This window comes from Melanerpes formicivorus, unplaced genomic scaffold, assembly GCF_026170545.1.
Source record: "Melanerpes formicivorus ecotype bairdi unplaced genomic scaffold, bMelFor1.0.p_v2 SCAF_209, whole genome shotgun sequence".
NCBI lineage: Eukaryota > Metazoa > Chordata > Aves > Piciformes > Picidae > Melanerpes > Melanerpes formicivorus.
This window is the reverse complement of record NW_027142561.1, coordinates 178,768-250,856: the sequence shown is the minus strand read 5'-3', so window position 1 is coordinate 250,856 and position 72,089 is coordinate 178,768.

The window sequence follows — 72,089 nt, the reverse complement described above, 5'->3', positions numbered from 1 at the left end:
AAAAGCATCAAACACTTCCCAAACAAAGCCTCAGCACAACTTGCTCAAGTCCTGGCCCAAGCCTGACCACAGCCTGCTCCAAACCTCCCAAATCCTCATCCCCCCCCGACCACGTCCTGATCCATCCGAGACCAAAACCTCCCAAAAGCTTCTCAAACCCTTCCCAAAACCTCCCAAAGTCCTAGGGAGGAACTTGGCCAAGGCCTGGCCCAAGCCAGAACAAATCTTGCCCCAAACCTCCCAAATCCTCAGCTGAACCTCACCAAATCCTGACCAAAACCCCCAAAACCTACTGAACCTTTCCCCAGTCCCCCAGAACCTGACCTGAACCTCCCAACCTCTAACCAAGACCTCCCAAAGCTGAGCAAAACCTGACCCAATTCTGACAAATTCCTCCAAACTCCCTGAATCCTGCACCAACCCCCCACAACCTGACCCAAACCTCCCAAGCTCTAACCAAAACCTCCCAAGCCTGGCCACAACCTGAACAACTCCTGATCAATTCCCCCAAAACCTGCCAAATCCTGCCCAAATCCTCCAAAAGTCCCAAAGAGGAACTTGGCCAAACACTGAACAAATCCACCCAAAACCTCCACAAACCTGTCCCAACCCCCCAAAACCTCCAAAGCTGTAACCAAGACCTCCCAAACCTACCCACAACCCGACCAACTCCTGACAAATTCCACCCAAAACCTCCCAAATCCTGCACAAACCCCCCACAACCTGACCCAAACCTCCCAAATGCTTCCTGACACCTCCCAAAGTCTAGGGAAGAACATGGCCAAGTCCTGGCCCAAGCCAGAACGACTCCTTCCCAAATCACCTCAACACCTCCCAAATCCTGCTCAAAACCCCCCAATGTCTTAGGGAAGAACTTGGCCAAATCCTGACAAATTCCCCCCAAAACCTCCCAAATCCTGCACCAACCCCCCACAACCTGACCCAAACCTCCCAAACCCTGAACAAAACCCCCCAATGTCCTAGGGAGGAACTTGCCCACATCCGGACAATTCCTCCCAAAACTTCCCCAATCCTTCCCAAAACCTCCCAGACTCCTAGGGAAGAACCTGGGCACAACCTCCCAAATCCTGACAAATTCCACCCAAAACCTCCCATAACCTAACCCAAACCTCCCAAATCCTGCCCCTAACCTCCCAAAGTCCTAGAGAAGAACTTGGCCAAGTCCTGCCCCAAGCCAGAACAACTCCTGACCAGATCCTGACCCAAACCTCCCAGAGTCCCAGAGAGGAAGTTGGCCAAATCCAGACCAAATCTCCCAAAACTTGCTGAATCCTTCCCCAACCCTCCACAACCTGACCCAAACCTCCCAAATCCTGAGCTGAATGTTCCAAAGTCAAATGGAAAATCTTGGCTAAAGCCTGAAAAATTCCCCCCAACACTTCCTCAATCCTGTCCCAAACTCCCAACACCTGACCCAAACCTCCCAAGCTCTAACCAAGACCTCCCAAACCTGCCACAACCTGCCCCAATCCTGACAAATTCCCCCCCAAAACTGCCAAATACTTCCAAACCCTCCCAAAGTCTTAGGGAGGAACTTGGCCATGTCCTGGCCCAAGCCAGAACAACTCCTGTCCAAATCCTGACCACAACCTCTAAAAGTCACAGGGAAGAACTTGGCCAATGCCTGACAAATTCCCCCCCAAACCTACCAAATGCTGTACAGAACTTGGCCAAATCCTGGCCCAAAAGAGACCAAAACCTCCCAAATCCTTCCCCAAACCTCCCAAAGTCCCAAAGAGGAACTTGGCCAAATCCTGACAAATTCCCCCAAAACATCCTCAATCCTGTCCCAACCCCCCAACAACCTGACCTAAACCTCCCAAGATAATGATAAACAATATGGCTAAGAGTCTGAGAAATAATAAGAAGAACAAATAATTAGAGCTAATATTCCTGATAATAAGAAGTAATGGAGTTAATATTCCTGCTAACACAGATAAATACTATGGCTAATAATCTGATTTATGGTAATAGTTAATGATAGACCTAATAACACCACTAATGCCAATGTTTAAAAGAGCTAAGAATCCTGCTAATACTGATGAATAATATGGCTGAGCATCTTAATAATGGAAATAATTAATAATAGAGCTAAGAAAACTCCCAAATCCTGAACAAAACCTCCCATATTTATAAATAATATAGCTAATAATGGAAATAATAATTAATAGAACTAGGAATCCTGCTAATAATAAGCAATGGCACTAACAATCCTGACTATATTTAATAATAGAGCTAATAGTCCTGCTACTTATACTTAGATGAGCTAATAATCCTCTTAATAATTAATAAAAGACCTAATAGTCTTTCAACTAATAATCTTAATAGTAATAGTAATAATAATAATAAAAACAAACCAGCTAATTGTGCTGCTAATAACAATAGGGCTAATAATCCCGGTGATAATTAATATCAGGGGATCCCCACAGAGGACCTCACAGCCTCCCAGAGCTGTCTCCAGACCAAGCCCTGACCAAAACCATCCAAATACTGAGCAGAACCTGACCCAAGCCAGACCAAAACCTCCCAAATCCTTCCCAAACCCTTCCCAAAGTCCTAGGGAAGAACTTGGCCAAATCCTCACCAATTCCCCCCAACACTTCCTCAATCCTGCCCCAACCCCCCACAACTTCACCAAAACCTCCCAAATCCTCAGCTCAACCTCACCAAACCCTCACCCAATCCACACCAAAACCTCCCAAAACCTCCTCAAGCCTTTCCCAACCTCCCAGCCCCTCACCAAAAGCATCAAACTCTTCCCAAACAAAGCCTCAGCACAACTTGCCCAAGTCCTGGCCCAATCCTGACCACAGCCTGCTCCAAACCTCCCAAATCCTCAGCTCAGCCTGACCAAAACCTGACCCAACCCAGACTAATAGCTCCCCAAACCTTCACAAACCCTTCCCAAAACCTCCTGAAGTTCTAGGGAAGAACTTGGTCAAATCCTGAACAAATCTCCTCCAGATCTCCCAAATCCTGCAACCCCCCAACAACCTGACCTAAACCTCCCAAGCTCTAACCAAGACCTCCCAAACCTGGGCACAACCTGACCAACTCCTGACAAATTCCCCCCAAAACCTCCCAAATCCTGCCCTAATCCTCCCAAACTCCTACGGAAGAACTTCCCATGTCCTGGCCCAAGCCAGAACAACTCCTGACCAGATCCTGCCCAAAACCTCCCAAAGTCCTAGGGAGGAAGCTGGCCAAATCCTGAACAAATCCCCAACAAATCCCCAAACCTTCTCATACCTGTCCCAACCCCCCAAAACCTCCCAAGCTCTAACTACGACCTCCAAACCTGCCCACAACCTGACCAACTCCTGACAAATCCCCCCCAAATCTCCCAAATCCTGCACCAACCCCCCACAACCTGACCCAAACCTCCCAAATCCTTCCCTAAACCTCCCAAATTCTGGGCAGGATGTGACCAAACCCAGCTCCAATCCAGAGATTAAATCCTTACCAAATTCCCCCAAAACTGCCAAAGTCCCAATATGGAACTTGACCAAATACAGACAAATTACCCTGAAAATTTCCTCAATCCTGCACCATCCCCCCAAAACCTGACTAAAACCTCCCAAATCCTTACCCAGTCCTCCCAAAGACCCAGGCAGAAACTTGTTTATATCCAGGCCAAATTCCTCCCCAAACCTCCCAAATCCTGATCAAAAAATCCCAACCCTTGGGCACAACTTGAACAAAGCCTGGCCCAACCCACAGCAAATCCTGACCAAGCCCTGACCAAAACCTCCCAATGTCCCAGGGACAAAATGGCCAAATCCTGAATAAATCCACCCAAAACCTCCTCAATCCTATCCCAACCCCTCACAACCTGACCTAAACCTCCCAAGCTCTAACCAAGATCTTCCAAACCTGCCCAGAACCCGATCAACTCCTGACAAATTCCTTCCAAACCCTACACCAACCCCCCACAACCTGACACAAACCTCCCAACCCTTCCCTAAACCTCCTAAATTTGTGCAGGATATGACCAAATCCTGCTCCAATCCAGAGACCAAATCCTTACCAAATCCCCACAAAACCTCCCAAATCCTGCCCAAAACCTCCCCATGTCCTTCAGAGGAACTTAGCCAAAGCCTGACAAATTCCCCCCCAAACTGACCAAATGCTGTACAGAATTTGGCCAAATCCTGGCCCAAAGAAGACCAAAACCTCCCAAATCCTTACCAAAACCTCCCAAATCCTTACCAAAACCTCCCAATGTCCCAAAGAGAACTTGGCCAAATCCTGACAAATTCCCCCCAAAACCTCCCAAGTCCTGCACCAACCCCCCACAACCTGACCCAAACCTCCCAAATCCTCAACAAAACCTCCCAAACTCCTAGGGAAGAACTTGGCCAAGTCCTGGCCCAAGCCAGAACAACTCCTAAATAAATCCTTCCCCAAACCTCCCAAAGTCCTTCTCCTCAATCCTTCCCCACCTCTCCAGAACCTGACCCAAACTCCCAGATCCTGAGCACAGCCTCCCCAGTCCTCAGCTCAACTTGGCCAAACCCTGCCCCAACCCACACCAAAACCTCCCAAAGCCTCCTGAGTCCTGCCCCACACCTCCCAAAGTCCCAGGGAAGAACTTGGCCAAATCCTGACCAATTCCCCCCAACACTTCCTCAATCCTGCCCCAACCCCCACAACCCTAACCTTAACCATGCCAATAATTAATAATAGAGCTAATTATCCTGGTCATAATAACTAATGGAGATAATTATCCTGCTAATACCTACAAGTAAGGTTGTTAATAATCATAACTATGGCAATAACTAATAATAGAGATAATAACACTGTAAATAATAATTAATAGAGCTAATAATCCTGCTAATACCTAGAAATAATGTGGCTAATAATCTTAACTATGGCAATAATTAATAATAGGGCTAACAAACCTGCTAATTATTATTAATGGAGCAAATAATCCTGCTAATACCTAGAACTAAGGTGGCTAACAATCTTAACTATGGCAATAATTAAAAATAGAGCTAATAATCCTGATAATAATAACACATAGAGCTAATAATACTGCTAACATTGATAAATAATATGTCTAATAATCTTAATTATGGTAATAATTTATAATAGAGCTTATAGTCCTATTACTTCTAATAACTAATAGTGCTTATAACAGAAATTATCATTAATGGAGTAATAGTTTTGCTAACAGTAATTAATGGAGCTAGTAAGCCTGCTAATTGTGATAAATAATATGGCTAAAGGTCTTAATACTACTTCTACAAATAATAATACTAATAACTAACAGAGCAAAAAGTCCGCCTAGCAATAACTAATAGAGCTAACATTCCTGCTGGGGATTAATGCTAGAGCTAGAATCAGGCTAAGAATGAGAAACAATATGGCTAAGAACCTGAGAAATAATAACAAGAACAATGAATTAGAGCTAATATTCCTGCTAATAGTAAGTAATGGAGTTAATGTTCCTGCTAACACTGAAAAACACTATGGCTAATAATCTGACTTATGGTAATAGTTAATAACAGACCTAATAACACCACTAATGCTAATGTTTAAAAAGCTAAGAATCCTGCTAATATTGATGAATAATATGGCTAAGCATCTTAATAAGAATCCCACATACATTGAGTAATGGTGCTAATAATCCTGTTAGTAATTAATAACAGAGCTAATCCTCCTCTTAATAACTAATAATACAGCTAATAGTAATACTAATGGTAATACTTTAAAGAGCTAATAATAATTAAAGCAACTCAAATTCCTGCTAATACTGATAAATAATGTGCCTAATAGTCTTTAGAAGAATAATCAATAATAGAGCTAAAGGACATCCTAATAACAATCAATAGACCCCATAACTAATAAAGCTAACAGTCCTGCTGAAAACAATTGATAGTTAATGCAGGTAATAATGTGGCTAATAATCCTGCTAATAATGATAAACAATGTGACTAACAGTCTTAGTTGTAGTAATAATGATAACAACAACAACAAAGCAGCTAATCGTGCTGTTAATAACAATAGGGCTAATAATCCTAGTGATAATTACTATCGGGGATCCCCACAGAGGACCTCACAGCCTCCCAGAGCTGTCTCCAGACCAAGCCCTGACCAAAATCTTCCAAATACTGAGCAGAACCTGACCCAAGCCACACCAAAACCTCCCAAATCCTTCCCAAACCCTTCCCAAAGTCCCAGGGAAGAACTTGGACAAATCCTCACCAATTCCCCCCAACACTTCCTCCATCCTGCCCCAACCCCCCACAACCTCACCAAAACCTCCCACATCCTCAGCTCAACCTCACCAAACCCTCACCCAATCCACACCAAAACCTCCCAAAACCTCCTCAAGCCTTTCCCAACCTCCCAGCCCCTCACCAAAAGCATCAAACACTTCCCAAACAAAGCCTCAGCACAACTTGCCCAAGTCCTGGCCCAAGCCTGGCCACAGCCTGTTCCAAACCTCCCAAATCCTCAGCTCAGCCTGACCTAATCTTGACCCAACCCAGACCAAAGCCTCCCAAAGCTGTCTCCTGACAAATTCCCCCCAAAACCACCCAAATCCTGCACCAACCCCCACAACCTGACCCAAACCTACCAAATCTTGAACAAAACCTCCCAAAGTCCCAAGGAGGAACTTGAACAAATCCTGACAAATTCTTCCCAAAACTGCCTCAATCCTATCCCAAACCCCCAACAACCTGACCCAAACCTCCCAACCTCTAAGCAAGACCTCCCAAACCTGCCCACAACCTGATCAACACCTGACAAATCTTCCCCCCAAACCTCCCAAAATCCTGACCAAAACCTCCCAAAGCCCAAGAGAAGAACTTGGCCAAGTCCTGGCCCAAGCCAGAACAACTCCTGACCAAATCCTGAACAAAACCTCCCAAAGTCCCAAGGAGGAACTTGGCCAAATCCTTTCCAAATCCCCCCAAAACCTTCCAAATCCTGCACCAACCCCCCCACAACCTGATCCAAACCTCCCAAATCCTAATTAAAACCTCCCAAATTCTGGGCAGGATTTGGCAAACCCTGCTTCAATCCAGAGACCAAATCCTTCCCAAATCCCCACCTAACCTCCTAAATCCTACCCCAAACCTCCCAAAGTCTTAGGGAGGAACTTGGCCAAAGCCTGACAAATTCCCCCCAAAACCTACCAAATGCTGTACAGAACTTGGCCAAATCCTGGCCCAAAACGAGACCAAAACCTCCCAAATCCTTACCCAATCCCCCCAAAGACCCAGGGAGGAACTTGGTCAAATCCAGGCCAAATTCCCCCCAAAATCTCCCAAATCCTGCACCAACCCCCCACAGCCTGACCCAAACCTCCCAAATCCTTCCCTAAACCTCCCAAATCCTTCCCCAAAACCTCCCATAGTCCAAAGGAAGAACTGGGCCAAATCCTTACAACTTGCCCCCAAAACCTCCTCACTCCTGTCCCAACCATCCTCTTAATAATTAATAAAAGACCTAAGAGTCCTGATACAGGAAATTAATGAAGCTAATAATCCTACTAATAATGATTAATAATATGGCTAATAATCTAAATAAAGTTAATGATTAACAATAGAGCTTATAGTCCTGCTAATAATGATAAATAATATGGCTACTAGTCTAAATAATTATAACAGTAATAACTAAGAGAGCTAAAAGTTCCCCTAATAATAAATAATAGAGGTAATAGTACTGGTAATGATTAATACTGGAGCTACAATCAGGCTAATGATGATAAATAACATGGCTAAGAGTCTTACTACTAATAATAATAAAACTTAGTGCTAATAATCATGCTAATCATAAAGAACAGAGCTAATATTCCTGTGAATAGCAATCAAGGGAGATAATAATCCTGCTTATATTGATAAATACGATGGATAATAGCCTTAATAATGGTAAAAATAATGGAGCTACTAGTCCTGATAATAATAACAACAACTAATAGAGCTAATAATCCTGATAACACTGATAAATAACACAACTAATTATCCAAATACGGCTAACAATTAATAGTAGAGCTAAGAGCCCTGCTAATCATAACTAATAGAGCTAAAAGTCCTGATAATGGTTAATAGAGGTAAGAGTCCTGGGAATAAAAATTAATAGAGCTAATAATCCTGTTCAAAATTAATAATAGAGCTAATACACCTGCTAAGAATAATTAATAGCGGTAATAATACTGCTAATAATAATTAATAGAGCTTATAAACCTGCTAACACCAAAACAATATTATGGCTAATAATATTAACTATGGCAAAAATTAATCATAGAGCTAATAATACTGCGAATAATAATTCATAGAACTAATAATCTTGCTAATACCTATAAATAATACAGCTAAACGTCTTAACTATGGCACTAATTCTAATAGAGCTAATGATACAGCTAATAATTCTTACTACAGCTAATACCTACAAATAATATGGCTAATAATCCTAACTATGGCAATAATTAATAAGAGAGCTAATTATCCTGGTAATAACAATTAATGGAGTTAATAATCCTGCTAATACCTATTAATAATATGGCTGTTAATTTTATCTATGGCTATAAATAATGATAGATATAATTATGCTGGGAATAATAATTAATGGATGTAATAATCCTGCTAATAGCTATAAATAATATGCCTAATAATCCTAACTACGGTAATAATTAAAAATAGAGCTAATAATCCTGCTAATAATAATTTATAGGGCTAACAATCCTGCTGACATTGATAAATAATATGTGCAATATTCTTAATTATGGTAATAATTAATAATAGAGCTTATCGTCCTATTACTACTAATAAATAATAGTGCTAATGATAGTAATTATCATTAATGGAGCTAATAGTTCTTCTAACAGTAATTAATGGAGCTAATAATCCTGCTAATTGTGATAAATAATATGGCTAAGAGTCTTAATACTACTACTACTTATAATAATACCAATAACTAACAGAGCTAAAAGTCCTCCTAATAATAACTAATAGAGCTAACATTGCTGCTGGGGATTAATGCTAGAGCTAGAATCAGGCTAAGAATGAGAAACAATATGGCTAAGAGCCTGAGAGATAATAAGAAGAACAAAGAATTAGAGCTAAAATTCCTGCTAATAATAAGTAATGGAGTTAATATTCCTGCTAATACTGATAAATACTATGGCTAATAATCTGACTTATGGTAATAGTTAATAACAGACCTAATAACACCACCAATGCTAATGTTTAAAAGAGCTAAGAATCCTGCTAACATTGATGAATAATATGGCTAAGCATCTTAATAACGGAAATAATAATAGAGCTAAGAATCCCACAAATATTGAGTAATGGCGCTAATAATCCTGTTAATAATAAATACACCTCTTAATAGCTAATAATAGAGTTAGTAGTCATACTTAAAAGACCTAATAATAATTAATGCACCTAATAGTTCTGCTAATACTGATAAATAATGTGGCTAATAGTCTTAATAAGATAATAAATAATAGAGCTAAAAGACTTCCTAATAATAACTAATAGAGATTACTAATACAGCTAACAGCCCTGGTAGGGATTAATTATGGAGCTATAGTCCGAATAATAGTAATAATTAATAAGAGAGCTGGTAGTCCTGCTGAAAATAATTGATAGAGATAATAAACCTGCTAATAATTATAAATAATCCGGCTAATAAAACTACTAACAATAATCAAGATAATCATCATCATCATTAAAAAAAAACCATCTAATTGTGCTGCTAATAACAATAGTGTTGCAAGAAGGGGCCGCTACAACGACCAATGTGATCAGCGGAATCCAACTTTATTGAGCATCAGACACATCTTATATACAGTTTACTATAACTATGCCTACTTGGTAACATACTATTGGTTACAGATTACATGTCAACCCCACCTCTTGCAGTTTTAACATCCTACTTCAGCAGGCCACACACATCTTGTTTGGGTAAGCCCCCTACTTGTTTTACGACCCTCACGATTACACGACTACAGTGCCCTTGTGACACTTCGTGATAATTCAGCTACATCCATCATGTTCTGTGGCATTCCTTATCTTGGCAGGGCACCAGGCAGTCCTGCAGGTATCCCTTATCTTATCAAAAGGCCAGATGATCCTGCAGGCCTCTTTCCTTTGCCTATTGTACCACAATTCCCCTGTTTTCTTTAACGACTAGAAAAGATTCAGTAAAACGATCAAACTGTTTCATTACACATCTAAATATTATTCGTGCAGCTATAATAATAATAATAAACAAAAAGCGCAATGCTTCCTTGGCCAACCCTTTCGTATTTTGATGAAAGGTCATATGTGCTTCTCGGGCCTTTACTGAGGCTGAGACTGGTACAGATAAGGATACCAATTTATCTGCTCGAACGTTTCCTTCTCCCAGGCCAACATCAAACTTATGACTTCTAATATGCAAAATACAATATGATGCTGACCCACATCTTATGGCTTGTTGTAACCTCAACATCAACTCATATAATCTTATTTGTTACATCTTTAATCAGGGCATCCTCTATCCGTTGTACAACCCCTGTAACATACATGGAATCTGACACTATTATTAAGAGGTTGGCTCATCCAATGCTGTAATTCCCACAACACTGCCAACAATTCCAAAGTTTGAAGTGAGTCCTGTGGTTCTGCCTCTAACATCACATGTCTCCTCTGGCTAATACTCTTGTCTTGCCAAGTCACTGCAGCTTTTTGGGAACGCTTCCCTGCGTCTGTAAATACTGTCAGAGCACCCACAATTGGTTACTCCTTATATTTTGGTATACCAATCCACGATTGCTGCGACATCCAGCCTAAAATCTTATCTTGCAAAGGTGCAGTCTTAATGAGAGCACCTTCAAAAATTGTTCGAAAAATGGTATGTTGTGGTTGTAAGGATGGAAAGACCCATTCCAATACTCAGGTCTGTACACTCTCCTGACCTCTTTTCCCCCGTTTTCTTTAAAGCTTGAGTCAAGGACCCCGTAAGGTGTTTTGTTTCTGCTAAGGAAAGGTACTGGGTCCTATTAATGCTCACCGTTGGCCTAATGCTGTTTCTTTTTATTTCAAGTTTCTCCTAGCTAAAACGTCCATAATTCTTACATCCTCTCTAAATTTTGTTAAATCACATATAAAATGAAAATTTGAGAACATAGTATGCTTTAACTATTCTTTCTTATAACATAATATCTGAATTCCCCTCTTTTGTTTTTATAACCTAACATTAAAATGTATTTTGTGCTATAATTGATTTTGACTTTTCCTATAACTATTTAAAATTACAACAAACTGATGAGTTAACATTTAAATCCATATAAACATTTTCTCTAATCATACAATCATTGAACAATTATGATATACAGTCCTAAGTGTTAAACAATTCTTTAAACTAATCATTATTATCAATCTGCAAATGTGTTACTCTCTATTCCAGTTCTTGAACATGCTTATGCATTGAGACTAAGTGATCTAACAGATTCATACAACACAATTAAAACAATAATATAGGACATAAACCCTTCTGCTAGTTATGGCCTTGATTTCAACATGCGTCACAGCATGCTCCAACCGGTTGTCCATTAATCTTAATGGGACCTTTTACATCAGTTAAAATCTTTTGTGGTCTATTGTCCAACAAGGTACAAGGCTTAAGTTGAACTAATAACAATGTTTTAAAAAAGCTGGCATAATACCTGGTCAAAGATAACAGACATTGTAAAAAAGAAATTTAGATCTTAATAGTTTCGATCTTTGCATTTCACTCCTCTTATTAACAAAAAATACTTGATTATGCCTGAACACATTGCAAAGATTAAAACGTAAATGCAATCCTTAACACTGTTTTACAATCTGCTTTAGGGGTATGTTGCATTTTTATTTTCTCTAGGATAGTCAAAAATCATAAATTGTTTAATAGTAGCAAGATTTCTTTAATCTGTAAAGGTAGATCTGGCCAGGCTCTAGCTTCACAGACAGAAAACTTGCAGGCAAACAGCAAGAGCAAAAGAGCTTCATTGCTTTGCCCAATAGCCTTTTTGCTCATCCTAATAATGCTAATCTCTTATTGATACCATTATATATATATAATCCTTAAAAAAACTATTACAAATACAAAATAAGACCAAAAATCTCATTCCATAATATACCTATAACAAACCCTTAACTTATGCTAATACCAAAAATCCTTAAAACCTTAAAAAACTATGTTAAAATTAATCCATCAAATCAGTGTCTATAAAGAAATGAAATTGTTACATTAACTAAAAAACACTTTCCAAAAATTAAAACCTGTTTACACAGTCCTTAACTATATTACATGGAGCTCCTTTGAAAAGCCTATAGGCACACAATTAAAAAAAGGTTCGAACCAAAAGAAAATCATACAATATAAACTCATTACAAAGTACTTACACCTTACTGCAATTACTATGTACCAAGTACCTGTAAATACCAAATGCTTACTTATTCATTATGCTTATTAGAAAAACTTAACAAAACTCGTAAATAACAAATCTCTGAAAGACATTACAATCAGAAATGACAAAATGAGTACTGTTGCTTTAAATCAGAGCAGAGTAGTGCGGCTAAAGCCGCTGCGGGGGAAAGGGGCGGGGGCTGCTGCCGTGGCAGCTGCTCCGCTGCTACTGTCGGTGCTGTCGGTGTCGGTGGTACGTCAGCCGGTACCGCCTTGGTCGGAGCCGTCGGTATCCGCGGGGGCCGGCAGGGCTCGCAGGAGGAGTGCGGTGGCAGGAACGCTGTAACCGCGAGCCTCCAAGCGCTCCATTTTTTCTAAGAGGGGCCGTAAAGCAAAGTCGGCGCTGTTTGAATTCCTCGCTGCCGGTGCTATCTTCCGAGTCCGAGCCGTCGCTGGCGATGTCAGGGGAAGGTTCCCCGCTGTGTGCAAACGGCAGTGGTGACGGCTGGTAAACGGTGTGGTCGCCGCAAGATGTATCGGGGGCGGCCCCGGTCTATCGGTCGATAGTTCTCAAACACATCTTTCAGCTGCAACTCAGATACACCTGGCGCTGCATCTCGTCCTGACAAAGTTGCTCTAACTGCAGCAGCCATTCGCTGTTCCAGTTCATAGGTTTTAACACAGTTCATGCATTCTCGCCACGGCTTTTGCAGCTTGATGGTAACCCAGTCCCACAGTTTGTCAAAAAGCTTATCTCCTAACTTACGCCATTCTCCTTCTTCATCTCCCTCCTCGTGTAAATGCTCTGCAACCCTTCTCCAATAATCTCTGTTTCTTTGTCCTAAATCATCGTTAACCTCTTCCCTTTTTACTTCCTTTGTCTCCACAACTTCTTCACCCTTCGGCAATTCAGAAGAGTGAGGCGATGGAGGAAATTCCTCCTCTGCATATTCTAACATGGGTACTAACTCCCTTTTCTTTAAAAAATTTAACTTACACTGTCGCTTTTCTAAAAAGCATTTAAATAATTCATACGCTGCCTGCCTATCCATGTCCGTATTTAAACGTTAATACCTGTGCGCACAGTCCTCGTTTAAGCAGTTCCCGGCTCTACAGCGTCTTCGGCTTCAAGGCTGTCTCCCTTTTCTTGCAGCCTCCGGTACTGCTATCCCGGGCCGGCCTTCTTCTTGCCTCCAGGCTTACTCCGAATCTCCCAAGTCCCAAAGAACTTCTTAGATCCTAGCCTTTGTCTTCATTAGCTTGCCCGCATTCTCCACCATTTGTTGCAAGAAGGGGCCGCTACAACGACCAATGTGATCAGCGGAATCCAACTTTATTGAGCATCAGACACATCTTATATACAGTTTACTATAACTATGCCTACTTGGTAACATACTATTGGTTACAGATTACATGTCAACCCCACCTCTTGCAGTTTTAACATCCTACTTCAGCAGGCCACACACATCTTGTTTGGGTAAGCCCCCTACTTGTTTTACGACCCTCACGATTACACGACTACAGTGCCCTTGTGACACTTCGTGATAATTCAGCTACATCCATCATGTTCTGTGGCATTCCTTATCTTGGCAGGGCACCAGGCAGTCCTGCAGGTATCCCTTATCTTATCAAAAGGCCAGATGATCCTGCAGGCCTCTTTCCTTTGCCTATTGTACCACACAATAGGGCTAATAATCCTGCTGAGGATTACTATCAGGGGATCCCCACAGAGGACCTCACAGCCTCCCAGAGATGTCTCCTGACCAAGCCCTGACCAAAACCTTCCAAATATTGAGCAGAACCTGACCCAAGCCACACCAAAACCTCCCAAGTCCTTCCCAAACCCTTCCCAAAGTCCTAGGGAAGAACTTGGCCAAATCCTGACCAATTCCCCCCAACACTTCCTCAATCCTCCCCCAACCCCCCAGGACCACACCAAAACCTCCCAAATCCTCAGCTCAACCTCACCAAATCCTCACCCAATCCATACCAAAACCACCCAAACCCTCCTGAAGCCTTTCCCAACCTGACCAAATCCTGACCCAACAAAGACTAAAACCTTCCATACCCTTCCCAAAACCTCCCAAAGTCCTAGGAAGGAAGTTGGCCAAATTCAGACCAAATTGCCCCCAACACTTCCTCAATCCATTCCCAACTCCCCAATAACCTCACCCAAACCTCCCAAGCTCTAATGAAGGCCTCCCAAACCTGGACACAACCTGACCAACTCCTGACAAATTCTCCCCAAAACCTCCCAAATCCTGCACCAACCCCCCACAACCTGAACCAAACCTCCCAAATCCTGAACAAAACCTCCAAAGTCCCAAAGAGGAACTTGGCCAAATGCTGACAAATTCCCCCAAAACCTCCTGTGTTAGGTTAATGCCCATTCTGGGAACAAAAAACCAAAGCAGGGTGGAGGGCTTGAGGGGACTTTACCCTCCCTGCAGGGCGTTGCCCCCTGGGAAGCTGAGTCTGTTCCACTCCCCCCTCCCTGCCCAGCTAGGCTAGAAAAAGCAGGACATCGTAGCTGTTGGCTCTCCTTTTGGCTCCTGCCTCTGCTGGATGAGAGCCACTGCAGCTGCCCTCCTGCTCCTCTGCCACATGGTCACACCTGATCCTTCTCCATGCTGCGTTCTCAGAGAAAGACTGGTTTTGTATTTGTCCCTTTGTTTGTCCCACTCCCATCCATCCTTCTCCCTTGCCCCTGTGAACCTTTCCTGTTATTGTTATATATATATATATTGTTTAAAGACAACTCTTTACCTCTCTACTTCCAAGCCCACTCCAAATTATTGCCTGGTGGATTTATCCTTCCTTTTCTCCCCCCTCTGTTGGGAGGGAGGAGGGGGGAGTGGGGGAGAGATTCTCAGCCTTGCCCCCATCTGAGCTCTTAACTCCCAGTTAAGGCTCAAACCACCACACCTCCCAAATCCTGCGCCAACCCCCACAGCCTGACCCAAACCTACCACATCCTGAACAAAACCTCCCAAATTCAGGCCAGCATTTCACCAAAGCTTGCTTCAATCCAGAGACCAAATCCTCAGCAAATCCACCCCTAACCTCCCAAATCTTGAACAAAACTTCCTCAATCCTGTCCCAGTCACCCAAAACCTGGCCCAAACCTCCCAAACTCCAACCAAGCCCTCCAAAACCTGGCCACAACCTCACCAACTCCTCACAAATTATTCCCAAAACTACCCAAATCCTTCCCAAAAACTATCAAAGTCCTAAGAGAAGAACTTGGCCAAATCCAGACAAATTCTCCCCAAAACCTCCCCAATCCTGAACAAACCCTCCCGAAGTCCTAGGAAAGAACTTGGCCAAATCCTCACCAATTCCCCCCAACACTTCCTCAATCCTACCCCAACCCCCCACAATCTCAACACAACCTCCCAAATCCTTAGCTCAACCTCACCAAACCCTCACCCAATCCACACCAAAACCTCCTAAAACCTCCTGAGACCTTTCCCAACCTCCAAGCCGCTCACCAAAAGCATCAAACACTTCCCAAAGCCTCAGCACAACTTGCCCAAGGCCTGGCCCAATCCTGACCACAGCCTGATCAAAACTTCCCAATTAGTGAGCTCAGACCCAAAACTTCCCAAAACCTTCTCACACCCTTCCCAAAACCTCAAAAAGTCCCAGGGAGGAACTTGGACAAAGCCTGACAAATTCCCCCCAAAACCTACCAAATCCTGCACCAACCCCCCACAACCTCACCCAAACCTCTCAAATCCTTCCCTAAACCACCCACATTCTGGGTAGGATTTCACCAAAGCCTGGTCTAATCCAGAGACCAAATCCTTACCAAATCCCCACAAACCCTCCCAAATCCTGCCCAAAACCTCAAAAAGTCCCAGGGAGGAACTTGCCCAAACCCTGACAAATTCCTCCCAAACCAACCAAATGCTGTACAGAACATGGCCAAATCCTGCCTAAACGAGATCAAAATTGTCCAAATCCTTCACCAAACCTCCCAAAGTGGAACTTGGCCAAATCCTGACAAGTTCCACCCAAAAGGTGCTCAATCCTATCAAAAACCCCAACAACCTGACCCAATCCTGACAAAATCTCCCCCAAATCTCCCAAATCCTACCCAAAACCTCTCAACCCCCCACAGCCTGACCCAAACTTCCTAATGTCCTAGGGAAGAACTTGGCCAAGTCCTGGACCAAGACAGAACAAAACCGGACCAAATCCTGCCCCAAAATGTCCCAAAGTCCCAGGAAGGAATTTGGCCAAGTCCTGACCAAATTCCCCCCTAAACTTCCTCAATCCTGTCCCAAACCCCCACAACCTGACCAAAACCTCTCAAATCCTACCCAAAACCCACTCAATCCTGATCCAACCACCCACAATCTCACCCAACCCTTACAAGCTCTAACCAAGACCTCCCAAACCTGGGCACAACCTGACCAAATCCTGACAAATCCTGACACAAAACCTCCCAAATCCTTCCCCTAACCTCCCAAACTCCCAGGGAGGAACTTGGCCAAGTCCTGGCGCAAAGCAGAACAACTCCTGACCAAATCCTGCCCAAAACCTCCCAAAGTCCCAGGGAGGAACTTGGTCAAATCCTGACCAATTACCCCCAACACTTCCTCAATCCTTTCCCAACCCTCCACAACCTGACCTCAACCTCCCAGATCCTGGGCACGGAGTCCTCCAAATCCTTCTTCCTAGAGCTGAGAGTCCTGCTAAGGATTACTAAAGCTAATAGCCCTGCTGCTGAGAATGAATGCTGCTAATGATCCTGCTGGGAGGGATCGACACCATGGCTGCAGTGGGGTTGGGGGTGTTGTTGTTATTATTATCATCATCATCATCATCATCATTGTACAGAGTTAAAAGTCCTCCTAACAATTACTAATAGAGCTAAGAATCCTGCTAATATTAAGTAATGGCACTAACAATCCTGCCTATAATTAATAAGAGAGCTAACAGTCCTGCTACCAATACTTAGATGAGCTAATAATCCTCTTAATAACGTATAAAAGACCTAACAGTCCTGCGAAGAATAATTCATAGAGCTTATAATACTGCTAATACTGATAAATAATACAGCTAATAATCTAAATAATGTTAATAATTAACAATAGATCTTATAGTCCTGCTAATTATGATACATAATATGGCTAATAGTCTAAATAATTATAACAGCAATAACGAATAGAGCTAAAAGTCCTGCTAATAATAACTAATAGAGCTAATAGTACTGGTAATGATTAATACTGGAGCTACAATCAGGCTAATAATGATAAATAACATGGCTAAGAGTCTTACTACTACTAATAATAAAACTTAGCGCTAATAATCATGGTAATCATTAAGGTCAGAGCTAATATTCCTGCTAATAACAATCAAGGGAGGTAATAATTCTGCTTATATTGAGTAATACGATGGCTAATAGCCTTAATAATGGTAATAATAATGGAGCTAATAGTCCTGCTAATAACAACAACTAATAGAGCTAATAATCCTGCTAATATTGATAAATAACACAACTTATAATTCAAATACTGCTAATAATTAATAGTAGAGCTAAGAGCCCTGCTAATCATAACTAATAGAGCTAAAAGTCCTGCTAATGGTTAATAGAGTTAATGGTCCTGGGAGTAAAAATTAATAGAGCTAATAATCCTGTTCACAATTAGCAATAGAGCTAATACACCAGCTAAGAAGAATTAGTAGCACTAATAAAAATGCAAATAATAATAATTAATAGGTCTAATAATCCTGCTAATACCTATAACTAAGGTGGCTAATAATCTTAACTATGGTAAAAGTTAACAATAGAAATAATAAAGAGAGCTAATAACATTGCTAATGCCTATAAAAAGGAAGGCTAATAATCACCACAATGCAATAATTAATGATAGAGGTAATTATCCTGATAATAATAACTAATGGAGCTAATTATCCTGCTAATACCTATAACTACAGGGGCTATTAATCATAACTATGGCAATAATTAATAATAGACCTAATTATCCCATTATCCCGGTAATAATAATTAATGGAGCTAATAATTCTGCTAATACCTATAACTAAGGTGGCTAATAATCTTTACTATGGCAATAATTCATAATAGAGCTAATGATCATGGTAATTATAATTAATAGAGCTAATAATAAGCTAATACCTATAAATAAAATGGCTAATAATCTTGACTATGGAAATAATTAATAATAGAGCTAATAATACTGCCAATAATAATTAATAGAATTAATAATCCTGCTAATACCTATAAATTGTGTGGCTAGTAATCTTAACTATGACAATAATAATAGAGCTAATAATACTGGTAATAATTATTAATGGAGCTAATAATCCTGCAAATACCGATAACTAAGAAAGCTAATAATCTTAACTGTGGCAATAATTAATAATAGAGCTAATAATTCTAATAATGATTAATAGAGCTAATAATACCACTAACATGTCTAATAACCTTAATTATGGTCATAATTAATAATAGTGCTTATAGTCCTATTACTAGTAATAACAAATAGTGCTAATAATGGTAATTATAATCAATGGAGCTAATAGTTCTGATATCAGCAATTAATGGAGTTAATAATCTTGCTCATAGTAATAAATAATATGGCATATAAATAATAAGTCTTAATACTACTACAAATAATACTACTACTAACAACTAAGAGAGCTAAAAGTCCTCCTAATAATAACTAATAGAGCTAACATTCCTGCTGGGGATTAATACTAGAGCTAGAATCAGGCTAAGAATGAGAAACAATTTGGCTAACAGTTATAGAATAGAATAGAATAGAATAGAATAGACCAGACCAGACCAGACCAGACCAGACCAGACCAGGTTGGAAGAGACCTTCAAGATCATCACGTCCAACCTATCATCCAACACCACCTAGTGGAGTTCTTACTATGGCCTTGCCAGTGACATGGGACATCCACTTTCTGATACTCACAAAAAGTGAGAATATAATATCCTTGGGTGCTCTATCCGCCAACTTTGAAGTTTCACTCCCCAACATGAAAGGGGGATATATTACGGATGAGCTGGGCTCACAATCTGCTGGCAACTAGAAAACTCAGGAAAGGTCGAGCTTGCTCTAACTAACCTGCTTGTGATGCTCTTGCTCAGGCAAAGTTCTCAGCAGATGTCTTTACAGTTGTCAGTAGAAGTCCTTCCCATGGAAGGACCTAAGAATTTGGTGCACTGCTTATGAACTTCATAAGAAAATTGATTTTCCTACCCCAAACCCCTACACAGCTATTCTATTATTCTATAGCTCTACTTGCTTTCTTTGCTCTTAAGCGGAGGGACTTCTCAGGATATCAGGTAGTGATAGGACTAGGGGGAATGGAATGAAGCTGGAGGTGGGGAGATTCAGGCTGGATGTGAGGAGGAGGTTCTTCATCATGAGAGTGGTGAAACCCTGGAATGGGTTGTCCAGGGAGGTGGTTGGGCCTCTGTCCCTGGAGGTGTTTAAGAGCAGGCTGGATGAGGCTCTGGCCAGGCTGATCTAGTGTGGGGTGTCCCTTCCCATGGCAGGGGGGTTGGACCTAGATGATCCTTGTGGTCCCTTCCAACCCTGACTGATACTATGACACTAAGATTTGTTTCACTGAAGTGCATTAGAATAACCTTTATTAGAATAAACCAAACCAGGTTGGAAGAGACCTTCAAGATCATCGTGTCCAACCCATCAACCAATCCAAACCACCCAAACAGCTAACCCATGGCACCAAGCAACCCATCAAGTCTCCTCCTGAACACCTCCAATGACGGCGACTCCACCACCTCCCCGGGCAGCCCATTCCAATGGGCAATCACTCTTTCTGTATAGAACTTCTTCCTAACATCCAACCTGAACCTCCCCTGGCGCAGCCTGAGACTGTGTCCTCTTGTTCTGGTACTGGGTGCCTGGGGGAAGAGACCATCATCCGCCTGTCTACAACCTCCCTTCAGGTAGTTGTAGAGAGTGATAAGGTCACCCCTGAGTCTCCTCTTCTCCAGGCTGAGCAACCCCAGCTCCCTCAGTCTTTCCTCATAGGGCTTGTGTTCCAAACTCCTCACCAACTTTGTTGCTCTTCTCTGGACTCGTTCCAGCAAGTCAACATCCTTCCTAAACTGAGGGGCCCAGAACTGGACACAGCACTCAAGGTGTGGGCCTAACCAGTGCAGTATACAGGGGCAGAATGACCTCCCTGCTCCTGCTGGCCACACTCTTCCTGATGCAGGCCAGGATGCCATTGGCCCTCTTGGCTGCCTGGGCACACTGCAGGCTCATGTTCAGCCTACCATCAACCAGTACCCCCAGGTCCCTCTCTGCCTGGCTGCTCTCCAGCCACTCTGACCCCAGCCTGTAGCACTGCGTGGGGTTGTTGTGGCCAATGTGCAGAACCCGGCACTTGGATGTGTTAAATCTCATGCCGTTGGATTCTGCCCATCTGTCCAGCCTGTCGAGGTCCCTCTGCAGAGCCTCTCTACCCTCAGTAGTAGTCTCAGTAGCAGTAGTAATAGTTAAATAATAATAATAATAATAACAATAATAATAATAATAACAATAATAATAATAACAACTATAACGATCATAATAATAATAAAGCAGCTAATAGTGATGTTAATGACAATAGGGCAAATAATTCTGCTAATAATTAATATCAGGGAATTCTCCCAGAGCACCTCACAGCCACCCAGAGCTGTCTCCAGACCAAGCCCTGGCCAAACCCTTCCCAAAACCTCCCAAAGTCCTAGGGAGGACTCTGCCAAAGCAGAACAAATCTTACCCCAAACCTCCCAAATCCGCAGCTGAACCGCACCAAATCCTGACCAAAACCCCCAAAACCTCCTGAACCCTTCCCCAGTCCCCCAGAACCTGACCCAAATCTCCCAACCTCTAACCAAGACCTCCCAAACCTGGCCACAACCTGACCCAATCCTGACAAATTCCCCCCAATACTCCAAATCCTACTCAAAACCTCCCAAAGTCCCAGTGAAGAACTCGGCCAAACACCGTACAAATTCTCCCCAAAAATACCTCAGTCATTCACCAACCCCCCACAACCTGACCAAAACCTCCCAAATCCTTACCCAATCATCCCAAAGACCCAGAAAGGAACTTGGTCAAATCCAGGCCAAGTTCCCCAAAACCTCCCAAATCCTTCCCCAAAACCTCCCAACCTCTAACCAAGTTCTCCCAAACCAGGGCACAACCAGACCAAAGCCTGGCCAAATTCCCCCCAAAACTTCCTCAATCCTGCACCAACCCCCCACAGCCTGACCCAAACCTCCCAAATCCTGAACAAAACCTACCAATCTCGTAGGGAAAATCATGGTCAAAGCCTAACAAATTTCTCCCAAAGCCTCCTATATCCTGACCAAAACCTCCCAATGTCCCATGCAGGAGGCTGGCCAAATCCAGATCAAACCCACCCCAAACCTTCTCATACCTGTCCCAATCATCCAACAACCTCCCAACCTCTAACCAAGACCTCCCAAACCTGCCCACAACCTGACCGACTCCTGAATTTGCCCCAAAAACCTCCCAAATCCTGAACAAAACCTCCCAAAGTCCTAGGGAGAAACTTGTCCATAGCCAGACAAATATCCCCCAAAACTTCCTCAATCCTTCACCAACCCCCAAAAACGTGACCAAAACCTCCCAAGCTCTAACCAGGACCTCCCAAACTTGGCCACAAACTGACCAAATATTGACAAATGCTCCCCAAAACCTACCAAATCCTGCACCAACCCCCCACAACCTGACCCAAACCTCCCAAGCTCTAATCAAGTCCTCCCAAACCTTCCCACAACCTGACCAACTCCTGAACAATTGCCCCAAAACCACCCAAATCCTTCCCCTAACCTCCCAAAGTCCTAGGGAGAAACTTGGCCACATCCTGGCCCAATCCAGAACAACTCTTGACTAAATCCTGCCCAAAACCTCCCAAAGTCCTAGGGAGGAACGCGGCCTAACCCTGAAAAATTTTCCCCAAAACTTCCTCAATCCTGCACCAACCCCCCACAACCTGACCCAAACCTCCCAAATCCTGACCAAAACCACCCAAATTCTGGGCAGGAAGTAACCAAACCCTGCTTCAATCCAGAGAATAAATATTTACCAAATCCATACCAAAGCTCACAAATCCTGACCAAAACCTCCCAAAGTCCAAGAGAGGAACCTGGACAATTCCTCACCAAAACCCCCAAAACCTGCACAATCCTTCCACAACCTCCCACAACCTGTCCCAAAACTCCCAAACTCCTAGGGAAGAACCTGGACAAGTCCTGGACCAAGCCACAACAAATCCTGTCCAAATCCTTCCCCACACCTCCCAAAGTCCCAGGGAGGAAGTTGGCCAAATCCAGACCAAATCTACCAAGACTTGCTGAATCCTTCCCCAACCCCACACAGCATGATCCAAAACCTCCAAAATTCTGGGCAGGATTTGACCAAAGCCTGCTTCATTCCAGCAACAAATCCTGCACCAAATCCTCACAACACTTCCCAAATCCTGCCCAAAATCTCTCAGATCCAGGACAGAACTTGGTCAAATCCTGGCCCAAACCAGACCAAAACCTCCCAAATCTTTCCACAAAACCTCCCAACCTCTAACCAAGACCTTCCAAACGTGGCCACAACCTGACCAACTCCTGACAAATTCCCCCCAAAACCTCCCAAATCCTGCACCAACCCCCACAACCTGACCAAAACCTCCCAAATCCTTACCCAATCCTCCAGAAGTCCCAGGGAGGAAGTTGGCCAAACCCAGACCAATTCCCCTCAAAACTTCCTCAATCCTTTCACAACCACCCCATCCTGACCCAAACTTCCCAAATCCTGAAGAAAACCTCCCAAATCCTGCCCAAACCTCCCAAAGTCCCAGGGAGGAACTTGGTCAAAGCCTGACCAATTCCCCCCAACACTTCCTCAATCCTTTCCCAGCCCTCCACAACCTGACCACAACCTCCCAGACCCTGGGCACGGAGTCCTCCAAATCCTTCTTCCTAGAGCTGAGAGTCCTGCTAAGGATTACTAAAGCTAATAGCCCTGCTGCTGAGAATGAATGCTGCTAATGATCCTGCTGGGAGGCATCAACATCATGGCTGCAGTGGGGTTGGGGTTGGTATTGTTGTTGCTGTTATTATTATTATTATTATTATTATTATTATTATTATTATTATTATTATTATTATTATTATTATTATTATACAGAGCTAAAAGTCCTCCTAATAATTACTAATGGAGCTAAGAATCCTGCAAATATTAAGTAATGGCACTAACAATCCTGCCTATAATTAATAACAGAGCTAATTGTCCTGCTAACAATACCTCTTAATAACTAATAAAAGACCTAATAGTCCTGCTAAGAATAATTAATAGATCTAACAATACAGCTAATACTGATAAATAATATGGTTAATAATCTAAATAATGTTACTAATTAACAATAGAGCTTGTAGTCCTGCTAATCATGATAAATAATATGGCTAATAGTCTAAATAATTATAACAGCAATAACTAAGAGAGCTGAAAGTCCTCCTAGTAATAACTAATAGAGCTAATAGTACTGGTAATGATTAATACTGGAGCTACAATCAGGCTAATGATGATAAATAACATGGCTAAGAGTCTTACTACTACTAATAATAAAACTTAGTGATAATAATCATGGTAATCATTAAGATCAGAGCTAATATTCCTGCTCATAACAATCAAGGGAGCTAATCATACTGCTTATATTGAGAAATACTATGGCTAATAGCCTTAATAATAGTAATAATAATGGATCTAATAGTCCTGCTAATAATAACAACTAATAGAGCTAATAATCCTGCTAATATTGATAAATAGCATGACTAATAATCCAAATAAGGCTAATAATTAATAGTAGAGCTAAGAGCCCTGCTAATCATAACTAATAGAGCTGAAAGCCTTGCTAATGGTTAATAGAGTTAAGAGTCCTGGGAATAAAAATCAGTATAGCTAATAATCCTGTTCACAATTAATAATAGAGCTGATACCTGCTAAGAAGAATAAATAATAGAGCCAATAATACTGCTAATAATAATTAATGGAGCTAATAATCCTGCTAATACCTATAAATAATATGGCCAAGGATCTCAACTATGACTATAATTAATAACAGAGCTAATGATACTGTTAATAATAATTAATGAGCTAATAATCTGGCAAATATCTAAAAATAATGAGGCCAATAATATTAACTATGGAAATAATTAATAATAGACCTAATAATACAGCTAATAATTATTAATTGAGCTAATAATCCTGCTAATACCCATAAATATTATGGCTAATAATCTTAACTATGGCAATAATTAGAAGAGAGCTAATAATCCTCCTGATAATGATTAATATCTCCCAAATTAATATCTCCCACGGAAGAACTTGGACAAAGCCTGGAAAATTCCCCCCCAAAACCTCCCAAATCCTGCACCAACCTCCCACAACCTCACCCAAACCTCCCAAAATCCTGAGCAAAACCTCCCAAATTCTGGCCAGGGTTTGACCAAAGCTGCTTCAATCCAGAGACCAAATCCTGCACCAAATCCCCCCAAAACTTCACAAATCCTGCCCTAAACTTCTCCCAAAACCTCCCAGATCCTGGAAAGAACTTGGACAAATCCTGACCAAAACCAGACCAAACCTCCTTCCTCAAACCTCCCAAAGTCCCAGGGAAGAAATCGGCCAACTCCTGGCAAATTCCCCCAAAAAACTTCTGAATCCTGCACCAACCCCCCACAACCTCACCCAAACCTCCCAAATCCTGAACAAAACCTCCCAAATCCTTCCCCTAATCTACCGAAGCCCTAGGGACGAACTTGGCCAAGTCCTGGACCAAGCCAGAACAACTCCTGACCAGATCCTACCCAACAACTCCCAAAGTCCTAGGGAAGAACTTAGCCAAAGCCTAACAAATACCCCTAAAACCTACCAAATCCTGTCCCAACCCCCAAAACTTGACCCAAGCCTCTCAATCTCTAACCAAGACCTCCCAAACCTGGCCACAAACTGACCAAATCCTGACAAATATCCCCCAGAACCTCCCAAATCTTCCCCAACACCCCACTACCTGACCAAAACATCCCATATCCTTCCCAAAACCTCCCAAAGTCCCAAAGAAGAACTTGCCCAAAGCCTGACAAATTCCCCCCCAAACCTGCTTGATCCTGCACCAACCTCCCACAACCTGACCCAAACCTCCCAAGCTCTAACCAGGACCTTCCAAACATGGACACAACCTGGCCCAACCCTGGCAAATTGCCACCAAAACCTCCACAATCCTTTCCCAACCCCAAAACTTAACCAAAGCCTCTCAACCTCTAACCAAGACCTCCTATACCTGGTCACAACCTGACCAAATACTGACAAATTCCCCGAAAACCTCCCATATCCTGCACCAATCCTCCAAAGCCTAACAAAACCCTCCCAAAACCTCCAAATCCTGCCCAAACTCCTACAGCAGAACTTACCAAGTCCTGGCCCAAGCCAGAACAACTCCTACCCAGATCCTGCCCAACACCTCCCAAAGTCCTAGGGAAAAACTTGGCCAAAGCCTAACAAATTCCCCCAAAACCCCCTAAATCCTCAACAAAACCTCCCAATGTCCCAGGGAGGAAGCTGGCCAAATCCTGAACAAATCCAACCCGAACCTTCTCATACCTGTCCCAACCCCCCAAAACCTCCCAACCTCTGTCCAACACCACCCAAACCTGCACACACCCTGACCAACTCCTGACAAATTCCCCCCAAAACCTCCCAAATCCTTCCCCTAAACTCCCAAAGTCCTAGGGAGGAACTTGGCCAAATCCTGGCCCAAGCCAGAACAACTCCTCACCAAATCCTGCCCAAAACCTCCCAAAGTCCCAGTGAAGAACTCGGCCAAACCCTGACAAATTCTCCCCAAAACTTCCTCAATCCTGCACCAACCCCCCACAACCTGACCAAAACCTCCCAAATCCTTACCCAATCATCCCAAATACCCAGGAAGGAACTTGGTCAAATCCAGGCCAAATTCCCCCCAAAACCTCCCAAATCCTGCACCAACCCCCTACAACCTGAACTAAACCTCCCAAGCTCTAACCAAGGACTCCCAAACCTGGCCACAACCTGATCAAATCCTGACTAATTCCCCCCAAAACCTCCCAAATCCTGCACCACCCCCCCACAACCTGTCCCAAAACTCCCAAACTCCTAGGGAAGAACTTGGACAAGTCCTGGACCAAGCCACAACAAATCCTGTCCAAATCCTTTCCCAAACCTCCCAAAGACCCAGGGAGGAAGTTGGCCAAATTCAGACCAAATTCCCCAAGACTTGCTGAATCCTTCCCCAACCCCACACAGCGTGACCCTAAACCTCCCAAATCCTGGGCAGGATTTGACCAAAGCCTGCTTCAATCCAGCAACAAATCCTGCAACAAATCCTCACAAAACATCACAAATCCTGCACAAAATCTCCCAGATCCAGGAGAGAACTTGGCCAAATCCTGGTCCAAACCAGACCAAAACCTCACAAATCCTTCCCCAAAAACTCCCAACCTCTAACCAAGACCTCCCAAACCTGGACACAACCTGACCAACTCCTGACAAATTCCCCCCAAAACCTCCCAAATCCTGCACCAACCTCCCACAGCCTGACCCAAACCTCCCAAAGTCCCAGGGAGGAACTTGGCCAAATCCTGACCAATTCCCCCCAACACTTCCTCAATCCTTTCCCCACCCTCCACAACCTGACCACAACCTCCCAGACCCTGGGCACCGAGTCCTCCAAATCCTTCTTCCTAGAGCTGAGAGTCCTGCTAAGGATTACTAAAGCTAATAGCCCTGCTGCTGAGAATGAATGCTGCTAATGATCCTGCTGGGAGGCATCAACACCATGGCTGCAGTGGGGTTGGGGGTGTTGTTGTTGTTATTATTATTATTAAACAGAGCTAAAAGTCCTCCTAATAATTACTAATGGAGCTAAGAATCCTGCAAATGTTAAGTAATGGCACTAACAATCCTGCCTATAATTAATAAGAGAGCTAACAGTCCTGCTACCAATACTTAGATGAGCTAATAATCCTATTAATTACTAATAAAAGCCCTAATAGTCCTGCTATGAATAATTAATAGAGCTAATAATACTGCTAATACTGATAAATAATATGGCTAATTATCTAAATAATGTTAATAATTAACAATAGAGCTTATAGTCCCGCTAATAATGATAAATAATATGGCTAACAGTCTAAATAATTATAACAGCAATAACTAATAGAGCTAAAAGTCCTCCTAATAATAACTAACAGAGCTAATAGTACTGGTAATGAGTAATACTGCAGCTACAATCAGGCTAAGTGTCTTATTTCTATTAATAATAAAACTTAGCACTAATAATCATGCTATTCATACAGAACAGAGCTAATATTCCTGCTAATAACTATTAAGGGAGCTAGTAACCCTGCTTATATTGATAAATACTATGGCTAATAGCCTTAATAATGGTAATAATAATGGAGCTAATAGTCCTGCTAATAATAACAACTAATAGAGCTAATAATCCTGCTAATATTGATAAATGACTAACAATCCAAATATGGCTAATAATTAATAGTAGAGCTAAGAGCCCTGCTAATCATAACTGAAGGAGCTAAAAGCCCTGCAAATGGTTAATAGAGTTAAGAGTCCTGGGAATAAAAATCCATATAGCTAATAATCCTGTTCACAATTAATAATAGAGCTAATACACTGGCTAAGGAGAAATGATAGAGCTAGTAATATTGCTAATAATAATTAATGGAGCTAATAATCCTGCTAATACCTATAAATAATATGGCTAAGGATGTAAACTATGACTATAACTAATAACAGAGCTAATGATACTGATAATAATTAATAGAGGTAATAATCCTGCTAATACCTATAACTAAGATGGCTAATAATCTCAACTATGGAAATAATTAATAATAGACCTAATTATCCAAATATCCTCATAATAATAATTAATGGAGCTAATTATCCTGCTAATACCTATAAATAATATGGCTAATAATTTAAACTATGGCAATAATTCATAATAGAGGTAATAATATTCCTAATAATAATTAATAGAGCTAACAATCTTGCCAATACCTATAAATAATGTGCATAATAATCTTAGCTACTGCAATAATTAATAATGGACCTAATTATCCTGGTAATAATAATTAATGGAGCTAATAATCCTGCTAAAACCAATAACTACGGTGGCTAAGAATGTTAACTATGGTAATAGGTAATAATAGAAATAATAAAGAAAGGTAATAATCCTGCTAATGCCTATGAATAGCAAGGCTAATAATCTCCACTATGCAATAATTAATGATAGAGCTAATTATCCTGATAATAATAACTAATGGAGCTAATTATCCTGCTAATACCTATAACTACAGTGGCTATTAATCATAATTATGGCAATAATTAATAATAGACCTAATTATCCAATTATCCTGGTAATACTAATTAATGGAGCTAATAATTCTGCTAATACCTATAACTAAGGTGGCTAATAATCTTTACTATGTAAATAATTAATAATAGAGCTAATAATACTGGTAATAATTATTAATGGACCTAATAATCCTGCAAATACAGATAACTAAGAAGGCTAATAATCTTAACTGTGGCAATAATTAATAATAGAGCAAATAATCCTAAAAATGATTAATAGAGCTAATAATACCACTAACATGTCTAGTAACCTTAATTATGGTCATAACTAATAATAGCGCTTATAGTCCTATTACTAGTAATAACTAATAGTGCTAATAATAGTAATTATAGTCAATGGAGCTAATAGTTCTGATATCAGCAATTAATGGAGGTAATAATCTTGCTAATAGTAATAAATCATATGGCTTATAAATAATAAGTCTTAATACTACCACTAATAATACTACTACTAATAATTAACAGAGCTAAAAGACCTCCTAATAATAAGTAATAGAGCTAACATTCCTGCTGGGGATTAATACTAGAGCTAGAATCAGGCTAAGAATGAGAAACAATATGGCTAAGTGTCTGAGAAATAATAAGAAGAACAAAGAATTAGAGCTAATATCCCTGCTAATAAGAAGTAATGGAGTAGTAGTAAGATTTAATCATCATCATCATCAAATAGTGATGTTAATGACAACAGGGCTAATAACTCTGCTAATAATTAATATCATCATCATCATCATCATCTAATAGTGATGTTAATGACAATAGGGATAATAACTCTGCTAATAATTAATATCAGGGGATTCCCCCAGAGACCCAGAGGACCTCACAGCCTCCAAGAGTTGTCTCAAGACCAAGCGTGGCCAAGCCCTTCCCAAAACCTCCCAAAGTCCTAGGGAGGAACTTGGCCACAGCCTGGCCCAATGCAGAACAAATCTTCCCCAAACCTCCCAAATCCTCAGCTGAACCTCACCAAATCCTGACCAAAACCCCCAAAACCTCCTGAACCCTTCCCCAGTCCCCCAGAACTTCAACCGAACCTCCCAACCTCTAACCAAGACCTCCCAAACCTGGGCCCAACCTGACCCAATCCTGACAAATTACCCCCAAAACCTCCCAAATCCTCCCCAAAACCTCCCAAAGTCATAGGGGAAAGTTTGGCCAAAGCCTAAAAAGTTCTCCCCAAAGCCTCCTAAATCCTGACCGAAACCTCCCAATGACCCAGGGAGGAAGCTGGCCAAACCCTGAACAAGTCCACCCCAAACCTTCTCATACATCTCCCAACACCCCAAAACCTACCAACCTCTAACCAAGACCTCCCAAACCTGGCCACAACCTGACCAACTCCTGACAAATTCCCCCCAAAACCTCCCAAATCCTTCCCCAAAACCTCCCGCAGTCCTAGGGAGGAACTTGGCCATAGTCTGACAAATTCCCCCCAACACTTCCTCAATCCTGCACCAACCCCCAACAACCTGACCCAAACCTCCCAAGCTCTAACCAGGACCTCCTAAATTTGGCCACAACATGACATAATAATGGTAATAATAATGGAGCTAATAGTCCTGTTAATAATAACAACTAATAGAGCTAATAATTCACCTAATATTGATTAAGAACACAACTAATAATCCAAATATGGCTAATAATTAATAGGAGAGCTAAGAGCCCTGCTAACCATATCTAATAGAGCTAAAAGTCTTGCTAATGCTTAATAAAGTTAAGAGTCCTCAGAATAAATTTGATATAGCTAATAATCCTGTTAACAATTAATAATAGAGCAAATAAACCTGCTAAGAATCATTAATAGAGCTAATATTACTGCTAATACTAATAATTCAAAAAGCTAACAATCCTGCTAATACCTATAACTAAATTGGCTAATAATCTCAACTCTGGAAATAATTATAGACCTAATTAGCCAATTATCCTGAAAATAATAATTAATGGAGCTCATACTCCTGCTAATATCTATAAATAATGTGGCTAATAATCTTAACCATGGAAATAATTCATAATAGAAGTACTAATACTCCTAATAATAATTAATAGAGCTAAAAATCCTGCCAATACCTATAAATAATGTGGATAATAATCTTAGCTATTGCAATAATTAATAATGGATGTAATTATCCAATTATCCTGTTAATAATAGTTAATGGAGCTAATAATCCTGCTAAAACCTATAACTAAGGTGGCTAATAATCTTAACTATGGCAACAATTAATAATAGAACTAAAAAACCTGCTAATTATAATTATTGGAGCTAATAATACAGGTAACATTGATACATAATAGGTCTAATAATATTCATGATGGTAATAATTAATAATAGAGATTATAGTCCTATTACTACTAATAACTACTAGTGCTACTAATAGTAATTATAATTAATGGAGTTAATAAACCTGCTAATAGTGATAAATAATATGGCTAAAGGCTAAAGACCACAACTAATAATAATAATAATACCAATAACTAACAGAGCTAAAAGTCCTCCTAATAATAACTAATAGAGCTAATATTCCTGCTGGGGATTAATACTAGAGCTAGAATCAGGCTAAGAATGAGAAACAATATGGCTAAGAGTCTGAGAAATAATAATAAGTAATGGAGTTAATATTCCTGCTAACACTGATAAATACTATGGCTAATAATCTGACTTATGGTAACAGTTAATAACAGACCTAATAACACCACTGATGCTAATGTTTAGAAGAGCTAAGAATCCTGCTAACATTGATGAATAATATGGCTAAGCATCTTAATAATGGAAAGAATTCATAATAGAGCTAAGAATCCCACAAATATTGAGTAATGGTGCTAAAAACCCTGTGAATAATTAATAACAGAGCTAATACTCCTCTTAACAACTAATTACACAGCGAACAGTAATACTAATACTTAAAAGAGTAATAATAATTAATGCACCTAATAGTCCTGCTAATACTGATAAATAATGTGCCTAATAGTCTTAATAAGATAATAAATAATAGAGCTAAAAGACTTCCTAATAATAACTAAGAGAGATAATTACTAATACAGCTAACAGTCCTGCTAGGGATTAATTATAGAGCTATAGTCCTAATAATGGTAATAATTAAGAATAGAGCTGGTAGTAGCTACAGAAAACAATTGACAGAGCTAATAACCCTGCTAATAAAAATAGATAATGTGGCCAATAATCCTGCTAATAATGATAAACAATGTGGCTAACAGTTATAGTCTCAGTAGTAGGAGTAGTAGTAATAATAATAATAATAATAATAATAATAACAACAACAACAACAATAAAGCAGCTAATAGTCATGTTAATGACAATAGGGCTAATAATTCTGCTAATAATTAATATCAGGGAATTCCCCCAGAGGAACTCACAGCCTCCCAGAGCTGTCTCCAGACCAAGCCCTGGCCAAACCCTTCCCAAAACCTCCCAAAGTCCTAGGGAGGACTCGGTCAAAGCAGAACAAATCTTACCCCAAACCTCTTAAATCCTCAGCTGAACCTCACCAAATCCTGACCAAAACCTCCCAAAACCTCCTGAACCATTCCCCAGTCCCCCTGAATCTGAACCAAACATCCCAACCTCTAACCAAGACCTCCCAAACCTGGGCACAACCTGGCCCAATCCTGACAAATTCCCCCCAAAACCACCCAAATCCTGCACCAACCCCCCACAACCTGACCCAAACCTCCCAAATCCTTACCCAATCATCCCAAAGACCTAGGAAGGAACTTGGTCAAATCCAGTCCAAATTCCCCCCAAAACCTCCCAAATCCTGCACCAACCCCCAAAAACCTGACCCAAACCTCCCAAATCCTTCCCTAAGCCCCCCAAATTCTGGCCAGAATGTGACCAAACCCTGCTTCAATCCAGAGACTAAATCCCAACCAAACCTCACAAATCCTGCCCAAAACCTCCCAAAGTCCAAGGGAGGAACCTGGACAATTCCTCACCAAATCCCCCATGACTTGCTGAATCCTTCCCTAACCCCCCACAACCTGACCCAAAACTCCCAAACTCCTAGGGAAGAACTTGGACAAGTGCTGGACCAAGCCAGAACAAATCCTGCCCAAATCCTTCCCCAGACCTCCCAAAGTCCTAGGGAGGAATTTGGCCAAATCCTGGGCAAACCAGACCAAAACCTCCCAAATCCTTCCCCAAAACGTCCAAACCTCTAACCAAGACCTCCCAAACCTGGGTACAACCTGACCAACTGCTGACCAAATCCTGCCCTAAACCTCCCAAAGTCCCAAATAGAAACAAAGCCTGACAATTTCCACCAAAAATTTCCTCAATCCATTCCCAACCTCCCAACTATGACTATAATTAATAATAGAGCTAATTATACTGATAATAATTAATAGAGCTAATAATCCAGCAAATGCCTATAAATAATGTGGCTAATAATATTAACTATGGAAATAATTAATTACAGACCTAATAATACAGCTAATAATAATTAATTGCACTAATAATCCTGCTAATACCTATAAATATTAGGGCTAATAATCTTAACTATGGCAATAATTAATAAGAGAGCTAATAATCCTCCTAATAATAATTAATATCTCCCAAATTAATATCTCCCAAAGTCCCAGGCAAGAACTTGGACAAAGCCTGAAAAATTCCCCCCAAAACCTCTCAAATCCTGCACCAACCTCCCAAGTCCTTCCCTAAACCTCCCAAATTTTGGACAGAATTTAGCCAAAGATTGGTTCAATCCAGAGACCAAATTCTCTCCAAATCTGCACAACCACCTCCCAAAGTCCTAGGGAAGAACTTCACCAAGTCCTGGCCCAAGCCAGAACAAATCCTGGCAAATCCTGCCCCAAACCTCCCAATGACCCAGGGAGCAAGTTAGCCAAAGCCTGTCCAAATCCCCACAAAACCTTCCAAATCCTGCCCAAAACCTCCCAATGTCCTATGAGGGAACTTGGACAAAGCCTGACAAATTCCCCCAAACCTACCAAATGCTGTACAGAACTTGACCAAATCCTGGCCCAAATGAGACCAAAACCTCCCAAAGACTTCCCAAATCCTTCCAAAGTCCCAAAGAGGAACTTGGCCAAAACCTGAGAAATTCCACCCAAAAGGTCCTCAATCCTATCAAAAGCCCCAACAACCTGACCCAATCCTGACAAAATCTCCCTAAAACCTCCCAAATCCTGTACCAATCCCCCACAACTTGACCCAAAAGTCCCAAATCCACAACAAAACCTCCCAAATTCTGGGCACGATGTGACCAAACCCTGCTTCAATCCAGAGACCAAATCACAGCAACCCCCCCCAAAACCTCCCAAATCCTCACCAAAACCTCCCAAAGCACCGGGTAGGAAGTTGTCCAAACTCTGACCTAATCTCCCCTAAATCTCCTCATTCCTGCACTAACCCCCAAATCCTGACAAAAACTTCCCAAATCCTTCCCCAAACCTCCCAAAGTCCCAGGGAGGAACTTGGCCAAATCCAGACCAATTCCCCTCAACCCTTCCTCAATCCTTTCCCAACCCTCCAGAACCTGACCCAAACCTCTCAAATTCTGGCCAGGATTTGACCATAGCCTGCTTCCATCCACAGACCAAATTCTCACCAAATCCCCACATACACCTCCCAGATCCTGCCACAAAACCTCCCTAAGTCCTAGGGAACAACTTCCCAAGTCCTAGCACAAGCCAGGACAACTCCTGACCAGATCCTTCCCAACAACTCCCAAAGCCTAACAAATACCTCCTTAAACCTCCACAATCCTGCACCAACCCCCCACAACCTGACCAAAACCTCCCAAATCCTACCCAAAATCCCCTCAATCCTGTCCCAACCACCCACAACTTGACCCAACCTTCCCAAGCTCTAACCAAGACCTCCCAAACCTGGGCACAATCTGACCAAATCCAGACAAATACTAACGCAAAACCTCCCAAATCCTGCCCCAAACCTTCCAAAGTCCAAGGGAGGAATTTGGCCAAGTCCTAGCCCAAGCCTGACCAACTCGTGACCAAATCCTGCCCAAAACCTCCCAAAGTCCCAAAGAGGAACTTGCCCAAAGCAAGATAATTTTCACCAAAAATTTCCTCAATCCATTCCCAACCCCCAAAAACCTGACCAAAACCTCCTAAGCTCTAACCAAGACCTCCCAAACCTGGCCACAATCTGACCAATTCCTGACAAATTCCCTGCAACACCTCCCAAATCCTGTCCCAACCCCCCACAACCTGACCCAAACCTCCCAAATCCTGAACAAAACCTCCCAAATTCTGGGCAGGATTTGACCAAAGCTGCTTCAATCCAGAGACCAAATGCTGCATCAAATCCTCACAACACTTTCCAAACCCTTTCCAAAACCTCCCAGATCCAGGACAGAACTTGGCCAAATCCTGGTCCAAACCAGACCAAAATCTCCCAAATCCTGACCCAAACCTCCCAAAGTCCCAGGGAGGAACTTGGCCAAAGCCTGACCAATTCCCCCCAACACTTCCTCAATCCTTTCCCAACCCTCCACAACCTGACCCCCCACATCCTGACCCAAACCACCCAAACCCTGAACAAAACCTCCCATAGTCCTAGGGAGGAACTTGGCCAAGTCCCGGCCCAAGCCAGAACAACTCCTGACCAAATCCTGCCAATACCCTCCAAAAGTCCCAGGGAAGAACTCGGACAAACCCTGACAAATTCCCCCCAAAACCTCCCAAATCCTGACCAACCCCAAAAAACCTGACCAAAACCTCCCGAATCCTTACCCAATCCTCCCAAAGTCCCAGGGAGGAACTTGGTCAAATCCAGGCCAAATTCCCCCCAAAACCTTCCAAATCCAGCACCAAACCCCCACAACCTAACCCAAATCTCCCAAATCCTCAACAAAACCTCTTAAAGTCCTAGGGAAGAATTTGGCCAAGTCCTGGCCCAAGCCAGAACAACTCCTGACCAAATCCTGCCCCAAAACCTCCCAAATTCCTAGTGAAAAACTTTGCCAAAGCCTGACAAATTCCCCCCTAAACTTCCTCAATCCTGACCCAAACCCCCACAACCTGACCCAAACCTCTCAAATTATGGCCAGGATTTGACCATAGCCTGCTTCCATCCACAGACCAAATTCTCACCAAATCCCCACAAACACCTCCCAGATCCTGCCACAAAACCTCCCTAAGTCCTAGGGAACAACTTCCCAAGTCCTAGTGCAAGCCAGGACAACTCCTGACCAGATCCTTCCCAACAACTCCCAAAGCCTTACAAACACCCCCTAAAACCTCCCAAATCCTGCACCAACCTCCCACAACTTGACCCAAACCTCCCAAATCCTACCCAAAACCCCCTCAATCCTGTCCCAACCACCCACAACCTGATCCAACCCTTCAAAGCTCTAACCAAGACCTCCCAAACCAGGGCACAACCTGACCCAATCCTGACAAATCCTGACACAAAACCTCCCAAATGCCTCCCCTAACCTCCCAAAGTCCCTAGGAGGAACTTGGCCAAAGCCTGAACAAATCTGCCCAAGCCTACCAAATGCTGTATAGAACTTGGCCAAATCCAGGCCCAAACGAGACCAAAACCTCCCAAATCCTTCCCTAAACCTCCCAAAGTCCCAAAGAGAACTTGGCCAAATTCTGACAATTTCCAGCAAAAATTTCCTCAATCCTATCCCAATCCCCCAACAACCTGACCCAAACCTCCCAAGCTCTAACCAAGACCTCCCAAACCTGCCCACAACCTGAACCAATCCTGACAAATTCCCCCCAAAACCTCCCAAATCCTGCACCAACCCCCCACAACCTGACCCAACTACCCAAATCCTGCCCAACACCTCCCAATGTCCTAGTGAAGAATTTGGCCAAGTCCTGGCCCAAGCCAGAACAACTCCTGACTAAATCCTGCCCCAAACCTCCCAAACTCCTAGAGAGAAAGTTGGCCAAATCCAGACTTGCTGAATCCATCCCCTACCCCCACAACCTGACCCAAACCTCCCAAACTCTGAGCTGAAGGTCCCAAAGACATAGGGAAAATCTTGGCCGAATCCTGACAAATTCCTAACAATGCTTCCTCAATCCTGTCCCAACCCCCAACAACCTGACCCAAACCTCCCAACCCCTAACCAAGACCTCCCAAACATGGCCAGCCACAACCTGAACAAATCCTGACAAATTCCCCCCAAAACCTCCCAAATCCTGCACCAATTCCCCACGACCTCACCCAAACCTCCCAAATCCTTCCCCAAACCTCCCAAATCCTTCCCCAAACCTCCCTCCCAACCCTCCAGAACCTGACCACAACCTCCCAGACCCTGGCCACCGAGTCCTCCAAATCCTTCTTCCTAGAGCTGAGAGTCCTGCTAAGGATTACTAAAGCTAATAGCCCTGCTGCTGAGAATGAATGCTGCTAATGATCCTGCTGGGAGGCATCAACACCATGGCTGCAGTGGGGTTAGTGTTGTTATTGTTGTTATTATTATTATTATTATCATTATTATTGTACAGAGCTAAAAGTCCTCCTAATAATTACTAACAGATCTAAGAATCCTGCTAATATTAAGTAATGGCACTAACAATCCTGCCTATAATTAATAAGAGAGCTAACAGTCCTTCTAACAATACGTAGATGAGTAAATAATCCTATTCATAACTAATAACAGACCTAATAGTCCTGCTAAGAATAATTAATAGAGCTAATAATACTGCTAATACTGATAAATAATACGGCTAATAGTCTAAATAATTATTACAGCAATAACTAATAGAGCTAAAAGTCCATCTAATAATAACTAACAGAGCTAATAGTACTGGTAATGAGTAATACTGGAGCTACAATCAGGCTAATAATGATAAATAACATGGCTAAGAGCCTTACTAGTGTGGTGGGTTAAGGCCTTTTGCTGAAAACAAAAGAACAAAGCAGGGTGGAGGCCTTGCGGGTACTTTACCCTCCCCGCAGGGCGCTTCCCCTGGCAAAGCTGACTCTGTTCCACTCCCCCCTCCCTGCCCAGCTAGGCTAGAAAAAGCAGGACATCATAGCTGTGGGATCTCCTTTTGGGCTCCTGCCTCTGCTGGATGAGAGCCACTGCAGCTGCCCTCCTGCTCCTCAGCCACGTGGCCGCACCTGATCCTTTTCCCTGCTGCCTCCGCACCTCCTCAGAGAAAGACTGGTTTTGTACTACTCTTTTCTGTCCCCCTCCCATCCATTCTTGCTCCTTGCCCTTGGGAACTTTTTTTTCCTGTTATTGTCATATATATATAATTTAAAGACAAATTCTTCGCCTCTCTACTTCCAAGCTGACTCCAGATTGCTGTTTAGTGGATTTGCTACTTACTCCTTTTTATTCCCTCTCCCTGTTCGGAGGGAGGAGAGGGGGGAGAGTGGGGAAGAGATTCTCAGCCTTTTCCCCATTTGAGCTTTTAACTCCCAGTTAAGGCTCAAACCACTACAACTAGGAATAATAATAAAACTTACCACTAATAATTATGCTAATCATAAAGATCAGAGCTAATATTCCTCCTAACAACAATCAAGGGAGATAATAATTCTGCTTCTATTGAGATATACTATGGCTAATAGCCTTAATAATGGTAAATATAATGGAACTAATAGTCCTGCTAATAACAACAACTAATAGAGCTAACAATCCAGCTAATATTGATAAATAGCATGACTAATAATCCAAATATGGCTAATAATTAATAGGAGAGATAAGAGCAATGCTAATCATGACTAATGGAGCTAAAAGCCCTGCAAATGGTTAATAGAGTTAAGAGTCCTGGGAATAAAAATCAATATCGCTAATAATCCTGTTCACAATTAATAATAGAGCTAATACAGCAGCTAAGAATAAATCATAGAGCTAATAATACTGCTAATAATAATTATTTGGCTTAATAATCCTGCTAATACCTATAAATAATATGGCAAAGGATCTCAACTATGACTATATTTAATAATAGAGCTAATCATACTGATAATAATTAATAGCGCTAATAATCCAGCAAATACCTATAAATAATGTGGCTAATAATATTAACTATGGAAATCATCTTAACTATGGCAATAATTAATAAGAGAACTAATAATCCTCCTAATAATAATTAATATCTCCCAAATTAATTTCTCCCAAAGTCCCAGGGAAGAACTTGGACAAAGCCTGACAAATTCCCCCCAAAACCTCCCAAATCCTGCACCAACCCCCCACAACCTCACCCAAACCTCCCAAATCCTTCCCTAAACCACCCACATTCTGGGCAGGATTTCACCAAAGCCTGGTTCAATCCACACACCAAATCCTTACCAAATCCCCACAAAACCTCCCAAATCATGCCCAAAACCTCCCAATATCCTATGGAGGAACTTGGACAAAGCCTGGCCCAAATGAGATCAAAACTGCCCAAATCCTTCTCCAAACCTCCCAAAGTCCCAGGGAGGAACTTGGCCAAGTCGTGAAAAAATTCCACCCAAAACTGTCTCAATCCTATCAAAAACCACAACAACCTGACCCAATCCTGACAAAATCTCCCCAAAACCTCCCAAATCCTGCACCAATCCCCCACAACTTGACCCAAACCTCCCAAATTCTGGGCACAATGTGACCAAACCTTGCTTCAATCCAGTGACCAAATCCTCAGCAAACCCCCCCAAAACCTCCCAAACCCTGACCAAAACCTCCCAAAGTACCGGGTAGGAAGTTGTCCAAAGCCTGACCTAATCCCCCCTAAATCTCCTGAATCCTCCACCAACCCCCAAATCTTGACAAAAACTTCCCAAATCCTTCCCCAAACCTCCCAAAGTCCCAGGGAGGAAGTTGGCCAAATTCAGACCAAATTCCCCCCAACACTTCATCAATCCTATCCCAAACCTCCAACAACCTGTCCAAATTCTCCCAACCACTAACCAAGACCTTCTAAACCTGGCAACAACCTGACCAACCCCTGACAAATTCCCCCCAAAACCTCCCAAATCCTGCACCAATCCCCCACAACTCCTGACCAGATCCTGCCCCAAACCTCCCAAACTCGAAGGGAAAGCCTTGGCCAAAGCCTAACAAATTCCCCACAAAGCCTCCTAAATGCTGACCAAAACCCAAGGAGTAAGCTGGCCAAATCCTGAACAAATCCACCCCAAACCTTCTCATACCTGTCCCAACCCTCCAAAACCTCCCAACCTCTAACCAAGATCTCCCAAACAGGCCCACAACCTCACCAACTCCTGACAAATTCCCCCCAAAACCTCCCAAATCCTGCACCTACCCCCCACAGCCTGTCCCAAACCACCCTAATCCTCAACAAAAACTCCCAAAGTTGTAGGGAAACATTTGGCCAAAGCCTAAAGAATTTCTCCCAAAGCCTCCTAAAACCTGGACAATTCCTCACCAAAACCCCCAAAACTTGCTGAATCCTTCCCCAAACCCCCACAGCATGATCCAAAACCTCCTAGATCCAAGACAGAACTTGGCCAAATCCTGACCAAACCAGACCAAAACCTCACAAATCCTCCCCCAAAACCTCCAAACCTCTAACCAAGACTTCCAAAGCCGGGGCACAACCTGACCAACTCCTGACAAATTCCCCCCAAAACCCCACAAACCCTGCACCAACCCCCCACAGCCTGACCCAAACCTCCCAAATCCTGACCAAAACCTCCCAATGTCCTGCGGAGGAAGCTGGGCAAATCCAGAGCAAACCCACCCCAAACCTTCTCATACCTGTCCAAACCCCCCAAAACCTCCCAACCTCTAACCAAGATCTCCCAAACAGGCCCACAACCTCACCAACTCCTGACAAATTCCCCCCAAAACCTCCCAAATCCTGCACCTACCCCCCACAGCCTGTCCCAAACCACCCTAATCCTCAACAAAAACTCCCAAAGTTGTAGGGAAACATTTGGCCAAAGCCTAAAGAATTTCTCCCAAAGCCTCCTAAAACCTGGACAATTCCTCACCAAAACCCCCAAAACTTGCTGAATCCTTCCCCAAACCCCCACAGCATGATCCAAAACCTCCTAGATCCAAGACAGAACTTGGCCAAATCCTGACCAAACCAGACCAAAACCTCACAAATCCTCCCCCAAAACCTCCAAACCTCTAACCAAGACTTCCAAAGCCGGGGCACAACCTGACCAACTCCTGACAAATTCCCCCCAAAACCCCACAAACCCTGCACCAACCCCCCACAGCCTGACCCAAACCTCCCAAATCCTGACCAAAACCTCCCAATGTCCTGCGGAGGAAGCTGGCCAAATCCAGAGCAAACACACCACAAACCTTCTCATACCTGTCCAAACCCCCCAAAACCTCCCAACCTCTAACCAAGTCCTCCCAAACCTGACCAATTCCTGACAAACTGCGCTCAAAACTTCCTCAATCCTTCACAACCCCACCACAACCTTACCAAAGCCTTCCAAATCCTTACCCAATCCTCCCAAAGACCCAAGAAGGAACTTGGTCAAATCCAGGCCAAATCCCCCCAAAAAATTCCCAAATCCTGCACCAACTCCCCACAACCTTATCCAAACCTCCCAAATCCTTACCTAAACCTCCCAAATTCTGGGGAGGACGTGACCAAATCCTGCTTCAATCCAGAGACCAAAGCCTTCCAAATCCCCACAAAACCTCCCAAATCCTTACCACAACCTCCCAATGTCCCAAAGAGGAACTTGACTAAATCCGGACAAATTCCCCCCAAAACCTACCAAGACCTGCACCAACCCCCCACAACCTGATCCAAACCTCCCAAATCCTTCCCTAAACGTCCCAAATTCTGGGTAGGTTGTGACCAAACCCTGCTTCAATCCAGAGACTAAATCCCCACCAAACCTCTCAAAAGCCAAGAGAGGAACCTGGACAATTCCTCACCAAAACCCCCAAAACTTGCAGAATCCTGCACCAACCCCCCACAACCTGTCCCAAAACTCCCAAACTCCTAGGGAAGAACTTGGACAAGTCCTGGACCAAGCCACAACAAATCCTGTACAAATCCTTCCCCAGACCTCCCAAAGTTCCAGGGAGGAAGTTCGCCAAATCCAGACCAAATCCCCCAAGACTTGCTGAATCCTTCCCCAACCCCACACAGCATGACCCAAAGCCTCCCAAATTCTGGGCAGGATTTGACCAAAGCCTGCTTCAATCCAGAGACCGACTCCTGAGCAAACCCCCAAAAAACCTCCCAAATCCTGCCCAAAACCTCCCAAAGCACTGGGGAGGAAGATGTCCAAAGCCTGAACTAATCCCCCCTAAATCTCCTCAATCCTGCACCAACAGCCCACAACCTGACCAAAACCTCCCAAATCCTTACCCAAGCCTCCCAAAGTCCCACGGAGCAAGTTGGCCAAATCCAAACCAATTCCCCTCAACACTTCCTCAATCCTTTCCCAAGCCCCCCCAACCTGACCCAAACTTCCCAAATCCTGAACAAAACCTCCCAAAGTCCCTGGGAGGAACTTGACCAAGTCCTGACCAAATTCCCCTCAACACTTCCTCAATCCTGTCCCAAGACCCCAAAACCTGACCCAAACCTCTCAAATTCTGGCCAGGATTTGACCATAGCCTGCTTCCATCCACAGACCAAATTCTCACCAAATCCCCACAAACACCTCCCAGATCCTGCCACAAAACCTCCCTAAGTCCTAGGAAGGAACTTGGCCATAGCCTGACAAATTCGCCCCAAGTCCTGGACCAAGCCAGAACACATCCTGTACAAATCCTTTCCCAAACCTCCCAAAGTCCCAGGGAGGAACTTGGCCAAATCCAGACCAATTCCCCTCAACACTTCCTCAATCCTGTCCCAACCCCCCAAAACCTGACCCAAACCTCTCAAATTCTGGCCAGGATTTGACCAGAGCCTGCTTCCATCCACAGACCAAATTCTCACCAAATCCCCACAAACACCTCCCAGATCCTGCACCAAAACCTCCCAAAGTCCTAGGGAAAAACTTCCCAAGTCCTATTGCAAGCCAGAACAACTCCTGACCAGATCCTTCCCAATAACTCCCAAAGCCTAACAAATACCTCCTTAAACCTCCCAAATCCTGCACCAACCCACCACAACCTGACCAAAACCTCCCAAAGTCCTAGGGAAGAACTTGGCCAACTCCTGGCACGAGACAGAACAAATCCTGTCCAAATCCTTCCCCAAACCTCCCAAAGTCCCAGGAAGGAAGTTGGCCAAATTCAGACCAAATTCCCCCCAACACTTCATCAATCCTATCCCAAACCTCCAACAACCTGACCTGCCGCACCTGAAGGATGGCCAAGGGCTCAGGTCCAGCCAACATGGATTTAGGAAGGGCAGATCCTGCCTCTCCAACCTGATCTCCTTCTATGATCAGGTGACCCGTCTGGTGGATGTGGGGAGGCCTGTGGATGTGCTCTACCTGGACTTCAGCAAGGCCTTTGACACCGTCCCCCACAGCAAACTGCTGGCTAAGCTGTCAGCCCGTGGATTGGACCATTACACTCTGTGCTGGGTTAGGAACTGGCTGGAGGGCCGGGCCCAGGGAGTGGTAGTGAACGGTGCCACATCCAGCTGGCGGCCAGGCACCAGTGGTGTCCCCCAGGGATCAGTGCTGGGCCCCGTCCTCCTTAACATCTTCATCGATGATCTGGATGAGGGGGTCGAGTCAGTCATCAGCAAGTTTGCAGATGACACCAAGTTAGGGGCAGATGTTAGTCAGTTAGAGGGTGGAAAGGCTCTGCAGAGGGACCTCGACCGACTGGACAGATGGGCAGAGTCCAATGGGATGGCATTCAACAAGTCCAAGTGCCGAGTGCTGCACTTTGGCTACGGCAACCCCATGCAGAGCTACAGGCTGGGGTCGGAGTGGCTGGAGAGCTCCCAGACAGAGAGGGACCTGGGTGTGCTGATTGACAGCCACCTGAATATGAGCCAGCAGTGTGCCCAGGTGAAAAGGAGGGCCAATGGCATCCTGGCCTGCCTTAGGAATAGTGTGGCCAGCAGGAGCAGGGAGGTCATAGTGCCCCTGTACTCTGCATTGGTTAGGGCACACCTTGAGTCCTGTGTCCAGTTCTGGGCCCCTCAATTTAAGAAGGACATCGAAACACTTGAACGTGTCCAGAGAAGGGCAACAAGGCTGGGGAGAGGCCTTGAGCACAGCCCTAGGAGGAGAGGCTGAGGGAGCTGGGATTGTTTAGCCTGGAGAAGAGGAGGCTCAGGGGTGACCTCATTGCCCTCTACAACTACCTGAAAGGTGGTTGTAGCCAGGAAGGGGTTGGCCTCTTCTCCCAGGCAACCAGCACCAGAACAAGGAGACACAGTCTCAAGCTGCGCCAGGGGAGGTTTAGACTCGAGGTGAGGAGGAAATTCTTCACCGAGCGAGTCATTCATCATTGGAACGGGTTGCCCAGGGAGGTGGTGGAGTCATCGACCCTGGAGGCGTTCAAGGGGAGATTGGACGTGGCACTTGGTGCCATGGTCTAGTCATGGGGTCTGTGTTGGTAGGTTGGACTCGATGATCCTCGAGGTCCTTTCCAACCTAAGTGATACTGTGAAACTGTGATACTGTGAAATTCTCCCAACCTCTAACCAAGACCTTCCAAACCTGGCCACAACCTGACCAACCCCTGACAAATTCCCCCCAAAACCTCCCAAATCCTGCACCAACCCCCCACAATCTGACCAAAACCTCCCAAATCCTCAACAAAATCTCACAAATTCTAGGCATGATGTGACCAAACCCTGATTGAATCCAGAGACTGAATCCTCAGCAACCCCCCACAAAACCTCCCAAATCCTGAACCAAAACCGCTCCCTGAACCTCCCACATCCTGTACAGAACTTGTACAAATCCTGGCCCAAATGAGACCAAACCCTCCCAAATCCTGCCCAAAACCTCCCAAAGTCCCAGAGAGGAAGTTGGCCAAATCCAAACCAAATCCCACAAAACTTGCTGAATCTTTCTGCAACCCCCCACAACCTGACCAAAACTACTCAAACACTTCCCAAACCCTCCCAAACCTGGGTACAACCAGACCACATCCTGACAAATTCCCCCCAAAACCTCCCAAATCCTGCACCAACCCCCCACAACCTGACCAAAACCTCCCAAACTCCTAGGGAAGAACTTGGTCAAGTCCTGAACAAATCCCCCTAAAATCTCCCAAATTCTTCCCAAATCCTCCTGATGTCCTAGGGAGGAATTTGGGCAAATCCTGACCACACTACCCACAATGCTTCCTGAATCCTGCACCAACCTCCCACAACCTGACCCAAACCTCCCAACCTCTAATCAAGACCTCCCAAACACGTCCCAAATCCTTCCCACAACCTCCTGAAGTCCTAGGGAGGAACTAGCCCAAGGCCAGGCCCACCCAGACCAAAACCTCCAAATCTTTCCCAAAATCTCCCAAAGTCCTAGTGAAGAACTGTGCCAAAGCCTGAAAAATTCACCCCAAAACTTCCTCAATCCTGTCCCAACCCCCCACAACCTGACCCAAACCTCTCAAATTCTGGCCAGGATTTGACCAGAGCCTGCTTCCGTCCACAGACCAAATTCTCACCAAATCCCCACAAACACCTCCCAGATCCTGCCCCAAAACCTCCCTAAGTCCTAGGGAACAACTTCCCAAGTCCTGGCCCAAGCCAAAACAACTCCTGACCAGATCCTACCCAACAACTCCCACAGCCTAACAAATACCTCCTTAAACCTCCTAATCCTGCACCAACCCCCCACAACCTGACCAAAACCTCCCAAATCCTACCCAAAACCCCCTCAATCCTGTCCCAAACACCCACAACCTGACCCAACCCTTCCAAGCTCTAACCAAGACCTCCCAAACCTGGGCACAACCTGACCAGATCCTGACAAATCCTCAGACAAAACCTCCCAAACCCTTCCCCTAACCTTCCAAAGTCCTAGGGAGGAACTTGGCCAAGTCCTGGCCCAAGCCAGAACAAATCCTGACCAAATCCTGCCACAAAACTCCCAAAGTCCCTGGGAGGAACTTGGCCAAAGCTTGAACACATCCCCCCAAACCTACCAAATGCTGTACAGAACTTGGCCAAATCCAGGCCCAAACGAGACCAAAACCTCCCAAATCCTTCCCAAAACCTCCCAATGTCCCAAAGAGGAAGTTGGCCAAATCCAGGCCATATCCCCCAAGACTTGCTGAATCCTTCCCCAACACCCCACAGCATGACCCAAAACCTCCCGAATTCCGGGCAGCATTTGACCAAAGCCTGCTTCAATCCAGCAACAAATCCAACAAAATCTCCCAGATCCAGGACATAACTTGGCCAAATCCTGGCCCAAACCAGACCAAAACCTCCCAAATCCTTCCCCAAAAACTCTCAACCTCTAACCAAATCCTCCCAAACCTGGGCACAACCTAACCAAATCCTGACAAATTCCCCCCAAAACCTCCCAAATCCTGCACCAACCCCCCACAGCCTGACCCAAACCTCCCAAATCCTCAACAAAACCTCCCAAGGTCCTCGGGAGGAACTTGGCAAAAGCCTGAAAAATTTCTCCCAAGGCCTCCTAAATCCTGACCAAAACCTCCCAATGTCCTAGGGAGGAAGCTGGCCAAATCCTGAACAAATCCACCCAAAACCTTCTCATACCTGTCCCAACCCCCTAAAATATCCCAACCTCTAACCGAGACCTCCCAAACCTGCCCACAGCCAGACCAATTCCTGACAAATTCCCCCCAAAACCTCCTCAATCCTTTCACAACCTCACAAAACCTAACCAAAGCCTCTCAACCTCTAACCATGATCTTCTAAACCTGGCCACAAACTGACCAAATATGGAAAAACGCACCACAAAACCTCCCAAATCCTGCATCAACCCCCCAAAGCCTGACAAAACCCTCCCAAACCCTCCAAATCCTGCCCAAACTCCTACGTAAGAACTTCCCAAGTCCAGGCCCAAGCCAGAACAACTCCTCACCAGATCCTGCCCAAAACCTCCCAAAGTCCTAGGGAAAAACTTGGCCAAAGCCTAACAAATTCCCCACAAAGCCTCCTAAACCCTGACCTAAACCTTCCAATGTCCCAGGGAGGAAGCTGGCCAAATCCTGAACAAATCCAACCCAAACCTTCTCATACCTGTCCCAACCTCCCAATCCATAACCAAGACCTCACAAACCTGCCCACAACCTGTCCAACTCCTGACAAATTTCCCCCAAAACTCCCAAATCCTACCCAAAACCTCCCAAATTCCCAGTGAAGGACTCGGCCAAACCCTGAAAAATTCTCCGCAAAACCTCCTCAGTCCTGCACCAACCCCCCACAACCTGACCCAAACCTCCCAAATCCTTACACAATCATCCCAAAGACCTAGGAAGGAACTTAGTCAAATCCAGGCCAAATTCCCCCCAAAACCACCCAAATCCTGCAATAAACCCCCACAACCCGACCCAAACCCCCCAAGCTCTAACCAAGGCCTCCCACACCTGGCCACAACCTGATCAAATCCTGACTAATTCCGCCTAAAACCTCCCAAATCCTGCACCAAACCCCCACAACCTGACCCAAACCCCCCAAGCACTAACCAAGGCCTCCCACACCTGGACACAACCTCATCAAATCCTGACTAATTCCCCCCAAAACCTCCCAAATCCTGCACCAACCCCCCACAACCTGTCCCAAAACTCCCAAACTCCTAGGGAAGAACTTGGACAAGTCCTGGACCAAGCCACAACAAATCCTGTCCAAATCCTTCCCCACACCTCCCAAACTCCCAGGGAGGAACTTCGCCAAATTCAGACCAAATCCCCCAAGACTTCCTGAATCCTTCCCCAACCCCACACAGCATGACCCTAAACCTCCCAAATCCTGGGCAGGATTTGACCAAAGCCTGCTTCAATCCAGCAACAAATCCTGCAACAAATCCTCAGAGAACTTCCCAAATTCTGCCCAAAACCTCTTAGATCCAGGACAGAACTTGGCCAAATCCTGACCAAACCAGACCAAAACCTTCCAAATCCTTCCCCAAAACCTCCCAACCTCTAACCAAGACCTCCCAGGGAGGAACTTGGCCAAATCCTGACTAATTCCCCCCAACACTTCCTCAATCCTTTCCCAACCCTCCACAACCTGACCACAACCTCCCAGACCCTGGGCACCGAGTCCTCCAAATCCTTCTTCCAAGAGCTGAGAGTCCTGCTAAGGATTACTAAAGCTAATAGCCCTGCTGCTGAGAATGAATGCTGCTAATGATCCTGCTGGGAGGCATCAACACCATGGCTGCAGTGGGGTTGGGGGTGTTGTTGTTGCTGTTATTATTATTATTATTATTATTATTATTATTATTATTATACAGAGCAAAAAGTCCTCCTAATAGAATAGAATAGAATAGAATAAACCAGGCTGGAAGAGACCTTCAAGATCATCGCGTCCAACCTATCACCCAACACCACCTAATCAACTAACCCATGGCACCAAGCACCTGGCCACAAACTGACCAAATAATGATAAATCCCCCCCAAAACCTCCCAATTCCTGCACCAACCCCCCACAACCTCACCCAAACCTCCCCAATCCTTCCCTAAACCCCCCAAATTCTGGGCAGGATCTGACCAAACCCTGCTTCAATCCAGAGACTAAATCCCCACCAAAACTCCCAAATCCTGACCCAAACCTCCCAAAGGCCAAGAGAGGAACCTGGACAATTCCTCACCAAAACCCCCAAAACTTGCACAATCCTTCTCCAACCCCCCACAACCTCTCCCAAACCTCCCAAACTCCTAGGGAAGAACTTGGCTAAGTCCTGGCACAAGCCACAGTTAAGAGTCCTCGGAATAAAGTTAATAGAGCTAATAATCCTGTTAACAATTAATAATACAGCTAATAAACCCGCTAAGAATAATTAATAGAGCTAATATTACTGCTAATACTAGTAATTCAAAAAGCTAATAATCCTGCTAATACCTATAACTAAATTGGCTAATAATCTCAACTATGGAAAGAATTAATAATACAGCTAATAATACTCCTAATAATAATTAAGAGAGCTAACAATCCCACCAATACCTATAAATAATGTGGATAATACTCCTCTTAACAACTAATTACACAGTGAATAGTAATACTAATACTTAAAAGAGTAATAATAATTAATGCACCTAATAGTCCTGCTAATACTGATAAATAACGTGCCTAATAGTCTTAATAAGATAATAAATAATAGAGCTAAAAGACATCCTAATAATAACTAAGAGAGATAATTACCAATAGAGCTAATAGTCCTGCTAGGGATTAATTATAGAGCTATAGTCCTAATAATAGTAATAATTAAGAATAGAGCTGGAAGTAGCTACGGAAAACAATTGACAGAGCTAATAACCCAGCTGATAAAAATAGATAATGTGGCCAATAATCCTGCTAATAATGATAAACAATGTGGCTAACAGTTATAGTCTCAGTAGTAGGAGTAATAGTTAATAATAATAATGATGATAATAATGATGATGATGATAATAATAATAATAATAATAATAATAATAATAATAATAATAATAATAATAATAATAAAGCAGCTAATAGTGATGTTAAGGAGAATAGGGCTAATAATTCTGCTAATAATTAATATCAGGGGATTCCCCCAGAGCACCTCACAGCCACCCAGAGCTGTCTCCAGACCAAGCCCTGGCCAAACCCTTCCCAAAACCTCCCAAAGTCCTAGCGAGGACTCGGCCAAAGCCAAAAAATCTTGCCCCAAACCTCCCAAATCCTCAGCTGAACCTCACCAAATCCTGACCAAAACTCCCAAAACCTTCTGAACCCTTCCCCAGTCCCCCACAACCTGACCCGAACCTTCCTGCCTCTAACCAAGACCTCCCAAACCTGCCCACAACCTGACCCAATCCTGACAAATTCCCCCCAAAACCTCCCAAATCCTGCACCAGTCCCCCCACAACCTAACCACAACCTCCCAAGTCCTTACACAATCATCCCAAACACCCAGGAAGGAACTTGGTCAAATCCAGGACACATTCCCCCCAAAACCTCCCAAAGCCTTCCCCAAAACCTCCCACAACCTGTCCCAAAACTCCCAAACTCCTAGGGAAGAACTTGGACAAGTCCTGGACCAAGCCACAACAACTCCTGATCCAATCCTTCCTCAAACCTCCCAAAGTCCTAGGGAGGACCTTGTCCACAACCAGGCAAATTCCCCCCAAAACTTCCTCAATCCTTCACCAACCCCAAAAAACCTGACCAAAACCTCCAAAGCTCTAACCAGGACCTCCCAAACCTGGGCACAACCTGACCCAATCCTGACAAATTCCCCCCAAAACCTCCCAAATCCTGCTCCAATCCCCCCACAACCTGACCCAAACATCCCAAATCCTGAAGAAGACCTCCCAAAATCCTACAGAAGAACTTGACCAAGTCCTGCCTCAAGCCAGAACAACTGCTCACCAAATCCTACCCAAAGCCTTCCAAAGTCCCAATGAGGAAATTCACCAAATCCTGATATATTCCCCCCAAAACTTACTAATTCCTACATCAAACCCCAAAAACCTGACCAAAACCTCCCCAGCTCTAACCAGCACCTCCCAAATTTGTCGACAAACTGACCAAATATTGACAAATTCCCCCCAAAACCTGACAAATCCTGCACTAACCCCCCACAACCTGACCCAAACTTCCTAAGCCTAACCAAGTCCTCCCAAACCTGCCCACAACCTGACCAAATCCCAACTAATTCCCCCCAAAACCTCCCAAATCCCGCACCAACACCCCAAAGCCTGACAAAACCCTCCCAAACCCTCCAAATCCTGCCCAAACTCCTGGGGAAGAACTTCACAAGTCCAGGCCCAAGCCAGAACAACTCCTCACCAGATCCTGAACAAAACCTCCCAAAGTCCTAGGGAAAAACTTGGCCAAAGCCTAACAAATTCCCCCCAAAGCCTCCTAAATCCTGACCAAAACCTCCCAATGACCCAGGGAAGAAACTGGCCAAATCCTGAACAAATCCAACCCAAACCTTCTCATACCTCTCCCAACCCCCCAAAACCTACCAACCTCTGTCCAACACAACCCAAACCTGCCCACAACCTGACCAACTCCTGACAAATTCCCCCCAAAACCTCCCAAATCCTTCCCCTAAACTCCCAAAGTCCTAGGGAGGAACTTGGCCAAATCCTGGCCCAAGCCAGAACAACTCCTCACCAAATCCTGCCCAAAACCTCCCAAAGTCCCAGTGAAGAACTCGGCCAAACCCTGACAAATTCTCCCCAAAACTTCCTCAATCCTGCACCAACCCCCCACAACCTGACCAAAACCTCCCAAATCCTTACCCAATCATCCCAAATACCCAGGAAGGAACTTGGTCAAATCCAGGCCAAATTACCCCCAAAACCTCCCAAATCCTGCACCAACCCCCCACAACCTGAACCAAACCCCCCAAGCTCTAACCAAGGCCTCCCACACCTGGACACAACCTCATCAAATCCTGACTAATTCCCCCCAAAACCTCCCAAATCCTGCACCAACCCCCACAACCTGTCCCAAAACTCCCAAACTCCTAGGGAAGAACTTGGACAAGTCCTGGACCAAGCCACAACAAATCCTCTCCAAATCCTTCCCCACACCTCCCAAAGTCCCAGGGAGGAACTTCGCCAAATTCAGACCAAATCCCCCAAGACTTGCTGAATCCTTCCCCAACCCCACACAGCATGACCCTAAACCTCCCAAATTCTGGCCAGGATTTGACCTAGGCCTGCTTCAATCCAGCAACAAATCCTGCACCAAATCCTCAGAGAACTTCCCAAATTCTGCCCAAAACCTCTTAGATCCAGGACAGAACTTGGCCAAATCCTGACCAAACCAGACCAAAACCTTACAAATCCTTCCCCAAAAACTCCCAACCTCTAACCAAGACCTCCCAAACCTGGACACAACCTGACCAACTCCTGACAAATTCCTCCCAAAACCTCCCAAATCCTGCACCTACCCCCCACAGCCTGTCCCAAACCACCCTAATCCTCAACAAAAACTCCCAAAGTTGTAGGGAAAAATTTGGCCAAAGCCTAACGAATTTCTCCCAAAGCCTCCTAAAACCTGGACAATTCCTCACCAAAACCCCCAAAACTTGCTGAATCCTTCCCCAACCCCCCACAGCATGATCCAAAACCTCCTAGATCCAGGACAGAACTTGGCCAAATCCTGCCCAAACCAGACCAAAACCTCACAAATCCTCCCCCAAAACCTCCAAACCTCTAACCAAGACTTCCAAAGCCGGGGCACAACCTGACCAACTCCTGACAAATTCCCCCCAAAACCCCACAAACCCTGCACCAACCCCCCACAGCCTGACCCAAACCTCCCAAATCCTGACCAAAACCTCCCAATGTCCTGCGGAGGAAGCTGGCCAAATCCAGAGCAAACACACCACAAACCTTCTCATACCTGTCCAAACCCCCCAAAACCTCCCAACCTCTAACCAAGTCCTCCCAAACCTGACCAATTCCTGACAAATTGCGCTCAAAACTTCCTCAATCCTTCACAACCCCACCACAACCTTACCAAAGCCTTCCAAATCCTTACCCAATCCTCCCAAAGACCCAAGAAGGAACTTGGTCAAATCCAGGCCAAATCCCCCCAAAAAATTCCCAAATCCTGCACCAACTCCCCACAACCTTATCCAAACCTCCCAAATCCTTACCTAAACCTCCCAAATTCTGGGGAGGACGTGACCAAATCCTGCTTCAATCCAGAGACCAAAGCCTTCCAAATCCCCACAAAACCTCCCAAATCCTTACCACAACCTCCCAATGTCCCAAAGAGGAACTTGACTAAATCTGGACAAATTCCCCCCCAAAACCTATCAAGACCTGCACCAACCCCCCACAACCTGATCCAAACCTCCCAAATCCTTCCCTAAACGTCCCAAATTCTGCGTAGGTTGTGACCAAACCCTGCTTCAATCCAGAGACTAAATCCTCACCAAACCTCTCAAAAGCCAAGAGAGGCACCTGGACAATTCCTCACCAAAACCCCAAAAACTTGCAGAATCCTTCCCCAACACCCCACAACCTGTCCCAAAACTCCCAAACTCCTAGGGAAGAACTTGGACAAGTCCTGGACCAAGCCACAACAAATCCTCTCCAAATCCTTCCCCACACCTCCCAAAGTCCCAGGGAGGAACTTCGCCAAATTCAGACCAAATCCCCCAAGACTTCCTGAATCCTTCCCCAACCCCACACAGCATGACCCTAAACCTCCCAAATTCTGGCCAGGATTTGACCTAGGCCTGCTTCAATCCAGCAACAAATCCTGCACCAAATCCTCAGAGAACTTCCCAAATTCTGCCCAAAACCTCTTAGATCCAGGACAGAACTTGGCCAAATCCTGACCAAACCAGACCAAAACCTTCCAAATCCTTCCCCAAAAACTCCCAATCTCTAACCAAGACCTCCCAAACGTGGCCACAACCTGACCAACTCCTGACAAATTCCCCCCAAAACCTCCCAAATCCTGCACCAACCCCCCACAACCTGAACAAAACCTCCCAAATCCTGACCCAAACCTCCCAAAGTTCCAGGGAGGAACTTGGCCAAATCCTGACCAATTCCCCCCAACACTTCCTCAATCCTTTCCCAACCCTCCACAACCTGACCACAACCTCCCAGACCCTGGGCACCGAGTCCTCCAAATCCTTCTTCCTAGAGCTGAGAGTCCTGCTAAGGATTACTAAAGCTAATAGCCCTGCTGCTGAGAATGAATGCTGCTAATGATCCTGCTGGGAGGGATCAACACCATGGCTGCAGTGGGGTTGGGGTTGTTGTTGTTGTTGTTATTATTATTATTATTATTATTATTATTATTATTATTATTATTATTATTATAATTATAATACAGAGCAAAAAGTCCTCCTAATAGAATAGAATAGAATAAACCAGGTTGGAAGAGACCTTCAAGATCATCGCGTCCAACCTATCACCCAACACCACCTAATCAACTAACCCATGGCACCAAGCACCTGGCCACAAACTGACCAAATACTGACAAATCCCCCCCAAAACCTCCCATATCCTGCACCAACCCCCCAAAGCCTAACAAAACCCTCCCAAACCCTCCAAATCCTGCCCAAACTCCTACGGAAGAACTTCCCAAGTCCTGGCCCAAGCCAGAACAACTCCTCACCAGATCCTGCCCAACACCGCCCAAAGTCTTAGGGAAAAACTTGGCCAAAGCCTAACAAATTCCCCACAAAGCCTCCTAAATCCTGACCTAAACCTCCCAATGTCCCAGGGAGGAAGCTGTCCAAATCCTCAACAAATCCACCCCAAACCTTCTCAAACCTGTCCCAACCACCCCAAAACCTCCCAACCTCTAACCAAGACCTCCCAAACCTGCCCACAATCTGACCAACTCCTGAAAAATTCCCCCCAAAACCTCCCAAATCTGCCACCAACCCCCCACAACCTCACCCAAACCTCCCAAATCCTTACCCAATCCTCCCAAAAACCCAGGGAGGAACTTGCTCAAATCCAGCCCAAATTCCCCCAAAAAACCTCCCAATTCCTGCACCAACCCCCCACAACCTCACCCAAACCTCCCCAATCCTTCCCTAAACCCCCCAAATTCTGGGCAGGATCTGACCAAACCCTGCTTCAATCCAGAGACTAAATCCCCACCAAAACTCCCAAATCCTGACCCAAACCTCCCAAAGGCCAAGAGAGGAACCTGGACAATTCCTCACCAAAACCCCCAAAACTTGCACAATCCTTCTCCAACCCCCCACAACCTCTCCCAAACCTCCCAAACTCCTAGGGAAGAACTTGGCTAAGTCCTGGCCCAAGCCACAGTTAAGAGTCCTCGGAATAAAGTTAATAGAGCTAATAATCCTGTTAACAATTAAGAATAGAGCTAATAAACCCGCTAAGAATAATTAATAGAGCTAATATTACTGCTAATACTAGTAATTCAAAAAGCTAATAATCCTGCTAATACCTATAACTAAATTGGCTAATAATCTCAACTATGGAAAGAATTAATAATAGAGCTAATAATACTCCTAATAATAATTAAGAGAGCTAACAATCCCACCAATACCTATAAATAATGTGGATAATACTCCTCTTAACAACTAATTACACAGCGAATAGTAATACTAATACTTAAAAGAGTAATAATAATTAATGCACCTAATAGTCCTGCTAATACTGACAAATAATGTGCCTAATAGTCTTAATAAGATAATAAATAATAGAGCTAAAAGACATCCTAATAATAACTAAGAGAGATAATTACCAATAGAGCTAATAGTCCTGCTAGGGATTAATTATACAGCTATAGTCCTAATAATAGTAATAATTAAGAATAGAGCTGGAAGTAGCTATGGAAAACAATTGACAGAGCTAATAACCCAGCTGATTAAAATAGATAATGTGGCCAATAATCCTGCTAATAATGATAAACAATGTGGCTAACAGTTATAGTCTCAGCAGTAGGAGTAATAGTAATAATAATAATAATAATAATAATAATAATAATAATAATAATAATAATAATAATAATAAAGCAGCTAATAGTGATGTTAATGAGAATAGGGCTAATAATTCTGCTAATAATTAATATCAGGGGATTCCCCCAGAGCACCTCACAGCCACCCAGAGCTGTCTCCAGACCAAGCCCTGGCCAAACCCTTCCCAAAACCTCCCAAAGTCCTAGCGAGGACTCGGCCAAAGCCAAAAAATCTTGCCCCAAACCTCCCAAATCCTCAGCTGAACCTCACCAAATCCTGACCAAAACTCCCAAAAACTTCTGAACCCTTCCCCAGTCCCCCAGAACCTGACCCAAACCTCCCTGCCTCTAACCAAGACCTCCCAAACCTGCCCACAACCTGACCCAATCCTGACAAATTCCCCCCAAAACCTCCCAAATCCTGCACCAGTCCCCCACAACCTAACCACAACCTCCCAAATCCTTACACAATCATCCCAAACACCCAGGAAGGAACTTGGTCAAATCCAGGCCACATTCCCCACAAAACCTCCCAAAGCCTTCCCCAAAACCTCCCACAACCTGTCCCAAAACTCCCAAACTCCTAGGGAAGAACTTGGACAAGTCCTGGACCAAGCCACAACAACTCCTGATCCAATCCTTCCTCAAACCTCCCAAAGTCCTAGGGAGGACCTTGTCCACAACCAGGCAAATTCCCCCCAAAACTTCCTCAATCCTTCACCAACCCCAAAAAACCTGACCAAAACCTCCCAAGCTCTAACCAGGACCTCCCAAATTAGGGCACAACCTGACCCAATCCTGACAAATTCCCCCAAAAACCTCCCAAATCCTGCTCCAATCCCCCCACAACCTGACCCAAACATCCCAAATCCTGAAGAAGACCTCCCAAAATCCTACAGAAGAACTTGACCAAGTCCTGCCTCAAGCCAGAACAACTGCTCACCAAATCCTACCCAAAGCCTTCCAAAGTCCCAATGAGGAAATTCACCAAATCCTGATATATTCCCCCCCAAAACTTACTAATTCCTACATCAAACCCCAAAAACCTGACCAAAACCTCCCCAGCTCTAACCAGCACCTCCCAAATTTGTCGACAAACTGACCAAATATTGACAAATTCCCCCCAAAACCTGACAAATCCTGCACTAACCCCCCACAACCTGACCCAAACTTCCTAAGCCTAACCAAGTCCTCCCAAACCTGCCCACAACCTGACCAAATCCCAACTAATTCCCCCCAAAACCTCCCAAATCCCGCACCAACACCCCAAAGCCTGACAAAACCCTCCCAAACCCTCCAAATCCTGACCAAACTCCTGGCGAAGAACTTCACAAGTCCTGGCCCAAGCCAGAACAACTCCTCACCAGATCCTGAACAAAACCTCCCAAAGTCCTAGGGAAAAACTTGGCCAAAGCCTAACAAATTCCCCACAAAGCCTCCTAAATCCTGACCAAAACCTCCCAATGACCCAGGGAAGAAACTGGCCAAATCCTGAACAAATCCAAACCCAAACCTTCTCATACCTCTCCCAACCCCCCAAAACCTCCCAAAATCTGTCCAACACAACCCAAACCTGCCCACAACCTGACCAACTCCTGACAAATTCCCCCCAAAACCTCCCAAATCCTTCCCCTAAACTCCCAAAGTCCTAGGGAGGAACTTGGCCAAATCCTGACCCAAGCCAGAACAACTCCTCACCAAATCCTGCCCAAAACCTCCCAAAGTCCCAGTGAAGAACTCGGCCAAACCCTGACAAATTCTCCCCAAAACTTCCTCAATCCTGCACCAACCCCCCACAACCTGACCAAAACCTCCCAAATCCTTACCCAATCATCCCAAATACCCAGGAAGGAACTTGGTCAAATCCAGGCCAAATTACCCCCAAAACCTTCCAAATCCTGCACCAACCCCCCACAACCTGAACCAAACCCCCCAAGCTCTAACCAAGGCCTCCCACACCTGGCCACAACCTCATCAAATCCTGACTAATTCCCCCCAAAACCTCCCAAATCCTGCACCAACCCCCCACAACCTGTCCCAAAACTCCCAAACTCCTAGGGAAGAACTTGGACAATTCCTGGACCAAGCCACAACAAATCCTCTCCAAATCCTTCCCCACACCTCCCAAACTCCCAGGGAGGAACTTCGCCAAATTCAGACCAAATCCCCCAAGACTTCCTGAATCCTTCCCCAACCCCACACAGCATGACCCTAAACCTCCCAAATTCTGGCCAGGATTTGACCTAGGCCTGCTTCAATCCAGCAACAAATCCTGCACCAAATCCTCAGAGAACTTCCCAAATTCTGCCCAAAACCTCTTAGATCCAGGACAGAACTTGGCCAAATCCTGACCAAACCAGACCAAAACCTTCCAAATCCTTCCCCAAAACCTCCCAACCTCTAACCAAGACCTCCCAAACCTGGACACAACCTGACCAACTCCTGACAAATTCCCCCCAAAACCTCTCAAATCCTGCACCTACCCCCCACAACCTGACCAAAACCTCCCAAATCCTGACCCAAACCTCCCAAAATTCCAGGGAGGAACTTGGCCAAATCCTGACCAATTCCCCCCAACACTTCCTCAATCCTTTCCCAACCCTCCACAACCTGACCACAACCTCCCAGACCCTGGGCACCGAGTCCTCCAAATCCTTCTTCCTAGAGCTGAGAGTCCTGCTAAGGATTACTAAAGCTAATAGCCCTGCTGCTGAGAATGAATGCTGCTAATGATCCTGCTGGGAGGGATCGACACCATGGCTGCAGTGGGGTTGCTGTTGTTGTTGTTGTTATTATTATTATTATTATTATTATTATTATTATCATCATCATCATCATTGTACAGAGCTAAAAGTCCTCCTAACAATTACTAATAGAGCTAAGAATCCTGCTAATATTAAGTAATGGCACTAACAATCCTGCCTATAATTAATGAGAGAGCTAACAGTCCTGCTACCAATACTTAGAGGAGCTAATAATCCTCTTAATAACTTATAAAAGACCTAACAGTCCTGCGAAGAATAATTCATAGAGCTTATAATACTGCTAATACTGATAAATAATACAGCTAATAATCTAAATAATGTTAATAATTAACAATAGAGCTTATAGTCCTGCTAATTATGATACATAATATGGCTAATAGTTTAAATAATTATAACAGTAATAACTAAGAGAGCTAAAAGTCCTGCTAATAATTACTAATAGAGCTAATAGTACTGGTAATGATTAATACTGGAGCTACAATCAGGCTAATAATGATAAATAACATGGCTAAGAGTCTTACTACTAATAATAATAAAACTTAGCGCTCATAATCATGGTAATCATTAAGATCAGAGCTAATATTCCTGCTAATAACAATCAAGGGAGGTAATAATTCTGTTTATATTGAGTAATACGATGGCTAATAGCCTTAATAATGGTAATAATAATGGAGTTAATAGTCCTGATAATAACAACTAATAGAGCTAATAATCCTGCTAATATTGATAAATAACACAACTTATAATCCAAATACTGCTAATAATTAATAGTAGAGCTAAGAGCCCTGCTAATCATAACTAATAGAGTTAAAAGTCCTGCTAATGGTTAATAGAGTTAAGGGTCCTGGGAATAAAAATTAATAGAGCTAATAATCCTGTTCACAATTAGCAATAATACACCAGCTAAGAATAATTAGTAGCACTAATAAAAATGCAAATAATAATAATTAATAGGTCTAATAATCCTGCTAATACCTATAACTAAGTTGGCTAATAATCTCAACTATGGAAATAATTAATAATAGATCTAATTATCCAAATATCTCGGTAATAATAATTAATGGAGCTAATTATCCTGCTAATACCTATACATAATATGGCTAATAATTTTAACTATGGCAATAATTAATATTAGAGGTAATAATATTCCTAATAATAATTAATAGATCCAACAATCCTGCAAATACCTATAAATAATGTGGATAATAATCTTAGCTACTGCAATAATTAATAATGGACCTAATTATACCATTATCCTGGTAATTATAATTAATGGAGCTAATAATAAGCTAATACCTATAAATAAAATGGCTAATAATCTTGACTATGGAAATAATTAATAATACAGCTAATAATACTGCCAATAATAATTAATAGAACTAATAATCCTGCTAATAATGGTAATTATAATCAATGGAGCTAATAGTTCTGATATCAGCAATTAATGGAGTTAATAATCTTGCTCATAGTAATAAATAATATGGCATATAAATAATAAGTCTTAATACTACTACAAATAATACTACTACTAACAACTAAGAGAGCTAAAAGTCCTCCTAATAATAACTAATAGAGCTAACATTCCTGCTGGGGATTAATACTAGAGCTAGAATCAGGCTAAGAATGAGAAACAATTTGGCTAACAGTTATAGAAGAGAATAGAATAGACCAGACCAGACCAGACCAGACCAGACCAGGTTGGAAGAGACCTTCAAGATCATCACGTCCAACCTATCATCCAACACCACCTAGTGGAGTTCTTACTATGGCCTTGCCAGTGACATGGGACATCCACTTTCTGATATTCACAAAAAGTGAGAATATAATATCCTTGGGTGCTCTATCCGCCAACTTTGAAGTTTCACTCCCCAACATGAAAGGGGGATATATTACGGATGAGCTGGGCTCACAATCTGCTGGCAACTAGAAAACTCAGGAAAGGTCGAGCTTGCTCTAACTAACCTGCTTGTGATGCTCTTGCTCAGGCAAAGTTCTCAGCAGATGTCTTTACAGTTGTCAGTAGAAGTCCTTCCCATGGAAGGACCTAAGAATTTGGTGCACTGCTTATGAACTTCATAAGAAAATTGATTTTCCTACCCCAAACCCCTACACAGCTATTCTATTATTCTATAGCTCTACTTGCTTTCTTTGCTCTTAAGCAGAGGGACTTCTCAGGATATCAGGCAGTGATAGGACTAGGGGGAATGGAATGAAGCTGGAGGTGGGGAGATTCAGGCTGGATGTGAGGAGGAGGTTCTTCATCATGAGAGTGGTGAAACCCTGGAATGGGTTGTCCAGGGAGGCGGTTGGGGTGCCATCCCTGGAGGTGTCTAAGAGCAGGCTGGATGAGGCTCTGGCCAGGCTGATCTAGTGTGGGGTGTCCCTTCCCATGGCAGGGGGGTTGGACCTAGATGATCCTTGTGGTCCCTTCCAACCCTGACTGATACTATGACACTAAGATTTGTTTCACTGAAGTGCATTAGAATAACCTTTATTAGAATAAACCAAACCAGGTTGGAAGAGACCTTCAAGATCATCGTGTCCAACCCATCAACCAATCCAAACCACCCAAACAGCTAACCCATGGCACCAAGCACCCCATCAAGTCTCCTCCTGAACACCTCCAATGACGGCGACTCCACCACCTCCCCGGGCAGCCCATTCCAATGGGCAATCACTCTTTCTGTATAGAACTTCTTCCTAACATCCAACCTGAACCTCCCCTGGCGCAGCCTGAGACTGTGTCCTCTTGTTCTGGTACTGGCTGCCTGGGGGAAGAGACCATCATCCGCCTGTCTACAACCTCCCTTCAGGTAGTTGTAGAGAGTGATAAGGTCACCCCTGAGTCTCCTCTTCTCCAGGCTGAGCAACCCCAGCTCCCTCAGCCTCTCCTCATAGGGCTTGTGTTCCAAACTCCTCACCAACTTTGTTGCTCTTCTCTGGACTCGTTCCAGCAAGTCAACATCCTTCCTAAACTGAGGGGCCCAGAACTGGACACAGCACTCAAGGTGTGGCCTAATCAGTGCAGTATACAGGGGCAGAATGACCTCCCTGCTCCTGCTGGCCACACTCTTCCTGATGCAGGCCAGGATGCCATTGGCCCTCTTGGCTGCCTGGGCACACTGCAGGCTCATGTTCAGCCTACCATCGACCAGTACCCCCAGGTCCCTCTCTGCCTGGCTGCTCTCCAGCCACTCTGACCCCAGCCTGTAGCACTGCGTGGGGTTGTTGTGGCCAATGTGCAGAACCCGGCACTTGGATGTGTTAAATCTCATGCCGTTGGATTCTGCCCATCTGTCCAGCCTGTCGAGGTCCCTCTGCAGAGCCTCTCTACCCTCAGTAGTAGTAGTAATAGTTAATAATAATAATAAATAATAATAATAATAATAATAATAATAATAATAATAATAATAATAACAACTATAACAATCATAATAATAATAAAGCAGCTAATAGTGATGTTAATGACAATAGGGCAAATAATTCTGCTAATAATTAATATCAGGGAATTCCCCCAGAGCACCTCACAGCCACCCAGAGCTGTCTCCAGACCAAGCCCTGGCCAAACCCTTCCCAAAACCTCCCAAAGTCCTAGGGAGGACTCGGCCAAAGCAGAACAAATCTTACCCCAAACCTCCCAAATCCTCAGCTGAACCGCACCAAATCCTGACCAAAACCCCCAAAACCTCCTGAACCCTTCCCCAGTCCCCCAGAACCTGACCCAAATCTCCCAACCTCTAACCAAGACCTCGCAAACCTGGCCACAACCTGACCCAATCCTGACAAATTCCCCCCAATACTCCAAATCCTACTCAAAACCTCCCAAAGTCCCAGTGAAGAACTCGGCCAAACACCGTACAAATTCTCCCCAAAAATACCTCAGTCATTCACCAACCCCCCACAACCTGACCAAAACCTCCCAAATCCTTACCCAATCATCCCAAAGACCCAGGAAGGAACTTGGTCAAATCCAGGCCAAGTTCCCCCAAAACCTCCCAAATCCTTCCCCAAAACCTCCCAACCTCTAACCAAGTTCTCCCAAACCAGGGCACAACCAGACCAAAGCCTGGCCAAATTCCCCCAAAAACTTCCTCAATCCTGCACCAACCCCCCACAGCCTGACCCAAACCTCCCAAATCCTGAACAAAACCTACCAATCTCGTAGGGAAAATCATGGTCAAAGCCTAACAAATTTCTCCCAAAGCCTCCTATATCCTGACCAAAACCTCCCAATGTCCCAGGGAGGAGGCTGGCCAAATCCAGATCAAACCCACCCCAAACCTTCGCATACCTGTCCCAACCGTCCAACAACCTCCCAACCTCTAACCAAGACCTCCCAAACCTGCCCACAACCTGACCGACTCCTGAATTCGCCCCAAAAACCTCCCAAATCCTGAACAAAACCTCCCAAAGTCCTAGGGAGAAACTTGTCCATAGCCAGACAAATATCCCCCAAAACTTCCTCAATCCTTCACCAACCCCCAAAAACCTGACCAAAACCTCCCAAGCTCTAACCAGGACCTCCCAAACTTGGCCACAAACTGACCAAATATTGACAAATACTCCCCAAAACCTACCAAATCCTGCACAAACGCCCCACAACCTGACCCAAACCTCCCAAGCTCTAATCAAGTCCTCCCAAACCTTCCCACAACCTGACCAACTCCTGAACAATTGCCCCAAAACCACCCAAATCCTTCCCCTAACCGCCCAAAGTCCTAGGGAGAAACTTGGCCACATCCTGGCCCAATCCAGAACAACTCTTGACCAAATCCTGCCCAAAACCTCCCAAAGTCCTAGGGAGGAACGCGGCCTAACCCTGAAAAATTCTCCTCAAAACTTCCTCAATCCTGCACCAACCCCCCACAACCTGACCCAAACCTCCCAAATCCTGACCAAAACCCCCCAAATTCTGGGCAGGACGTAACCAAACCCTGCTTCAATCCAGAGAATAAATCTTTACCAAATCCATACCAAAGCTCACAAATCCTGACCAAAACCTCCCAAGCTCTAACCAGAGCCAAGAGAGGAACCTGGACAATTCCTCACCAAAACCCCCAAAACTTGCACAATCCTTCCACAACCTCCCACAACCTGTCCCAAACATCGCAACGTCCTAGGGAAGAACCTGGACAAGTCCTGGCCCAAGCCAGAACAAATCCTTTCCAAATCCTTCCCCAAACATCCCAAAGTCCCAGGGAGGAAGTTGGCCAAATCCAGATCAAATCTACCAAGACTTGCTGAATCCTTCCCCAACCCCACACAGCATGACCCAAAACCTCCCAAATTCTGGGCAGGATTTGACCAAAGCCTGCTTCAATCCAGCAACAAATCCTGCAACAAATCCTCACAACACTTCCCAAATCCTGCCTAAACCTCTCAGATCCAGGACAGAACTTGGCCAAATCCTGGCCCAAACCAGACCAAAACCTCCCAAATCTTTCCACAAAACCTCCCAACCTCTAACCAAGACCTCCCAAACCTGGCCACAACCTGACCAACTCCTGACAAATTCCCCCCAAAACCTCCCATATCCGGCACCAACCCCCCACAACCTGACCAAAACCTCCCAAATCCTTACCCAATCCTCCAGAAGTCCCAGGGAGGAAGTTGGCCAAACCCAGACCAATTCCCCTCAAAACTTCCTCAATCCTTTCACAACCACCCCATCCTGACCCAAACTTCCCAAATCCTGAAGAAAACCTCCCAAATCCTGCCCAAACCTCCCAAAGTCCCAGGGAGGAACTTGGTCAAATCCTGACCAATTCCCCCCAACACTTCCTCAATCCTTTCCCAACCCTCCACAACCTGACCACAACCTCCCAGACCCTGGGCACCGAGTCCTCCAAATCCTTCTTCCTAGAGCTGAGAGTCCTGCTAAGGATTACTAAAGCTAATAGCCCTGCTGCTGAGAATGAATGCTGCTAATGATCCTGCTGGGAGGCATCAACACCATGGCTGCAGTGGGGTTGGGGGTCTTGGTGTTGTTGTTGTTGTTATTATTATTATTATTATTATTATTATTATTATTATTATTATTATTATTATTATTATTATTATTATTATGCAGAGCTAAAAGTCCTCCTAATAATTACTAATGGAGCTAAGAATCCTGCAAATATTAAGTAATGGCACTAACAATCCTGCCTATAATTAATAACAGAGCTAATTGTCCTGCTAACAATACCTCTTAATAACTAATAAAAGACCTAATAGTCCTGCTAAGAATAATTAATAGATCTAACAATACTGCTAATACTGATGGTTAATAATCAAAATAATGTTACCAATTAACAATAGCGCTTATAGTCCTGCTAATCATGATAAATAATATGGCTAATAGTCTAAATAATTATAACAGCAATAACTAAGAGAGCTAAAAGTCCTCCTAGTAATAACTAATAGAGCTAATAGTATTGGTAATGATTAATACTGGAGCTACAATCAGGCTAATGATGATAAATAACATGGCTAAGAGTCTTACTACTACTACTAATAAAACTTAGTGATAATAATCATGGTAATCATTAAGATCAGAGCTAATATTCCTGCTCATAACAATCAAGGGAGCTAATCATACTGCTTATATTGAGAAATACTATGGCTAATAGCCTTAATAATGGTAATAATAATGGATCTAATAGTCCTGCTAATAATAACAACTAATAGAGCTAATAATCCTGCTAATATTGATAAACAACATGACTAATAATCCAAATATGGCTAATAATTAATAGTAGAGCTAAGAGCCCTGCTAATCATAACTAATAGAGCTGAAAGCCTTGCTAATGGTTAATTGAGTTAAGAGTCCTGGGAATAAAAATCAGTATAGCTAATAATCCTGTTCACAATTAATAATAGAGCTGATACCTGCTAAGAAGAATAAATAATAGAGCCAATAATACTGCTAATAATAATCAATGGAGCTAATAATCCTGCTAATACCTATAAATAATATGGCCAAGGATCTCAACTATGACTATAATTAATAACAGAGCTAATGATACTGTTAATAATAATTAATGAGGTAATAATCTGGCAAATATCTAAAAATAATGTGGCCAATAATATTAACTATGGAAATAATTAATAACAGACCTAATAATACAGCTAATAATTATTCATTGAGCTAATAATCCTGCTAATATCCATAAATATTATGGCTAATAATCTTAACTATGGCAATAATTAGAAGAGAGCTAATAATCCTCCTGATAATGATTAATATCTCCCAAATTAATATCTCCCACAGAAGAACTTGGACAAAGCCTGGAAAATTCCCCCCCAACACCTCCCAAATCCTGCACCAACCTCCCACAACCTCACCCAAACCTCCCAAAATACTGAACAAAACCTCCCAAATTCTGGCCAGGGTTTGACCAAAGCTGCTTCAATCCAGAGACCAAATCCTGCACCAAATCCCCCCAAAACTTCACAAATCCTGCCCTAAACTTCTCCCAAAACCTCCCAGATCCTGGAAAGAACTTGGACAAATCCTGACCAAAACCAGACCAAACCTCCTTCCTCAAACCTCCCAAAGTCCCAGGGAAGAAATCAGCCAACTCCTGACAAATTCCCCCAAAAACTTCCTGAATCCTGCACCAACCCCCCACAACCTCACCCAAACCTCCCAAATCCTGAACAAAACCTCCCAAATCCTTCCCCTAATCTACCAAAGCCCTAGGGACGAACTTGGCCAAGTCCTGGACCAAGCCAGAACAACTCCTGACCAGATCCTACCCAACAACTCCCAAAGTCCTAGGGAAGAACTTAGCCAAAGCCTAACAAATACCCCTAAAACCTACCAAATCCTATCCCAACCCCCAAAACTTGACCCAAGCCTCTCAATCTCTAACCAAGACCTCCCAAACCTGGCCACAAACTGACCAAATCCTGACAAATATCCCCCAGAACCTCCCAAATCTTCCCCAACACCCCACTACCTGACCAAAACATCCCATATCCTTCCCAAAACCTCCCAAAGTCCCAAAGAAGAACTTGCCCAAAGCCTGACAAATTCCCCCCCAAACCTCCTCGATCCTGCACCAACCTCCCACAACCTGACCCAAACCTCCCAAGCTCTAACCAGGACCTTCCAAACATGGACACAACCTGGCCCAACCCTGGCAAATTGCCACCAAAACCTCCACAATCCTTTCCCAACCCCAAAACTTAACCAAAGCCTCTTAACCTCTAACCAAGACCTCCTATACCTGGTCACAACCTGACCAAATACTGACAAATTCCCCGAAAACCTCCCATATCCTGCACCAATCCTCCAAAGCCTAACAAAACCCTCCCAAACCCTCCAAATCCTGCCCAAACTCCTACGGGAGAACTTACCAAGTCCTGGCCCAAGCCAGAACAACTCCTCACCAGATCCTGCCCAACACCTCCCAAAGTCCTAGGGAAAAACTTGGCCAAAGCCTAACAAATTCCCCCAAAACCCCCTAAATCCTCAACAAAACCTCCCAATGACCCAGGGAGGAAGCTGGCCAAATCTTGAACAAATCCAACCCAAACCTTCTCATACCTCTCCCAACCCCCCAAAACCTCCCAACCTCTGTCCAACACAACCCAAACCTGCCCACAACCTGACCAACTCCTGACAAATTCCCCCCAAAACCTCCCAAATCCTTCCCCTAAACTCCCAAACTCCTAGGGAGGAACTTGGCCAAATCCTGGCCCAAGCCAGAACAACTCCTCACCAAATCCTGCCCAAAACTTCCCAAAGTCCCAGTGAAGAACTCGGCCAAACCCTGACAAATTCTCCCCAAAACTTCCTCAATCCTGCACCAACCCCCCACAACCTGACCAAAACCTCCCAAATCCTTACCCAATCATCCCAAATACCCAGGAAGGAACTTGGTCAAATCCAGGCCAAATTACCCCCAAAGCCTCCCAAATCCCGCATCAACCCCCCACAACCTGAACCAAACCCCCCAAGCTCTAACCAAGGCGTCCCACACCTGGCCACACCCTCATCAAATCCTGACTAATTCCCCCCAAAACCTCCCAAATCCTGCACCAACCCCCTACAACCTGAACCAAACCTCCCAAGCTCTAACCAAGGACTCCCAAACCTGGCCACAACCTCATCAAATCCTGACTAATTCCCCCCAAAACCTCCCAAATCCTGCACCACCCCCCCACAACCTGTCCCAAAACTCCCAAACTCCTAGGGAAGAACTTGGACAAGTCCTGGACCAAGCCACAACAAATCCTCTCCAAATCCTTCCCCACACCTCCCAAAGTCCCAGGGAGGAACTTCGCCAAATTCAGACCAAATCCCCCAAGACTTGCTGAATCCTTCCCCAACCCCACACAGCATGACCCTAAACCTCCCAAATTCTGGGCAGGATTTGACCTAGGCCTGCTTCAATCCAGCAACAAATCCTGCAACAAATCCTCACAAAACATCACAAATTCTGCACAAAATCTCCCAGATCCAGGAGAGAACTTGGCCAAATCCTGGTCCAAACCAGACCAAAACCTCCCAAATCCTTCCCCAAAACCTCCCAAGCTCTAACCAAGACCTACCAAACCTGGACACAACCTGACCAACTCCTGACAAATTCCCCCCCAAACCTCCCAAATCCTGCACCAACCTCCCACAGCCTGACCCAAACCTCCCAAAGTCCCAGGGAGGAACTTGGTCAAATCCTGACCAATTCCCCCCAACACTTCCTCAATCCTTTCCCAACCCTCCACAACCTGACCACAACCTCCCAGACCCTGGGCACCGAGTCCTCCAAATCCTTCTTCCTAGAGCTGAGAGTCCTGCTAAGGATTACTAAAGCTAATAGCCCTGCTGCTGAGAATGAATGCTGCTAATGATCCTGCTGGGAGGCATCAACACCATGGCTGCAGTGGGGTTGGGGGTGTTGTTATTATTATTATTAAACAGAGCTAAAAGTCCTCCTAATAATTACTAATGGAGCTAAGAATCCTGCTAATGTTAAGTAATGGCACTAACAATCCTGCCTATAATTAATAAGAGAGCTAACAGTCCTGCTACCAATACTTAGATGAGCTAATAATCCTATTAATTACTAATAAAAGCCCTAATAGTCCTGCTATGAATAATTAATAGAGCTAATAATACTGCTAATACTGATAAATAATATGGCTAATTATCTAAATAATGTTAATAATTAACAATAGAGCTTATAGTCCCGCTAATAATGATAAATAATAGGGCTAATAGTCTAAATAATTATAACAGCAATAACTAAGAGAGCTAAAAGTCCTAATAATAACAGAGCTAATAGTACTGGTAATGAGTAATACTGCAGCTACAATCAGGCTAAGTGTCTTATTTCTATTAATAATAAATCTTAGCACTAATAATCATGCTATTCATACAGAACAGAGCTAATATTCCTGCTAATAACTATTAAGGGAGCTAGTAACCCTGCTTATATTGATAAATACTATGGCTAATAGCCTTAATAATGGTAATAATAATGGAGCTAATAGTCCTGCTAATAATAACAACTAATAGAGCTAATAGTCCTGCTAATATTGATAAATGACTAACAATCCAAATATGGCTAATAATTAATAGTAGAGCTAAGAGCCCTGCTAATCATAACTGAAGGAGCTAAAAGCCCTGCAAATGGTTAATAGAGTTAAGAGTCCTGGGAATAAAAATCCATATAGCTAAAAATCCTAGTCACAATTAATAATAGAGCTAATACACTGGCTAAGGAGAAATGATAGAGCTAATAATATTGCTAATAATAATTAATGGAGCTAATAATCCTGCTAATACCTATAAATAATATGGCTAAGGAAGTAAACTATGACTATAACTAATAACAGAGCTAATGATACTGATAATAATTAATAGAGGAAATAATCCTGCTAATACCTATAACTAAGATGGCTAATAATATCAACTATGGAAATAATTAATAATAGACCTAATTATCCAAATATCCTCATAATAATAATTAATGGAGCTAATTATCCTGCTAATACCTATAAATAATATGGCTAATAATTTTAACTATGGCAATAATTCATAATAGAGGTAATAATATTCCTAATAATAATTAATAGAGCTAACAATCTTGCCAATACCTATAAATAATGTGGATAATAATCTTAGCTACTGCAATAATTAATAATGGACCTAATTATCCTGGTAATAATAATTAATGGAGCTAATAATCCTGCTAAAACCAATAACTACGGTGGCTAAGAATGTTAACTATGGTAATAGGTAATGATAGAAATAATAAAGAAAGGTAATAATCCTGCTAATGCCTATGAATAGCAAGGCTAATAATCTCCACTATGCAATGATTAATGATAGAGCTAATTATCCTGATAACAATAACTAATGGAGCTAATTATCCTGCTAATACCTATAACTACAGTGGCTATTAATCATAATTATGGCAATAATTAATAATAGACCTAATTATCCAATTATCCTGGTAATACTAATTAATGGAGCTAATAATTCTGCTAATACCTATAACTAAGGTGGCTAATAATCTTTACTATGGAAATAATTAATAATAGAGCTAATAATACTGGTAATAATTATTAATGGACCTAATAATCCTGCAAATACAGATAACTAAGAAGGCTAATAATCTTAACTGTGGCAATAATTAATAATAGAGCAAATAATCCTAACAATGATTAATAGAGCTAATAATACCACTAACATGTCTAGTAACCTTAATTATGGTCATAATTAATAATAGCGCTTATAGTCCTATTACTAGTAATAACTAATAGTGCTAATAATAGTAATTATAGTCAATGGAGCTAATAGCTCTGATATCAGCAATTAATGGAGGTAATAATCTTGCTAATAGTAATAAATCATATGGCTTATAAATAATAAGTCTTAATACTACCACTAATAATAATACTACTAATAACTAACAGAGCTAAAAGTCCTCCTAATAATAACTAATAGAGCTAACATTCCTGCTGGGGATTAATACTAGAGCTAGAATCAGGCTAAGAATGAGAAACAATATGGCTAAGTGTCTGAGAAATAATAAGAAGAACAAAGAATTAGAGCTAATATCCCTGCTAATAAGAAGTAATGGAGTAGTAGTAAGATTTAATCATCATCATCATCATCAAATAGTGATGTTAATGACAACAGGGCTAATAACTCTGCTAATAATTAATATAATCATCATCATCATCATCATCATCATCTAATAGTGATGTTAATGACAATAGGGCTAATAACTCTGCTAATAATTAATATCAGGGGATTCCCCCAGAGACCCAGAGGACCTCACAGCCTCCAAGAGTTGTCTCAAGACCAAGCGTGGCCAAGCCCTTCCCAAAACCTCCCAAAGTCCCAAGGAGGAACTTGGCCACAGCCTGGCCCAATGCAGAACAAATCTTCCCCAAACCTATGGCAACAATTAATAATAGAACTAAAAAACCTGCTAATTATAATTATTGGAGCTAATAATACTGGTAACATTGATACATAATAGGTCTAATAATCTTAATGATGGTAATAATTAATAATAGAGATTATAGTCCTATTACTACTAATAACTACTAGTGCTACTAATAGTAATTATAATTAATGGAGTTAATAAACCTGCTAAGAGTGATAAATCACATGGCTAAAGGCTAAAGACCACAACTAATAATAATAATAATACCAATAACTAACAGAGCTAAAAGTCCTCCTAATAATAACTAATAGAGCTAATATTCCTGCTGGGGATTAATACTAGAGCTAGAATCAGGCTAAGAATGAGAAACAATATGGCTAAGAGTCTGAGAAATAATAATAAGTAATGGAGTTAATATTCCTGCTAACACTGATAAATACTATGGCTAATAATCTGACTTATGGTAACAGTTAATAACAGACCTAATAACACCACTGATGCTAATGTTTAAAAGAGCTAAGAATCCTGCTAACATTGATGAATAATATGGCTAAGCATCTTAATAATGGAAAGAATTCATAATAGAGCTAAGAATCCCACAAATATTGAGTAATGGTGCTAATAACCCTGTGAATAATTAATAACAGAGCTAATACTCCTCTTAACAACTAATGACACAGCGAACAGTAATACTAATGCTTAAAAGAGCTAATAATAATTAATGCACCTAATAGTCCTGCTAATACTGATAAATAATGTGCCTAATAGTCTTAATAAGATAATAAATAATAGAGCTAAAAGACTTCCTAATAATAACTAAGAGAGATAATTACTAATACAGCTAACAGTCCTGCTAAGGAATTAATTATAGAGCTATAGTCCTAATAATGGTAATAATTAAGAATAGAGCTGGTAGTAGCTACAGAAAACAATTGACAGAGCTAATAACCCTGCTAATAAAAATAGATAATGTGGCCAATAATCCTGCTAATAATGATAAACAATGTGGCTAACAGTTATAGTCTCAGTAGTAGGAGTAGTAGTAATATTAATAATAATAATAATAACAACAACAATAATAAAGCAGCTAATAGTCATGTTAATGACAATAGGGCTAATAATTCTGCTAATAATTAATATCAGGGAATTCCCCCAGAGGACCTCACAGCCTCCCAGAGCTGTCGCCAGACCAAGCCCTGGCCAAACCTTTCCCAAAACCTCCCAAAGTCCTAGGGAGGACTCGGTCAAAGCAGAACAAATCTTACCCCAAACCTCCCAAATCCTCAGCTGAACCTCACCAAATCCTGACCAAAACTCCCAAAACCTCCTGAACCATTCCCCAGTCCCCCTGAATCTGAACCAAACATCCCAACCTCTAACCAAGACCTCCCAAACCTGGGCACAACCTGGCCCAATCCTGACAAATTCCCCCCAAAACCACCCAAATCCTGCACCAACCCCCCACAACCTGACCCAAACCTCCCAAATCCTTACCCAATCATCCCAAAGACCTAGGAAGGAACTTGGTCAAATCCAGGCCAAATTCCCCCCAAAACCTCCCAAATCCTGCACCAACCCCCCAAAACCTGACCCAAACCTCCCAAATCCTTCCCTAAGCCCCCCAAATTCTGGACAGAATGTGACCAAACCCT